This window comes from Notolabrus celidotus, chromosome 1 (assembly GCF_009762535.1).
Source record: "Notolabrus celidotus isolate fNotCel1 chromosome 1, fNotCel1.pri, whole genome shotgun sequence".
NCBI classification, from domain to species: domain Eukaryota; kingdom Metazoa; phylum Chordata; class Actinopteri; order Labriformes; family Labridae; genus Notolabrus; species Notolabrus celidotus.
Genome location: NC_048272.1, coordinates 4586517 through 4656347, shown reverse-complemented (window position 1 = coordinate 4656347; position 69831 = coordinate 4586517). Strand labels below are relative to the sequence as shown.

Here is a 69831-nt window from a genome sequence, read left to right as displayed (position 1 = left end):
ATGAAAAAGATGAAAGCCCTCCACCACACAACCCTCCTCCTCCTCCTTTAACACCATTGCGGACTACCAAAGAGGGGGAGGAGGGAAACAAAGATGAGGAAGAATATGTGGAGGACAGTAACTATCATTACATGAACAGACAGCCAAAGCTGCGTCAAGCTCTTCAAGACAGGGACGAGATTGTAATGCAGGAAAGGGATGAAGGAGAGGCGTATGAGTATGAGGACATGGACTGCTTTGTTGCCTTGGGGCCTGGAGATGCAGTGGTGTACCAGAACATGCAGAGTGATGCAGAGGAGGCAGGCGGGAGCAAAGAGTCATATCAATCTGGATTTGAACCCTACGTGAAAGTGCGAGCTGGAGTTGGAGTTGGGGAACCTGCAACTGGGGACCAATCTTTTGACAATCCAGACTACTGGCACAGCAGGATGTTCCTGAAGCCCAAAGCGGTGCCTACATGAAGAATTCTTTAAATCTTTAAACCTTCCCTCTGAGACATTTTCATGAAGGACTTGGAACAGGAAATGTAGCCACAAGCCATATTGAAAGGACATCCATCCCATAATTTCAAAATCCAAATATGTTTGTATGACTTTATCACAGGTAAATCGTTTTTTACAGGCTGGCATTGTGTTTGTATGGGCATTTCCACAAATAGTAGCACTGGATGTTGAGAAACACTGACCGAAAAAAGCAGACAACAAGCTAAATCATCCTGTTTACATTCTTAAATGAACAAAATGTGTTTTATAACAAATGTGTTTGTTATGGACTTCCATGTTGTGAGACCTCTTTTAATCATAATCTATGGAATTTATTTTCTACACAATAAAAGTATTTTGAATAGCAATGGTGATCTAGTGGCTCTTTTGCTACAAGCCACCCAGTCCTCGTATAACCAAAGTTAAAGCTATGCCTATATCATCATCAACTCAAGGATGGACATTATCCTAGTGGATGTTGGCATCTATCAGAGCTGCCTCTGAAATTTAAAATTGGATTTCACTGACAGGATCTCAAGGTTCAGCCAGGGTGTGGATAGTGGTTTGGGGACCTTAGATTTGTAGTGAGCCAGTGGTTAAAGTTGATTGGAACCCCAAAAGAGTAAGTCCCTGAAACACAACAGAGGGGCTTTGACTCACTCTGAAAGAGGCCTACCTGAGGGGCCTACCTGATTTAAGTTTTCTGCTTCATCATTACAGAGTGTGCTGACATGTTTCTTTTCCATTGCCACGAAAACCCAGGCATTCCCCTGTTTGCCCTGTCATGAAGTGTTCCTGCCATTTGTTACATGAGAAAATGTAAAAAAAAAAAAGAAGAAGAGGACCAAACTACAGAAGCATACAAAGCATTATACATTATTACATTATACAGGCAGGCCAGTTCATGAGGCGATCCTCTTTTGTATTTTCCTCCATGGAGGAAAATACATTCAGCTAAAGTGAAAAAGATGCTAGAGTTCATGCATTAGAACAATGCACCGTCACATGCCTCACGTCATTCCCAGGACAGGATGGCATCTCAGGGCTTTAAAGAGGATCGCCTCATGAACTGGCCTGCCTGCTTACTCAACCCGACTGAGAACTTGTGGTCAATAATAAAGGAGATAATTTACAGTAATGGCAAGAAATACAGCCCAAAAGAGCCTCTTTGGAAAGCCATACTAGGTACAGCATACAGAGGCAGCAGAGAAGTCATCAGAAACCTCACTAAATCGGTTTACCTGTGACCTCTGACCCTCACTGAAAGAAAAGGAGGTTACATTGGAGAAACACTTTAGATTTGACATATTTCAAACACATTATCAGTTTCATTTTGTACACAAATGTAAAGAAAACTGTTGTTTTTGTTGAAGTTTGAATACAGTTGTAGTAAATATTGTTATTTTCAATCAATAGGACATTAAAAATGGTGCCTAGTTTTTGAATTTTCACAAGTTATATGCTCTTATCACCAACTTGCATACTAATTTGGCACACCCATTTCTGCAGATTCTGCATTTATTTAAAAGGCAAGGCAAGGCAAGGCAGCTTTATTTGTATAGCGCATTTCATACACAAGGGCAACTCAATGTGCTTTACATTAAAAACATTAAAAGCATTGGAAACATTCAGACAAGCATAACAGAGCACAATTAAAATGACAAATATAATAAAACATAGAAAAGAAAAGGAAAATTAGAAATATATTAAAAAATACATTAAAATTATAATTTAAAGTGAGTTAAAATGAGCTAAGATAGGAAGGCAGTGGCAAATAAGAAAGTCTTAATCTTTGATTTAAAAGAGGTGAGAGTTGGAGCAGACCTCCAGCTTTCAGGGAGTGTGTTCCAGATATGTGGTGCATAATGACTGAACGCTGCTTCACCATGTTTCGTTCTGACACTAGGGACTGAAAGCAGACCAGTACCTGATGACCTCAGAGGTCGAGGTGGTTCATAAAGTAGAAGCAGATCAGCAATGTATTTGCTGATGGGATTGCTTTAAAAATACAGCCGAAAAGCATCATTTTAACCACACAGTTGAAGAAATATATTTACTATCTGACTTCCTAACAAATTTGAAAACGACTGTTAACAGTTTTTAAAATATCCACAAAAATGCAACTTGTATAATAATTGGAACACGGTGTAGATGTTACAGAGTCCCTTTGCAGTTTGGCGGGTTATAGGTTCATAGACAGGTTAGGTTAGGGTCGCTGTGACGCATTTATCGTCACTGTGAAGTGGGAGGGGCTTAGGGGCAGCAGGAGGCTGGTGTGTAAGCATCATCTGTCAGATCTCAGCAGAGCTGCGGGGACTAGCTACCGCTGTTCGGGGCCGACTAGCGACTGAAACTTCACTGCCAAGATGTCTGACGAGGAGCAAGAACAGACCATAGCCGAAGATCTGGTGGTCACCAAGTACAAAATGGGTGGTGACATCGCTAACCGTGAGTACCATTATAATAAAGTAGCCGTTGGTAAGCTGACTTGCTCCCCCTTGGCCTGCCATGCAGCCAGCTAACGTTAGTTTCCAACAACCGGGGCAGCCATGTGGTTTACCTGCGAGAGGCACAGATCCTAACCGGCTGGCTAGCTAGCTTGTCAGCAGGTGCAGCCGGTTAGGTTGAGGGTAATTCCTCAGATATATCTGCTCAGCGCTTAGGTCCAGTTACTGAATTGATCTGTCAGTATGTATAGCTGTAACTTATTCTCAGTGCTAGCTTGCAAGTTAAAGTTAGCTCAGCCTTTTCTCCACTACAGTCTGATAAACATGTTAATGTTTGAAGACAACGTTTGACAGTCAGGCGACAACTGATAACTTTTGCTTGTGACAGTTTCATTCTTTACTTTGTGTTCATATCATGCTAAACTCCCCTTTTTAATTACTTTCTGCTCCAGTTATTGTTGTTGGAGCTATGTTGTTTGTTTTGTTGACTTATAAGTTAACATGTCTGCTCAGTAACGTTAATAACAACCAGTGGTGGACAGTAACAGAGGACATTTACTTGAGTACTGTACTTAATTACATTTTTGGAGTATCTGTACTTCACTTTTTTAGTAAATAGTTTTTGAGTATTGTTTTTTGGGGGAACTTATTACTTTTTACTCCACTACATTTATATCAATGCTCTAGTTACTCACTACTTTTGCTTTGAAGTCAGCTCATGAATTTTCTTATTTTTTCTGAAATCTGATCCCTAAGACAGTAAAATGTGTTTGTGTAGTTCTGTTTGTCTCAGTGGTTTAGTCATACCTGTATATCGTGTGTCTCCACAGATGAATCGAGCAAACACAGCAAATGTCACTGAGATCAGGCAGTTCATTTAGAGGTGTTAATGATGGCTATAAGTCTCCACCTGAGCACCCATGGCCATATCTTCAGCCCGTGTTAGAGGTTTTTGAAATGAAGAATGATACGTATAATTTGAAATGTTCTCCCTGTTTCCCACTCTGCCCAAACATACAAACATTCACTGTCCAACCTGAGAAAGCGTGTTGAGCTACGTAACATTTGTTTCATTCCAGGTGAACATTTCAAACTAAGTTGTCTGTGTTTGGAGTAACTTTAACTCAAGTAATAATCAGACAGAACAACTTTCACTTGTATTGGAGTAATATTTGACCTGGAGGATCTATACTTTGACTTAAGTAATGAACAGGGTTCCCACGCGTCCAGTTGACCAGTTTTCCAGTACTGGAAAACACCTGGAAAATGGGAGAAAAAGTAAAATGTCCTGGAAAATCACATGTAGTCCTGGAAAATTATTCCAACATGGCTGCATGTGACCTGACCCTATTAACAAAACACATCCCCATTCATTGAAAGTTGAGTGCACGCTGTGCTGGAAAAGACAGCGACACTGCGCAACTTTTTTCACATCTTTTCTCCTTCACTTCATAATCATGCTTTCACAGAAAACGGGGGTATATTGTTTATGTTTTATGGTACATTTGGCTCAATTACCGTACTCTAGCTCAGTTGTTCTCAAAGTGGGGTCCTGGGACCCCTGGTGGTCTGCGAACCATAGCGTGGGGGTCCGTGAAATAAGAATACATTTCTAATAAATTATAAAATTGTGCTGTGTCATTACAAACAGCATATACACCATTGTTATGATACCATTTGGTGGCTGAAGGGATATGTGAGTCTTGTTACTGTTAATTTTCTGAAAGCGTTTAAGATCAATTACTTAAAAAGTATAAATGTTGTCATGTTGAGTCCACAAGGAATGAAATGACCCTCTGTTTTAAAGTATACAAGTGGTATTTACTTGATTCAAATTGAAGTGTTATCTGTTTATCACTATGGTACAGGTCTGAAGGATTTACATTGATACGTTTTACAATACAAATAGTTCCAAGGGCAACTAAGAGTGCAAATGATAGTAAGCATGTGCTTTAGTGATGGGAAGTTCAGCTCTTTACAGAGAGCCGGCTCTTTCGACTCTCAAACGGCTCTTAATTTAGAATCTTTTGTATCCGTATATTTTTTACCTTAATTTTGCAAAAAATAATAGTTTGTGTTGAAAACCCTTTACGTACGGTGTTTTATGAGAAGCCTTATAATGCCCAATTGTGTGCATTTCTTCTGTTACAAAATCATTCTCACCCTGATCCTAGGGTTATGATTAGGGTTAGGGTTAGGATTGTGGTTAGGGTTAGGGTTAGGGTTATGATTAGGGTTAGGGTTATGATTAGGGTTAGGGTTAGGGTTAGGGTTATGATTAGGGTTAGGGTTAGGATTAGGCTTATGATTAGGGTTAGGGTTATGATTAGGGTTAGGATTAGGGTTAGGATTAGGGTTAGGGTTAGGGTTAGGGTTATGATTAGGGTTAGGGTTAGGGTTATGATTAGGGTTAGGGTTAGGATTAGGGTTAGGGTTAGGGTTATGATTAGGGTTAGGGTTAGGATTAGGGTTAGGATTAGGGTTAGGGTTAGGGTTAGGATTAGGGTTATGATTAGGGTTAGGGTTAGGATTATGTTTAGGGTTAGGGTTAGGATTGTGATAAGGGTTAGGGTTAGGGTTTTGATTAGGGTTAGGGTTAGGGTTATGATTAGGGTTAGGATTAGGTTTAGGGTTAGGATTAGGGTTATGATTAGGGTTAGGGTTAGGATTAGGGTTAGGGTTAGGATTAGGGTTAGGATTAGGGTTAGGGTTAGGATTAGGGTTAGGGTTAGGATTGTGATTAGGGTTAGGGTTTTGATTAGGGTTAGGGTTAGGATTAGGGTTAGGGTTAGGATTAGGGTTAGGATTAGGGTTAGGGTTAGGATTAGGGTTAGGGTTAGGATTAGGGTTAGGATTAGGGTTAGGATTAGGGTTAGGGTTAGGAATAGGGTTAGGGTTATGAATAGGGTTAGGATTAGGGTTAGGGTTGGGATTTGGGTTAGGTTTAGGGTTAGGTTTAGGGTTAGGATTAGGGTTAGGGTTAGGATTAGGGTTAGGGTTGGGATTAGGGTTAGGGTCAGGATTAGGGTTAGGATTAGGGTTAGGGTTAGGATTAGGGTTAGGGTTGGGATTAGGGTTAGGGTTAGGATTAGGGTTAGGGTTAGGATTAGGGTTAGGATTAGGGTTAGGGTTAGGATTAGGGTTAGGATTAGGGTTAGGATTAGGGTTAGGGTTAGGATTAGGGTTAGGGTTAGGATTAGGGTTAGGGTTAGGATTAGGGTTAGGGTTAGGGTTATGATTAGGGTTATGATTAGGGTTAGGATTTGGGTTAGGGTTGGGATTTGGGTTAGGTTTAGGGTTAGGTTTAGGGTTAGGATTAGGGTTAGGATTAGGGTTAGGGTTAGGGTTAGGATTAGGATTAGGGTTAGGGTTAGGGTTAGGGTTAGGGTTAGGATTAGGGTTAGGGTTGGGATTAGGGTTAGGGTTAGGATTAGGGTGAGGGTTGGGATTAGGGTTAGGGTTAGGATTAGGGTTAGGGTTAGGGTTAGGATTAGGGTTAGGATTAGGGTTAGGGTTAGGATTAGGGTTAGGATTAGGGTTAGGGTTAGGGTTAGGATTAGGGTTAGGGTTGGGATTAGGGTTAGGGTTAGGGTTAGGATAGGGTTAGGTTTAGAACCTAAGCATACAGAACTAGAACCAAACTCATGCAAACAGAACCAGAATCAAACTCAACCAGAACCAAACCAGAACCAAACCAGAACCCTAATAGAACTGACCCAGAACCGACCCAGACCCGAACCAGAACCGAACCAGAAACATACCAGAACTGAACCAGAACCGAACAGAACCTTACCAGAACCGAACCAGAGTTGAACCAGAACCGAACCAGACCCGAACCAGAACCGAACCAGAACCGAACCGGAACCGAACCGAATCAGAACCGAACCAGAACCGAACCAGACCCGAACCAGAACCGAACCAGACCCGAACCAGAACCGAACCGGAACCGAACCGAATCGGAACCGAATCGGAACCGAATCGGAACCGAACCAAACCAGAACTGAAGCAGAACCGAACCGAATCAGAACCGAACCAGAACCTTACCAGAACAGAACCAGAACCGAACCACAACCAAACTCAAGCAAACAGAACCAGAACCAACTCAGGTAAACCGAACCAGAACCAAACTCAAGCAAACAGAACCAGAACCAACTCAGGTAAACCGAACCAGAACCAAACTCAAGCAAACATTATTAATGTCCTCAGGTTGGTATTGAGAAAGATCAGATGCCTCAGCTTGGATGGGCTGATCCGATTTCTCCTCTCAGTGAGTATTTGCCCGGTCTTCAAGAAGACTCTCTCTGAAGGAACAGATGAAGCCAGGATACACAGCCTCCCCTCCACCACCTGTATCCTATATCCTCACATATGATTGGCCACATGGCCGCCATGCTGACCAATCAAAACAAAGTTCTGCTGTGAGCAGAGCTGGGGCTGAGCACTGAGAGAGCTAAGGAGGGAAAGGAAAAAACTGGGAGCCGGCTTTCTCTGTTGATGCGAGCCAGCTCTTCTGATTCACTATAAAGCATCGACTCTCAGAGCCGCAGCTTTTGATCATGACACATCACTACTGTGCTTAATCTGTGTTACAATTATGTGGGGGCCATGGACAATTTTCTCACCTGTAAGGGGTCCCTGGCTATTCTATTATCAATTTGCCATCATTTTTAAGTATGTAAGAGATGATTTCATTGATAGCCATAGACTACATGTCTTTCAATGTAGACTTCCACTGAGAGGAACATATTAGACTATTTAGGAACTAAATTAGGAACTAAATTTAGACGGTCATACCAGCTTGATCATCAATGAAAATGTCCTGGAAATGTCCTGGAAAATGATCTCTGGAAAAGAGTGGGAACCCTGAATGAAGCTGTGTACTTTGTCCACCACTGATAATAGGAGATGTAACGCTCCAGCTTACACGTCACTCCATACATTACGGTCAGCTCTGTTTCACATGGTGCTGATGGTGTCGCAGCGCTCTTGTGGTTGTTTAATGTTCTTAATTGAGGATTGCTCCTCTTGTTTGTGGAAATTAGCATTAAAGGGTTATGAATTAAACCATCAGTCATGTGTCCATTTTCCATACGTCTTAATATTGGTATGTATCGTAATGTAGTTTATTATCATGAGAAGAAGTGGTAACCTTTTCGGAAATGAATATATTTAACAGAAAGAAGCTTTTATGCTGATGCTAAAGAAATGCTTTTGTGTAAAGAAATATCAGTTTCACCTAATCCAGTTTAAGGTCATGTATCTTAATATCAGCAGAATCAAACTGCCTTGAACATTTTCCCCAAGACACCTGATGATATTTAAAGGTGACATATCATGCAAAATCAACTTTTTAATGGTTCTCTACCTGAAATATGTGTCCCTGGCATGTCTACAAACCCCCCGAGAATGAAAAAAATCCATTCTGCCGCTGTTCTGATTTCTCCACCTTTCTGTAAATGTGTGCTGAAACGAGCCGTTTCAGTTTTCAGTGTTTTTCATACGTCACAATGCCATCCGGTCTGTAACGGAAGTCAGAGCTCGGAGCTTGTTCAGCCCATAGACTGTATAAAATACAACTCAACCCCTCCTCCGTTTTTCATTACCTGCACACAGGTGTGCTAACAAGGAGCTTAGGAGGGAGGCATGCTAGTTGTAGGCTGTCTTAATAAACACAAAGGTCGGTTTTACTCCCCACGTCTGCAGATTTGAAGATCTAGTGGAGGATTTTTATTTTTCATGGAAAAGTGCTACCGCTAGTTAGCATAGCCACATAGCTACATGTTCGTCGCTGTGTACCAAGACACACGTCTACATACTGACAAATGAAACAACAAGAAACCCAAAATCTGTGATCAATCGTTCAGAAAGGTCCTGCTGCAGGCGCCTCTCCGTCAGGATCAGATTCTGGATCAAATTCAGAGGCTTGAAGTAACGCGGATCTGTGAGCAGCTGTGTATATTCAGCCAACATGTAAACATTAGATCAACGTGCTGGACAGCCGAGGCCTCATCCACTTCCTGAGGGGGCGTGGTCAGAGAGCTCATTCATTTAAAGGCACAGACACAGAAAACAGCCTGTTCTGAGCAGGGCTGAAAAAGAGGGGTTTACAGGCAGACCAAAATCTGATTTCAAAGTGTTTTTTTGAGCAATAAACTTTAAAGACATGTTTTGGGGACCTCTATCATAAGCCAACTTTGATGCACCTTTTACAACAATTTCTCAAATTATTTCTTGTCTTTTTATCGCAGCAGCAACACATTCATACATCTACCTTCTCTAATACGATTGCCCTCCTCTTATTGGTTCATTATTCCATCCAGAGGCTCTTCGTCTGGTGGTGGATACAGCCAAGCCAGGGGTGTCTGTGCTCAGCCTATGCGAGAAGGGGGATGAATACATTATGGCTGAGACTGGGAAGGTCTTCAAGAAGGAGAAGGAAATGAAAAAAGGTGAGGTCAAGAAGATATAAGTTGGCTTGTTTTTATATGAGTGGACAGTGATCGGCCCATCAAGAGGAAGAGTCTGGATACAGTTTTTGAACTTTTGGTTGTCTGTTTGAGTGTGAGTCCACACTGCCTTGTCTAGTTTTGATAACTAGGCTATTAAGATGAATAATAATATGTTTCTTAGTTGATCCCAGCATCAGCCCCTCCATCCATGTAGTTTGTTTTGCTAATCTTGATGATTTCCAAATGAAGACTTGGTGGTTCTCTTCTCCCTCTTCTAGGCATTGCCTTTCCCACCAGCGTCTCAGTCAATAACTGTGTTTGCCACTTCTCTCCCCTGAAGAGTGACCCTGTCTACACACTTAAAGATGGGGATCTGGTCAAAATGTAGGCACCATGCTCTGCAATAAATGTTTCTCTCCTCTTTCCTCACATGTGTCTTGAGTCTCCCACTGTGTGGTCCTCCCTATTTCTGTGTGATTTCTTGGCTTGTATGTGAGAGTTTTCTCTTTTGCTTTTGACTGTTTGCTTCATTGGTGAAGTTTTGTCCTCCTGTCTGTCCTGTGTGGCAAACGACAAGTAAGGTCAGACATTTTTAGAACCGGTCTGTGAGGGTTCTGAGTCATCAAATCGTGGCAATTAACTTTTTTCGTTTTTTTTAAACTGAATCTTTAAGAACCAAATCATGTTGTTTTGGGCTAAATTTTGACATTTTATAACAGGTCTTTTTTGTAGTAATGTGTTGGATTTCAGCTTTGGCAGCAATCCATCTGCATAATCCGATGAATCCTTTTTTTATGTAACACCAGCTCATCTTATTTGTTGTGTTGCCAGGTGTGTTCTTTGTGTCTTTTGTCTTTTGTGTGTTGTGTACATCTACAGTGTTTTCAAGCTGTTTGTGTTAGCTCAATGTGATATAGCTACACCCAGTAGGTTTTCAATTTGTTAGAGTCTGGAGTGCTGCTCCCTTGAATTCACAATAAGTCCTTCACTGTATTCCAGCTGATGTACAGCCAAAAGAAAATCACCTTGGAATTCATCTTCTGTTTAATGGCTGGAACACATTTAATTTCTTTACTTTCGTCTGACCTTAACGGTTATTGTTAAGACTTTAAAAGGCTCATTTTCCAAGGTGGAGGATAGTTGACATTTGTCCTTCCAGAGTTTATTTGGTTGTTTTTTTAAGTAACATGAGTCATTTGCACAGCTGGGTGGCAGTTAAGCTTGCAGTGAACTTAAAGCCTGATCTATTTGCTTTGTTGTGTTGTTATTCCAAACTCTCGTTTACGCTCTCCCTCTTCTTCTTTATACATAGAGATCTAGGGGTTCACGTGGACGGCTTCATCGCCAACGTTGCACACAGCTTTGTGGTTGGGGCCAGTAAGGTGAGGGCTTCATTCAAATGTTAAACACTGTTTTACGTTGGCTTGACATCACAAGAGCAACTCACATGTGTAACCTCTCAGTTCACTTTCTGTTTTCTAAGAGGTGTTGTCAATGAGCCAGAACAAAATGCCTCAGGATGCTACAACACATCAAGGTAGAGAAATGAGTGAGGTTGTGGCAGGCTGCTTATCTAGAAAGCCATTTCCAACATCCCATTTCAACATTCAAGTTTAATGAATATAGTAACATTTTATTTTTTTAAATGATTTAGCAGCCAAAACTTGAATCTTGTTTTTGAATGTGAACTACTGTCAAATCTTGTGCAACAGCACATCCAGAGTATTTCATGTTAGCTGCAGCAATCGTTATTGTTTGCAAAAATGCACTAACTGCTCTTATGGTGCAGACCCACTGTCAAGCTTCCAGTTTGCCTAGATGTGCCGCCCACCTCTGCTTCTTCACTTGCAGTCTTAAATTAAATCTTGAGTCTCCTAATAAAACCAGCACTCCACAGGGTTTATATCCTAAATACCACACCAATGTTTGCTTGAAACGCATGATTTTGACATAATGAGGGGGAGAAGTCGTTAAAAAGCAGCGCTGCCTGCCAGATCTGTTCTGCCAGGTGGTCTTGCGCAGGGGAAGCAGATGGTTGCAATTCACAATGAATGGGAGCAAGTTTTCAGACTTTCTGTGCTGTGTCCCGTGGGTCTGCTTCATCATACCTGCTCAATTAGACAAAACAGTTGTGATTGGTCTGACCTGTATCAGGTTAGATCTGTCTGAATACAAGGGGAACCCTGATGTTTCTGCTAGAGCAAATAAAACATGTGCTGGAAGACTTGTCTGGTTCCCCAGGTTAGCTTTATTCTGAGTTTTGTGTTTATTCTTTGAAAAATGGATTCAAGAACTCTTCTCTGTCTTCTTTCTGCAGGAGAACCCCATCACAGGCAGAAAAGCTGATGTTGTCAACGCGGCCCATCTGTGTGCAGAAGCAGCTCTTCGCATTGTTAAACCTGGTAACCAGGTAGATGTCACCATTATCTCACAGTTTGCTGCCAGGGTTCTCACGCACACCAAGCCCTGGCAGCACATCACCCCCACTCTCATTCACCTCCACTGGCTCCCTGTAAAGTACCGCATCACCTATAAACTCCTCCTCCTCACTTAAAAATCCCTGCATGCCCTCGCCCCCCAATACCTGGCTGACCTCCTCCACCAGCACACTCCATCCCAGAACCTAAGGTCTTCGGACCTGGGTCTCCTCTCCATCCCCCGGACTACGCTGCGGACCTTCAGGGACAGAGCATTCAGTGTGGCAGCCCCTACTCTGTGGAACTCTCTCCCTCCCGACAGCCGCAGTGCCCCAACCCTGGACAGTTTTAAGAAAACTATCAAAACGCACCTTTTCCTCACAGCCTTTCCCCATTAGATATCCCCACCTACCCTCCAGACCCCCTACCTGACCCTGTGAAGCGACCTTGGGTTTCTTGAAAGGCGCTATATGAATATCAGTTATTATTATTGTTATATGAATAGTTCATAATTTTTTGGTAATTTTGTGCAAATCAGAACTGAAGTAGTAAAAGTAATGCACCTTTTTGTGTTTCTCAGAACTCTCAAGTGACAGAAGCCTGGAACAAGATTGCTCAGTCCTTCAAATGCTCGCCGATCGAGGGTGAGTGTCTAAGGGTGCTTATTTTCCTCCTTGGCACATATGCCCCGTTTGGACGTTTGGATGTGAATGCAGTTATCACTCTGCTGCATAACAAAACAATAGCTGAGATGGTCCCGACTTGCTTCCAATTGACCCCTCCAGAGGCTGGTTTGCAGTGTGAATGTAATCGGAACAAGCAGCCATTTGACTCATCACACCAGTAAATGTAGGCTAGTAGTAATATATCCAGTAATACAGCTACTTGGTAATCCCAATTTCAACTGATAGTTGGCATAAGAGTAGCAATAGGCTAACCTTACTCTCCGTCAATCCAGTTCAAAGTCAGCAGGAGAGCTCCGCATAGCACCTTCACAGGACTCTGAAAGATTTGGGCTACTGGTTGGATTTTTCACTTCACATCAGTGGCACCTCCACTTTTGCTGAACTGGTCTCACACCTTGCATACTGCTGTCAAATGTGTTGCTCTTTGCTCAACAGAGAAAGCCCCTCTTGTTCATGCTTTGACTCTCAACTTTTTAAATGTGTATTTTCGTGAGTGGTGTCCAACGTCTGACAAATATGCACATCTGCCCAAATGATGAGGAATTTAATCTCCTCACTGATCAAAGTAAACCCATGACTCATTGTTGGTAGGTTAAGTGGCTAACGTTAGTTAACGCATTGAAGCCAGCTTCCCTCTTTGCAAAGTACAACCAGTACACATTGCGTTTGTTTACCTATGCTGTCGGAGAAGGGGACTGTTATGTAATGACATAAGGTCATTACAGTGGTGTGTGCTTTAGCCCACTTAACATTAAAGCAGTGTGAACACAAAACGACTCAAAGGAAAAATGCATCACTTATCATCTGAATCAAAACAAAGCAAACCTGCTATAGGTGTGAAACATAGACTGTATAAATAATAGACATAGTATACGTGACGTCACCCATCTGTTCCTGAGCGCTGTTTTGAAGCCAATCGATGGTGGCAGCCATATTGGAAATGTGGAACTCAACCAGGTAGAGTGTGACGTAAAGAGGCGGGGTTTGAGCCTCCTAGCCAACAGCTATGTGATCCCGTCCGGGAGTCAAGTCAGTCGTGTCCTTATATGGCCAAAAACTTGTAATTTTAATATCTTCTGAACCGTCGCGTTAGAAAACAATCCACCCCGTACAGTGTGTGCCGATAGAGAGATTAGCTACGTGGAGCCAAGCTGTCTTTTGAACCAGGCTGTAAACATGTTTATTAATGCTGCAAAGATCGTCTTTTTCCCATTCATGTCTATGTGGTTTCCGGTGTTTCTGCAGCCAGCCTCAAGCGGATTCTCGATGAATTGCAGTTTGTAACACTTCCACATGGGCTTCATAGTTTGAGACTGGAGGTTGCTGCTTGGTGTGAAAGCACTGTTATTAAAACACTGTGCCTCTCAGTGTGCCCCTGTGTCATGGAAAAAGGCCTCCAGGGCGACCACAAGTGTTCACCTTGTGATGCTTTTTGTCCTTCATTCTTTTCTTAGAATCTTTTCAGATTTGCTTATGTAATAGGAAGATGATCCCAGTTGAGCAGATGTTTCCATTGAAATGAGTCACGTTTCCTGTTAAATGTTAGGGTTTCTGTCTGTCTGTGTGTTTTTAAAGGTATGCTGTCTCATCAGCTAAAGCAACATGTCATTGATGGAGAGAAGACCATCATTCAGAACCCCACAGACCAGCAAAGGTATAGTTTGTTGGTTGAATTATAGAGCAATGAGTAGAAAGTAGGTAATGCATGCATGCATGTACTGACAGTAGGATTTGATTCTGTCAATCAATATAGCTTATCAAAGTTTGCATGAGTCAGCGCTGTTTTTTTCCCAGCAGTTAAATCACCTGAGAGCATGACTTGTGATGTCTCCGGGTTCAGCATTGATCTGAACATGAATACTGTTGGACTGTCACAGGTTTAAGGTTTCATCAGTCAGCTAATTTTTTTGTCTGGCTCCTGTTGACACTCTTGCAGGAAGGACCATGAGAAGGCCGAGTTTGAGGTCCATGAAGTCTATGCTGTGGATGTGTTGATCAGCACCGGAGAAGGGAAGGTCAGTGTCCTCTCTTTCATTTTAACTCATAGATGCCAAAAAGTTTCTGATCCTGCTGTTGTTAATAAACTCTTCAGTGTCAGAAAATATGTGAGGTTTTTTCTCTGTCTTTTTTCCTACTAGGCCAGGGATGGAGGTCTCAGAACCACTATATATAAGAGAGACCCCAGCAAGCAGTATGGCCTCAAGATGAAAACTTCCCGTACATTCTTCAGCGAGGTGGAACGACGCTTCGATGCAATGCCCTTTACTCTTCGGTATGAACAGCACATTTAACATGTGCATGCTGATACAGTTAGTCTTAAAGCTACTGAGATTTGAATGGATTTATTTTTACATCAGAGCTTTTGGAGATGAGGCCAAAGCCCGTCTGGGTGTGGTGGAGTGTGCCAAACATGAATTGCTACAGCCTTTCAGTGTACTACAGGAGAAGGAAGGTGAGTGTTTACCTTTCTTTTTATTGTTCATTTTCTTTGATTGTTCACTGAATCCTTTGTTCTTTTTTTGTCTTTGATTATCAGGAGAGTGTGTAGCTCAGTTTAAGTTCACAGTGCTGCTGATGGCCAACGGGCCTCACAAAATCACCGGTGGACCCTTCGACGCAGAGCTCTACAAGTCAGAGCATGAAGTTCAGGATCCGGAGCTAAAGGTAGAATTGTGTCGTCGCACAGAAACTGGTTGCATAAATGTTGTGTTTGCTTGATACTGAAACGCCTCCCCCTCTGTCACAGGCTTTACTACAAAGTTCTGCGAGTCGTAAGACACAGAAGAAAAAGAAAAAGAAGGTAAATTGTTATTCTCTTCTATCCCTCTTTCAAGACCCAACTCGGTCGAGGCATGATGGCTGTCTAACATGAGTCTGGTTCTGCCTGAGGTTTCTGCCTGTTAAAAGGAAGTTTTTCCTCGCCACTGTAACTAGCTAAATACTGCGATGTGCAATGCTCATGATGGATTAAGGTGGGGTCAGACTGAGTCTTACCCTGTCTTGAAGTTGGGTCTCTGTTCATAATTTGACATAGAGGGGTCTAGACCTCCTATGTTTGTAAAAGCGTTTTGAGATAACGTTTGTTGGGATTTGACGCTATACAAATAAAGATTGATTGATTGACTCTAGCACCGAAAAAGGATTTGTTTTCTATTACCCATTCATCACTCATGTGTACCTCCCTTTCTCATCCTACAGGCCTCAAAGACAGCCGAGAATGCAACTGGACAGCCAACTGAGGAAACAGAAGCCGTAGAATAAATAATAAATAAAAACTGCCTTTCACACATGCAAGACCCCAAGGAGCAGCAAGAGGAAAAGTGACAAATTGCCCCAAGCTCTCTACCCATTACACACCTAATAGAGGCAATTTCACTGATATAAACACAGAAACTCTGATATTTAATAAACATTTCAACATCCTTTGTGGATGCTTAACCCTTTACTGCATCTGATGAGAGTAAAATTGAAACAGTTATTTTTTTTTTCTTTCTACTCTTGAGCAGGAAAAAAAGGAATCTTTGCAAATACTCTCAACATCTTTTAAAAGACTTGTTGTCAAATGGGTCAATGTGTAACTGGTACCTGCTTTAAAATCCTTAGGCCTTCCTTATTTACATCTGAAGCTGACATTGGGCATTAAAAGGAGTGGATCATATGTTCTTTTTTAAATGGAGGCATAGTTAAAGGATTATCTGATGATGCCACAAGAAATGGATCATTTCTGTTTATCTTCTCCAAGGCGTCCTGTATCTGAGGGGCCATCTAGGATTACTCTCTCTAAAATTGAACCATTCGACCGAATCGTCACATGCTGTTTCTCTCTGTGAACAAGTTGCAACGAGCTGTCTTAATTTGTTGGAAGTAAAATAAATAATCATGCTTTTATTGGAAGGTTTATGAGCACTTTAATTCACGAAACATTACATGATGCAGTAAAGGGTTGAATTGAAATGTGACAAACTAAAACATGTAACACAATTGAACACAATCACAGGGATTTAAATTTGATGGATGATGTTCAGGTAGGAAGGGTTTCTGGCCTACATGTCAGGCTGAACTTTACATGTTTTACACCACACTAGTTTTTGTTAAAAAGAATAACCTGAAGAGATGACTGGAACACTTTCTTTTGAGTTTACAGGCTAGTTTGTCAGCTTGACTTTGGGAACAAATCTGCTACATTTACTGCCATTCCCCTTCAATTTTATGAGAAAGTAGAAACCCAAATGTTCCAATTTTGAACAAGTTTTTTATTAGTGACACCTGTTTCTCGCTTTAATACGTCATTAGTCTTGTGAAGCATGAAAACTGAAGCTGTTGAAGCTTTAAAATGGGTGTTGTCATGGACAACCGAGAACATTTCAGGTTTGAGTTTCATCTTCAGGTCTGGGACTGTGTTGGTTCACATTTGTCAACAGTTGAATATGTTGAGAAAAGTAAACTCCTGCTTTGTAGCTCACTCATTGGGCAAAGGAACTTTACATCTATGAAAATAAAAAAAATTTCATACAAATCTTTGGGGGTTTTTTTCTCCTGAAATAATATTCAAGGTCCAGGTTATTCATCTAGCACACGCTGTACACATATCCCTGTGTATGTGGATATCAATAAACAAAACTGCTTCCTCTTACAATAGAGATTTGGAGGGTGGATTTTTGCAATATTGTAATTATGTTACTTAACTTTTTTTATTTGAGGAACTAAACTTTTTTTTTTTATAGCCAATTATACCTTAAGGTAATGACAAAAACTAACACAATATCTGCACGATTTAAGAACATATGCTAGTCCAGGATTTATTAGTTATAATCTTAGCCCAACTGTTGCAGGTTATCAGGGTATTTCATTGATGATGTTTAAAAAAGTATTCAATAATCAGTTAAGAAAAACAAGATTTGTAAATTGACCCAGGTGCCAGCTCCCGTCGTCCACCTCAAAGAGCAGACCGACACATCACTAGTAAATCAGCACTCTATTGCCCCCTAAAGTTTTCAAAATCCCTCTATATTTGCTATTTTTCACCTACACTTCTGATTTTTTCTGTGCATATATATCATGCCAAACCTTCAAAAAGTTATGTAACATTGAGGTAAAATGTCAACAGGAAGTTGAAAATTTTCACCCCTTTTTGGGCCATTCCAGGGGTCCTTAGAAATGATCTTCTCTCAGACCGCTCATGTGATCAGCTTATTAAAGATGTGGTACATCTTTAAAAGATCTGACTAAAAAAAAGGATATCCAAAGGATTTTCATTTTGGCAATGGGTGCGGCTCTGGCGACCCCTCAAAGTTGGGTGTTTCGCCATATGACAGGGAGTCGTTTTTTTCTCAGTCTGCATGCTCCAATCAGACCCAAACGCACCATGCATAATGGGGGACAAGTAAGCGGCAACCTCCGGCCTAAAATTATGAGTCCAATGCGGAAGTGCTAAAAAACTGCAGTTCATCGAGGATCCGCTTGAGGCTGGCTCCGGAAGTACCGGAAACCACATACACACCGATTCAAAAAAGCCGATCTTTACAGCAGAAATAAACATGTTTACAGCCTGGTACAAAAGACGAGTGTAGTCTGGATAGCTCGTCTCGATCGGCACACACTGGCAATTTCAAAGATATTGAGATTACAAGTCTTCCAATGAGAGGCACAGCTGACTTGATTGACAGGCGGGAATGCTGTACCTGTTGGCTAGGAGGCTCAAAGCCCGCCTCTTTACACCACAATCGCTCAACAGCAGCAATATGGCTGCCACTGACGCTTGGCCTCAAAGCAGCGCTTCAGAAACAGATGGGTGACGTCACAGACACTACGTCTATATTTTATACAGTCTATGGTCAAGACCTACGAAAAAAAAAAGCCTCTTGGACCCATGTCTTAAAACCAACACAAAGTCCAAATTTGACACTTCATGGTTTCTTCTCTGAATTAGGAAGTGGATTTTGAATAGCTATATCTCAAAGTCCGTTGAAACATATCAGCATCTTTTCCACTCAGTATATTGTTGAGATGATGGTCTTGATGTGTCACAAAATCTATGAATTTTTGTCATAGGGCGTGGTCATTTTGGGGCGGCAAATTTTGATTTTGACATTTTGTTTTTTGTTTTGCCGCCCTACAGTGTGTGCCGATCGAGACATGAGCTATCCAGACTACACTCTGTTTTTGTACCAGGCTGTAAACATGTTTATTTCTGCTTTAAAGATTGTCTTTTTTGAATGGGTGTGTATGTGGTTTCTGGCAGATCCGGAGCCAGCCTCAAGCGGATCCTCGATGAACTGCAGTTTTTAGCACTCCCGCTCTGGACTCTTATTTTTAGACCGGAGGTTGCCACTTATTGTACAATTTAGAAAGAAAGAAAGAAAGGTTAGGGGTGGTTAATTTTTCACTCGTGCTATTTTTTGGACATGCTACACACACAGGTTTTTTTTGGTTTATACATACAATCATGCACACACATGCAGTGAACATGCTTAGGGACAGATGTCAGAGTGAGGATGCTGCCATCTACCAGCGCACTGGTGCCTTGCTCAAGGGCACCTCGGCAGGACCCAGGCAAGTGAACCAGCACCTCTCCAGCCACCAGTCCACTTGCCAAGCTTCGTCCATACTGGGTCTCGAACCGGCGACCCTTCGGTTTCCTAGCCAAGTCCCGAGTCCCTATGGACTGAGCTACTGCCGCCCCCAAACATTAAACCATACATTTTTTCGTTGAGGGTCTTAAAACTGTGCCCAATTCATGATGATCGCATTAAGGGGTAATCAAAATGGGGAACAGTTGCGTTGTATCAAAATAAACTTAACTTCCATCTGTTATTATGACGGATATGTGGTTAATAGGGTCACTAATTGGACTACATTTCCCAGCGAGCTAGGGAAGAATAACATTTGGCGCTCAAATATGTCGTCATCAACAGTATAAATACCGCCTTCTTTCATCGTCACATCCTCTTTCCATTGCTCTCCTCGCTTCGAGGTAAGGAAACCACTCCACTGCTAACTGAATCCAAATTAATCTCTTTATTTTCTTGGTCATCCACAGCAACTAACTATTTGATTTGTCTTATTGTTACAGAAACTTCTCCACACGATGAGAGCCAAGGTAAGAGAACCAACCAGATCCGTTTTATGGTGTTTTCCTGGTCCAGTCAATGCCGCTAGCTAACAACTACATTGCGGCAGATGGGCCTCCGTGCATCGTCCGTTGGCTTAAAATGTCTTTTCCTCATGTTTATTTTCTTAAATAGTTTACACCATGCTTCAAAGCACTACGAAATACATTCTGAAAGCTCAAGATGTGTTAAACTTAAATGCTATGGTACAAATAAGACCACTGTGGTGCATGCTGCTGTGTTAGCTATGCTAAAGCTCTGACCTGAGGTGTGCTATGTTTTAATGTTCGAAGTTTTTATAGGTTCAACATTGCAGAAATATCTCCCCATGGTCCTGTATAGTCTGTTATCATTTACAACTGTAGTCTATCTGCATTTTAACTGTATGCGTGTTCTAAAGTGAATAGGGTGGAGGGCACACATGGCAAACATGACTGCATGAATAATTTAATTGTGTTCCTTTTTGTCTTCTAGTGGAGGAAGAAGCGTATGCGCAGGTAAGCACATGTCATGTATTTATTTGTACACATGTCTAGTTTCCACACAAAGTACATTCTGCATGCATTGCTGTAAGTCAAACTGAATTGACTGTGAAAGAAGTGCCCTGTGTTTTTGGTCTGTATCTAAAAGTGAAGTCCAATGTAAGCATGGAGGGTCGGTCTAAGATGAGATATTACTTTATTGTTCCCCCGGGCAGAAATTCAGTTGTTGCAGCAACCCAGACATAAGTACAATCAAGAAGAAGTTTCAATAAGTAAAATAAAATACAATTTAGATATATACAATGTTACAAATGGACTTAAGATTAAATAGCAGTATTGAAAATGTTTCAGTAGTGACAGGTTGACATGGTGTGATAGTTGGTAATGACAGATTAAGCAATAAATACAGGTATGTAATATGACCGTGAGTTGTAGTAAACAATAACAATGTAATATAATATAATATAGTAAGATAATTATTTAATATATTAAGCATTATAATGCCAGCAGCAGTCAAGAATGTCAGTTCAGGATGAGATGGGGTGTGACAGACAGAGCAGGGATGGTATGGATCTGTTCAGGGTGGGGGTTGTCAGTGGTCAGCATGGTGCAGTCTGTGGCCTCCATTACTGTTCAACAGTCTAATGTTCATTTAGATTTAGATGGTACTTAATGCTGAAGACATGTTATAGCTTTGTAGTGTACATGTTAAATGTGTATTTCATTAGTTGTCAGTATCAAGAAATTTGCATGTTGAGGTTTTTATAGATAAGTTTTGAGAGCACCCCATTGTATGCTGTCTGTTAACATAAGCTTAAGATCCTTTAGTCATTGTACTTAGCCACTTTACTTCACACATGAACCTGAAATTAGGACGGTATCCTGTTGGTAATCTTTGAAAGCTGATCAGAAAGTGTTCTTGCAGAAATGTAAATCCATAGGTTCTAGAGAGTGTTGCAGTTGTGCTGTATTAAGATATTTGACAGGGAGAGGGTGGCAAAAGCTGTCTCGTCTGTACTTGCCACATAATGTGCTTGATGGTTAAACCACAGAACAAGATAAACCAGTTTTTTGTGACTCAGTTTCTAATTATCTGGCCATACCTCTGATTTGGGAAGAATCAGATGTCTGTGATTGGTATTGCGTCTCAAACTTCGATGTTTATCCTAACGCTGCTATTTTTGGTTCCCAACAGGCTGAAGCGTAAAAGGAGAAAGATGAGGCAGAGGTCAAAGTAAGCCCTCATCCCTGTCAGCTGCGTCCTGTCAAAGCCTCTTCAGATGACTAAAGCCTCCACCCTAAATCAGATGACGGAACCTCCAACAGAGAAACTGAACAGACTGATTCGAAGTGGGCCGACACTGGACGGGTCTCTCGGCATCAGACCTACAGCTGATTTGTTCATGGACCATGATACATGTTTCTCAACAGCCTTCTTGTGGTGTATTGAACAATAAAATGTAAACTGTTAAAAAAAGTGAAGTTGCAGGCTCTGGTCTCTTAATTTGGCATTCATTTTTTGTACAGTATGGAGGGACAAGACTGAGCTATGAAGATGGAAAGGTACCAGTTACAGAACTGTGTAAGGGCACCCAGCTCCAATTAGTCTTAAATAGACCATGAAATAAGTTGCACACAAGTGTTTGATTTAAAGTGCAATGAAGAACACTTGCAATTTCTGACCCAAGCATTAGAATTAAAGTCTGATAATGACCAAAATCTAGCTGAAGAATTAGGCTTTGGATAAAACGAAATGACTGCATTTGAGATCTTAATTTGATGCAATAAGACTTGTATACCTCATGCTTATAAATGGCAAAAATAGTCTCATAATACATGTAAATACCCAAAGTATAGTTAATATAGCTGTAGAATGTAGTTAAAATATACATGTGGGCAATTTTGTTTTCATTTTACCTTCCCATGCATATACAGAATAGTTTGGTGTCTCCACATTACCTGTAGAGTCACATTTAGGTCTTGAACCCTGAAGAAGTCTCTTCTAAAGGCTATTAAAATAACTAAGTTTGGATTGCTAGGGCTGTGCTGCAAATACTGACGTTTTAGAGCAAATGTTAAATAACCTTTGACTATCCTAAAATTAGTTGTCCTACATTCAAAAGTGTAACATCACTACACAGCAGAAAAGGCCCTTCTTTCAAATCCAACTGCAGTGTGTACTGAGGGAATGATAACTGCAAATCCACAAGTTAGGGGATTCAACGCTGTAAGAATAATATCCACGTGCTTCATTGATTTTCCAACTAAATCATCAACCTTTATTTATAATCGAGAGATTGAGGGGCAACCCTCATTTACAATGATATTGAGTCAGTTACAGTGACATTTAAAAAACAAACAAGGCATCAAGAGTATCAAAAGTCATCAATTAAGATAATTTGTGATTTGGAGATAAAAACAATTTAAAGATGAAACCAAATAATACAAATAAAAGGTTTATTTGATTGACTATAAAAGCACTAAAATAGGAAGGGACTAGTGATTAAAATGATACAATAAAGATATACAGGTAAACTTAGCTAAAAAAGTTACATAGCAGGGTTGAAAGGTTGAAAATTAAGTTTCTAAATTGTCCAAGAGGTAAAAATGCATTTAAGTTCAAGATGCTGCTGCAACTTATTCCTGGAGTCAGGAGCAGAAAAACAAAAAGCAGTCTTTCCCAGTTCTGACCGACTTCAAGGAATAATATGCAAAAGCAGCTGGTTTGACGTGCGAGTCTGATATAAACGGTCTGGGTAATTAAGAAGTTCAGTGAGGTATGGTTGTAATTTTCCTAAGAGAGCTTTATGGAAAGAAAAGATGCCAATGGATATTGTGTATTTAGAATAGAATAGAGAATAGAATGCCGTTATGGTCATTGCAACAAGTACAATGAAATTGAAAAGGTGCAGGCCCCATTAGGTGCCATTTAAAAGAGACAAAACAACAACAATCAAGGTATAAACACTAATAAATACATGAGTAAAAAAAAAACACTGTCATACACACACAACATACAAATCAAATCACAGAGACTTATTATTGCACATTTCCGTCTTATTGCACAGTTCCTTATTATTGCACAAAAGTCACCATTCAAAAGTCCATACTCAGGCAGTGTTGAGAGCAGTAATGGCTCTTGAATAAAAACTGTTTTTTAGTCTGTTTGTTCTGTTTTTTTTATGTCCTAAAACGTCTGCCAGAGGGTAGCAGCTCAAAAAGTGCATGTCCAGGATGAGTTGGATCTTTAAGGATGTGTTTTGCCTTCTTGAGGCAGTGCGAGCCGTAGAGTTCCTCCATGGAAGGAAGGGAGCAGCCGTTGATCTTCTGGGCCATGGTGACGATCCTCTGGAGTGCTTTCCTGTCTGCTGCTGTGCAGTGTGCTGTGTGAATTTCATGGAGAGAGGGCCAGCCAAACTTACTGTAAAGAATGCACTGATGTGTGTTAAAGGGGTCATCTGTAATAAATCGAAATGCAGAGTTATAAATGGAGTCAAGGCGTTCAATGGAGTAAAGGCTAATGATCATCCAGTTTGAATTAACTGGAGAAGTTAATCCATGTTAAGTTTTTGTTTCAAAGCAGACCTCAACATCCCATTTGGAGACAGTTCAGTGTAAGATCAACTAACTTTAGGTGACATAAGGCACTTTGTAATGTTACAGGTGTGAGGTTGCTGGCAAGCTAAAAAAATTACTTAATGGAAACCTCGAGTCTGTGAACAGCATGGTCTGAATTCAGAGCAGCAGCAGCTTTCTCTTGTACTGAAGCTCAGAACAATCTTACTTTATGCACAGGCACAAAGACATTTAAATCCCTTTCTTAATGGTAGCAACCTTTCGTGTCTGTCTCTGGAGTAAAGGTCAATATTTTTCTTACATAAACATCTTAGCTACTTCCTTAATTGCACACAGAATATAAAAATGTCACTGATAAAAGGTGATGTATTCGGGTCAGAGCAAAGAAGTTAATTTTTTTAAAGCTGACCTTTTGCCCTCTTCCTTGTTGCTGGATCTGGCAAACTCTCTGCTCCTTGATTATTTCTGCTATTGTATTTTTAATGCATAATCTGCAAAATCATTGCTTGTAATTCGGTTATGTGCTGTTAACCCCCCTTCAGTTAAATCAGCTATTTTGTGAAGTCAAATGAACAAAGAAGTCAGAGGATCCATTAAATTCAGCTGTCCCAGTTTCAGTTTGGAGGTCTCTAAGTTGAAGTAATTAAGTATTTTCCTCCCAGTTGTACATTAGTCATTTAGACTTAGACAAAGCTGCATGCATAATGGTTTTTCAACAGATACTTACTACATGGTGGTATAAGCTAATATTCTAAATGTATATAGTTTATTAACACAAGTAAAATATAATACATAGCTCCTCAAGTTTCTAAGGTTCTTGTTAATTACTTTTTTTATATAAAGGACTCAACGTGCTTAAGTTTTGTCCCAGATACCACATTTTATACTCATACATTAATCTAGACTAATGCAGTAAGATAATTCTTCCTCAACAGGATGTGGCCTACAATTATATAACTGTGACTACTGCAGGTGAGGATATACAAATTCAGATTCAGATTCAGATTCAGAGAACTTTATTAATCCCAGAGGGCAATTTAGTTTGCAGTGTACCAGCTTGTTGATAAACAACACAAACACTAACAAACAGACAAAAACAACACTCAACAGTCAACATGTCAGTGACAACATCAGTGCAAGATGGGGCTTGTCATAAAGAGTAAAAGAATGTTAAAAATAAACTAAAATGACTTCTTTTCTTAAAAAAAACACAGTAGCCAGGAATAAATACAAAAAAACTAAAAAAAACTTTTATAAATACACAACTACACAATTTCACAGGACAATCTATAACAAACTGTTAAAAACTGCTATCAGCATTCAGAAGTCTGATGGCAGAAGGAATACAATAATTTGCGTATCTGTTTGTGAGGAAATGAGAGTAAAACTTATAAACAGAGAATTCTTTTACAACCTGTGATTGAGTTGATGTGGAGTAAAGCAAATATACATACATCTGAATTATCCTCAGTTTGTTTAGGACCAAGGGTCCCCTGTTGCCAGCCCTCAGGGCTCTTACTGCTCTGAAAGGGTAACCTGAGGGAATTAAAACAGAGAACAGGAAGGTTTTTAAAAGTAAACTTAAGACTTAAGAATCTAGCTTTTGATTTGGAGTAATTTATTTTTAGCCCTGGACTGCATTATTATTTTTATTATTCTTATTATTATTTTAATCATTATCATTTTAATCATTATCATTTTAATCATTATCATTTTAATCATTATCATTTTAATCATTATCATTTTAATCATTGCTTTAACATTTATTCATCTTATTTAATTATTTATTTATCTATGTATTTCTTGTATTCATCTGAGGAGAGCAAGACTGAACAAACTGGTGAAGAAGGCCGGCTCAGTCCTGGACCCTGTGGAAGTGGTGGCTGACAGGAGAATTATGGCAAAGCTGTCGTCTCTGATGGACATTCTTTTCTATATATATTCTTGTTGGAATTCTTGTACTCTACACCTTCTTGTTTGCTGCTGTAACTCCATGAATTTCCCCGTTGTGGGACGAATAAAGGAGTATCTTATCTGATCTTGTTAACACTGCCTTATTGTTTACTTTTCTTTCCACCATTACTTATTTTATTAATTTTACTGTATTGATTTCATTTTAATTTTAAGTATTCTATTTATAATCATGCCTTTAATAATTGTACCATTGCTGTTGTTGTCTGTCTCTGTTATTCCGTGAAGCACTTTGGGCTGCATGTTTTTATGTAGCCTACCTTTCCAGGTTAGAGCTGCACAGTCTGTCAAGCACTTTAAAACACTCCTGAAAACATATAATTTCTCTTTTCTCCTTGGCGTTCAGTCCCAGCTAAGCAAGAATCCTTGGCTTTTTTTACTTTCTTACTTTTTTATTTCCTAAATTGAGCTTACTATTCTTTTATTGTTTTATTTATATATATATATAGGCCCAAAATACATTGCTGATCTGCTGCTACTTTATGAACCACCTCGACCTCTGAGGTCATCAGGTACTGGTCTGCTTTCAGTCCCTAGAGTCAGAACGAAACATGGTGAAGCAGCATTTAGTCATTATGCACCACATATCTGGAACACACTCCCTGAAAGCTGCAGGTCTGCTCCAACTCTCACCTCTTTTAAATCAAAGATTAAGACTTTTTTATTTGCTACTGCCTTCCTATCTTAGCTCATTTTAACCCACTTTAAATAAAAATTTTAATGTAATTTTTGATATATTTCTAATTTTCCTTTTCTTTTCTATGTTTTATTATATTTGTCATTTTAATTGTGCTCTTTTATGCTTGTCTGAATGTTTCCAATGCTTTTAATGTTTTGATGTAAAGCACATTGAGTTGCCCTCGTGTATGAAATGTGCTATACAAATAAAGCTGCCTTGCCTTGCCTATTTATTGTTATATTGTGTATGATTAGATTGTATTTTAATATCTGTACAGCACTTTGGTCAACTGAGGTTGTTTTAAATGTGCTCTTTAAATAAAGTTTGACTTGACTTGACTTGAAAGGTGCTTTATAAATAAAGTTGAGTTGAGAACCTCCAAGGAACGTACCATGCATTTTCTTGTATCCAAAAATTTCGAAAACAGTTTAACCCTTGTATCATGTTGAAAAAAAATTACATTCATTATGTTGTGGGTCATTTTGACCCGTACTGTGAAAATCCACTCAAAAAAGTAAAAAAACAGGTTAAACCAATGACAACTCTAATTTATATTATATAAACATTTAGAAAAGAGACATGCAATACATTTTTAATTCTGACACTATACTAAAGAACTATTTAGTTAATGTTTTTTAGTGGCTTCATGTCTTCTCTTGTGCTCAGAGATGCATCTTTGTGCATTGTGCTCATTACAAGAACATTCTTGTTTCTCTTTGGGCAGTATGAAACAACTGTTGCTTTCTCAGTGAAAACAAATTTTGATGATGTTGATTGCTGCATTCCTTGGTTTTCATCTGATGGAGAGACAACGGCAGACTCGTCCTCTGAATCCTCCTCATCGTAGGAAAATTGACAATCTGGATCATCAATAACATTGTCCTCAGTCTCTGTCTCTGAAATCTCTTCCTCTTTATCACTATCCCAGTTCAAAATCTGTGATAAAGCTTCTTCAGCTGTAATCCTTCTGGAGCTCATTTTTGGTGTGTTTGTCAAAGAGATGACATGAGAACAGTGAAAAGGACAAGGGAGAGTAAGTTCCTCCTCTACACACACCTGGGTCTCTGTGTCTGAATGGCTATTCAAAGGCACTCAAAAAAAAGTACATCAAAGAGACATGTTTATTTGATCTGAACAGCTAATTACCCACATTAAAGCGTCTGGGTCAAAATGACCCTTAACATCATCTTTGTATGCAATATACAAACTCTGCACAGACATTCCACTACACACCAAAGTGTCCAGATTTTACACACCAGTTCATGACCCTAGATGAGGAAAAGTACTTTGGTCAACACAAAAACTGAAAAGGGTCAAATTGACCCTTAACATAATATAAGGGTTAATTGCAAAATTGCTTTCCAAAAAAAAAAAATTCATAGTCCATAATTCAAATAACCTCAACATACATGTTTCTTGGTGACTAATCGCCAGGGGGCGCTCTACATCTATCTTGGTTTTGTACATTGGTGATACTGTAGAAGAAGATTAAGTATTGTAAACACAGGGATATGGCTGACGAGAGGGGTGGAGGTGAAGACAACATAAACGACAACATGGGGAACCAGCTACAGCTTGTACCAGGTAACAGTGACACGTCTTGAATGATAGGTCAGTCTGATCGGTGTTTCACAGAGAGAGCGTTTATCTCTCATGTCTGCTAACAGTTAGCTCACAGTTCTTCACAGGCCACTCACATCCTGACTGACAACCTTTCGGTTTCTTTTCCTCACTGCTTTATCGTTTGGGTGACTTAGTGAGACAGTGCCGGTGCAGTTTTAGGAAACAGTAAAATAAACATCTAGCCTCATTGTGAGCGTTTTTGCTTTCTGCACTGTGACAGACAACGAGGCAGAGGAGGAGGAAGATGACATGGAGACTGAGGACCGAGACAATGAAGACGCAGGGAAACCAAGCGTCATCACCTTTGACCCCAGTCTTCCCACGTCACATTCTGTGAGTAAAACCACAGCTTTGACTCCTCATATGATTACAGTTTTCATGTTAACCTTCATATCAGTGTAACATTACCCTCAAAGTGTGCTTCTGTTTCAGTCAGAGGAGAGGTAGATTTAGTTTGCAGCAGCAGCTGTTGTGCTCATGTTGTTGCTCAGCTGCACGCCTCCTCACTCACTCCCGCTCCAGAGACCACATCACCCCAGTCCTCCAGAACCTCCATTGGCTTCCCATCACCTCCCAGATACAGTACAAGATCCTCCTCATCACTTATAAAGCCCTCCATAACCTAGCTCCCTCCTACCTCACCGACCTTCTGCAGCCATACAATCCCGCCCGCAACCTCCAGTCCACCAATGCCAACCTCCTCACCCCTCTCACCAAACCCAAGCACCGAACCTGGGGGGACAGGGCCTTCTCTGTCGCTGCCCCCACCCTCTGGAACTCTCTCCTCCAACACCCTCACATTCTCTCCCTCACTTACCAAATTCAAATCCGGACTCAAAACCCACCTATTTACAAAGGCTTTTAACCTATAATTGACTGGGAGGAGGCCACAGGGAAGGCCCAGGACACGCTGGATAGACTATGTCTCTCAGCTGGCCTGGGAGCGCCTCAGTATCCTCCCAGAAGAGCTGGAGGAAGTGGCCGGGGAGAGGAGTGTCTGGGCTTCCCTGCTGAGGCTGCTGCCCCCGCGACCCGGACCCTGATAAGCGGAAGAAGATGGATGGATGGATGGATGGATGGATGGTTGGATGGATGGATGGATGGATGATTGATTTTTGTTTGTTTTGTTTTGTTTTGCTGCTTTCCTTTGCTTTTTTTGCACTGTTTTCCTTTGCTTTTCTATTGTATAATTTATTTTCTTGTAAAGTGTCTTGGAGAAACTTTTAAAGCGCTTTTTAAAATAAAACCTATTATTATTTATTATTATTATTATTATTATTGTGTTGACAGTACCTGGGCTCAGACATGGAAGAGTTTCATGGCCGCACAGTACACGATGACGACAGTTGTCAGACCATCCCTGTGCTGCCACACACAGCTGTGATGCTGGTGCCAGGTCAGACACTGCCTCTGCAGCTCTTCAGGCCACAGGAGGTCAGCATGATGCGGAGCGTCATCCAGAAAGACCGCACCTTTGCTGTGCTCGCACACAGGTACAAAATCCAGAGTCCGTTTATTATTGCAGGAGATCAAAAGGGAGGTGAATAGGGTTGCACACGTTATTATTAAAATTAAAAGTCTGTGGAAATAGTCCTGATGGTATAATGGAGTGTAAATGGATCAACTTGGGGGCTTTAAAAAACAGATGTCTGTAAGCTGCCATAAACTGGGTGCATGCATATCTAAAGCATGCACCCACCCCATGCATTTTACCATGCATCTGTTGGAAAGACAAGGTTCTTATCTTGTTGTATATTCTAGTAAAACAACAGTAAAGGCTTATTATTTTCACTCTTCTAGGTAGCATTATTCTCCCATTTTACAACGTCATAGGATCCAGTGTTTTTGGAGTTCAAACGAATTGAGATATTCAAAGTCAGGACATCTTGTTCCCAAACCATACAGATTTACCAATAGAGAACCTTTCAAAAAATGGTGTTGTAGTTGCATTTTAAAGTTGATAAACTTGATATATTTCCCTGTAGTGATGCAGGTGAGCCACAGGCGGAGTTTGGGACAACAGCAGAAATCTATGCATATCGAGAGGAGCAGGAGTATGGCATTGAAACTGTTAAAGTGAAAGCAGTGGGGAGGCAGAGATTCAAAGTCCATGAGATGAGAACTCAAGCAGATGGGTAAGTTGAATTACCTCAGCAATAGTGAGACCGAAGTTCATGGTTTAATTAATGTACATAAATATGACATTGATATTTGTTGTAGTATGGAAAAACAGTGGTTGTCTGCTGTGTTCATCTTATTATTACCTAGTCTTTGCCTCATTCTAACTGGAATGTAAAACATAAATGTACTTATTTGTTGTTAACATCTTGATAAGATAGAGAACCTACAGCACTCTGAACTGAGACTGCAGCACTGGGTTGCACCAGCTCTGCGTTACTTCAAAGGGAGCCAAGTTTGAATGTAACTCCAAATTCAGGACAGAGCTCACTCCACCATTTTATGTCCAACATAAGCACAAATTACAACATAAATCTTACACCTAGCTCTGAGTAGGTGTAAAATCCTTGATGAAACACCTGTTGCAATGGTCATAGACTGTATATTACAAATCTATACACAGTCAGTGGCCATGGTGCATGGTTTTTGAAGATAGGATAGTTTGTAGGGTGAGGAGAAGCAGAGGGTTTTGTGTCTCCAGCGTGTTCTCTGTGATATATTACATCAGTTAAATATGTATAATGACTTTGATCTGTACTCCCACCTTCGTTTCTACAAGTGGATGTAATTTAATCTGCACAATAACAGTATTCCCAAATCAATGTTGTAGTTGCATATTTCACCACTTGATGTCACTGTTGTTATTTTACAGTAGCTGTATATGAATTATCACCTTATCATAAGGGTTTGTCATATTTGACTTATTTGTGCGTTGCTGTTAGTTGATGAACAGGAGTTAACAACAGTTACTTTCAGCCTGAATCCGGTTTACATGCCGTTTAGAACGAGAGTCAGCTGTTCAACACCCCATTAAGAAAGGAACTAAAATGTAATTTCTGCAACAATATAGTGGTTAGTTTTGATATTACTCTCTACTAATTAAGATGAACCTCATATCCACATAGGGGAACTTATTCAGAGCTAGTGCAACAGACCACAGGTCAGTAGCGTAGCTCAGTCTGTACTATATGTTTATATTCGTGCTGTTAACAGCCCATGCATGTATTTGTGTTTGCAATCTTTGCAATCTTTGCAATCTTTGTTATACACTTTACAAACTGAAAATGTTGAACTACTTTAGCTGTTCTAGCATGAATTAACATACAGTTGTGCTCATAAGTTTACATACCCTGGCAGAATTTGTGATTTTTTGGCCATTTTTCAGAGTATATGAATGATAAGAGAAAACTTTTTTTTCACTCATGGTTAGTGGTTTGATGAAGCCATTTATTGTCAAACAACTGTGTTTACTCTTTTTATATCATAATGACAACAGAAACTACCCAAATGACCCTGATCAAAAGTTTACATACCCTGGTGATTTTGGCCTAATAACATGCACACAAGTTGACACAAACAGGTTTGAATGGCTATTAAAGGTACCCATCATCACCTGTGATCTGTTTGCTTGTAATCAGTGTGTGTGTATAAAAGGTCAGTGAGTTTCTGGGCTCCTGACAGACCCTTGCATGTTTCATCCAGTGCTGCACTGACGTTTCTGGATTCTGAGTCATGGGGAAAGCAAAAGAATTGTCAAAGGATCTGCAGGAAAAGGTAATTGAACTGTATAAAATAGGAAAGGGATATAAAGATATATCCAAGGACCTGAGAGTGCCAATCAGCAGTGTTCAAACTCTAATTAAGAAGTGGATATTGAGGGATCCTGTTGAAACCAAACCACGGTCACGTAGACCAACAAAAATTTCAGCCACAACTGCCAGGAAAATTGTTCGGGATGCAAAGAAAAACCCACAAATAACTTCAGCTGAAATACAGGACTCTCTGGAAAAAAGTGGTGAGGCTGTTTCAAGATGCACAATAAGGAAGCACTTGAAGAAAAATAGGCTGCATGGTCAAGTCGCCAGAAGAAAGCCATTACTACGCAAATGACAACACAGTTGATTGATACTGTTTTGCATCACCCAACCACTAACCATGAGTGAAAGAAAAGTTTTTGTGTCATCATTCAAATTCTCTGAAAATGGCAAAGAAATCATAAATTCTGCCAGGGTATGTAAACTTATGAGCACAACTGTATATAGACAATAAAATCTAGAGCTAAAGCAAACACTATATGTAATATGTATTTACTAAAATGATGGTATGACACCATATTAGATATTCATTTTTTAGAGGATCATTTCTTGCACCCTAACTCAATAGTAAACTTTTTTTTTTATACTTTCTTCTTATTTCAATTTCAGGTTTACAAAAGGGGAAAAGGAAATAAAATAAATACAATTAAAAATAAATATTAATAAAATAAAGGGAGGTTGTTCAGGCCATGCTTTAGTACAAAACAATATATATCATATACACAGATGAAGGGTTACAAACTCTGGTGTATGAGTTCCATTATTTCCAGTATTTCACACAGTCATCAGCTCGTAGTCTGAAGAAGAAGGTGAGTTTTTCCATGGAATAAATTTCGTTTACAATTGCAGTCCGGTCGTCCTTTGTTGGTGGGTTTGTCTGCATCCACTTGCATGTGATGGCTTTTTTACTTGCAGCCAAGATCATTTTGTAAAGATACCTGTCCTGAGACTCAAGACCATTCGGCATTTTACAAAGATACAATGTGACAAAGCAGGAAACAACTTCAATTCTAAAAAAATATCCTAATTTATTTTGCCAGCTCTTCCCAGTAAGAATGGATGAGAGGGCAGGCCCAAAACACATGAAAATGATCTGCCATAGATGTACCACACTTCCTCCAACATTCATCAAGTCCCTGAGCGGCTTGTTGTTTAAATGACATTTTAGGGAGAATAATAAAGTGCAGTGCAGTTGTAAATACTATAAAGCTTCACATTGGACTTTTTCTACAAGATTGATCAGTTGTCCCTTGGTCTTCAAGGATGACATATAAAAGCATGTTTTCAAGTTTCTGCTAACAAATGGTAATCCTCTTGAGGTGGTTTAGTTTGTTTTTAGACTTCATGGGAAAATGTGAAGTACATTCTTTATGCCTCCTTACTCTAATGAGTCACTTTCATTAGGTCTGATATTTTACTGGTTGAAATGATGCTTAATGTTTTCAAATACCCTTGTCCTAACTGTGCCATGTCTGATTGTTAAAACACTTATTTCTGGTCACCTAAAATACAAAAAAAAAACCTTTAGAGAAACTTGTTAGAATCCAGATTTTCATTGGCATACATTTGAATGTGTTTTATTGCTCATGTGTTGTTTTGTTGTTTTAATGAATATTGAGTGTCTGGACACCAGGAGGTTCACTGAGTGCGTCTTTGTTAAGAAGTTGTTGGAATATATCTCATTGCTGCTGTGTATATTACACAGACAGGTTCTTTTTTATGATCATCTCAGGTTTTACAAACATCCTGTCATAAACCTGATGACATTTAGCCAGCACACCATTTGTTTAATCCGTTATTCATCTGGTCTGTTTCACTCCTCTGCTCTCTTTCACACTTCCCTCCTTGCCTGTCTTTGTGATCCTCTACCTTTATCATTGTCCCTCCTCAGGATCAGACAAGCAAAAGTACAGATTCTTCCAGAGCGAATCCTTCCAGATCCCCTCTCTGCAGTGCAGCTCGCTACCCTCTCCAGGCTCCATGTGCACCCCTCATCCAAACCCCCGAGTCAGAACTGCAAACAGGCCCAGTGCTGGTGGAATAACTATCAACAGGTCAGAAACACAACAAACATAATCATTAAAGTTATGTAACATATCTTGTTACATTCTTTAGAAAATCTAAAGAAAATAAAAAGTTACTGCAGGAAAATTGTTCATGACCACTGTTATGTCCTGAATAAACATACAGTATCTCACAAAAGTGAGTACACCCCTCACATTTCTGCAAATATTTAATTATATCTTTTCATGGGACAACACTGAAGAAATTACCCTTTGACACAATGTAAAGTAGTCAGTGTACAGCTTGTATAGCAGTGTTAATTTACTTTCCCCTCAAAATAACATCAACACACAGACATTAATGTCTAAACCACCAACAACAAAAGTGAGTACACCCCTAAGTGAAAATGTCCAAACTGGGCCCAAAGTGTCAATATTTTGTGTGGCCACCATTATTTTCCAGCACTGCCTTAACCCTCTTGGGCATGGAGTTCACCAGAGCTTCACAGGTTGCCACTGGAATCCTCTTTCACTCCTCCATGACGACATCACAGAGCTGGTGGATGTTAGAGACCTTGCGCTCGTCCACCTTCTGTTTGAGGAGGTGCCACAGATGCTCAATAGGGTTTAGGTCTGGAGACATGATTGCCCACTCCATCACCTTCACTCTCATCCTCTTTAGCAAGGCAGTGGACGTCTTGGAGGTGTGTTTGGGGTCGTTATCATGCCCTGTGGCCCAGTTCCTGAAGAGGAGGGGATCATGCTCTGCTTCAGTATGTCACAGTACATGTTGGCATTCATGGTTTCCTCAATGAACTGTAGCTCCCCAGTGCCGGCAGCACTCATGCAGCCCCAGACCATGACACTCCCACCACCATGCTTGACTGTAGGCAAGACGCACTTGTCTTTGTACTCCTACCCTGGTTGCCGCCACACACGCTTGACATCATCTGAACCAAACAAGTTTATCTTGGTCTCATTGTTCCAGTAATCCATGTCCTTAGTCTGCTTGTCTTTAGCAAACTGTTTGCAGACTTTCTTGTGCATCATCTTTAGAAGAAATGTGAGGGGTGTACTCACTTTAGTGAGATACTGTATATGTGTTTATCTGAGGGTTTTTAACACTGTTTTTTAACACACAGAGCATTTAGAGGGGATGTGTGGTTATGTAAATCCCATACTGGACATGTGAATGTGACTTTATTTTGTATTATTATTTAATTTTTAGAAAATTTTCCTAATAACAAAAAAGACAATGACAGGGTCAAAACACCCGATATACAATAAGACTAAAACTCTCAAACACACACACAGAAAAAACAACAAAAAAACAACAACAAGCAGAAAAAACAAGGAGGGCCTTGTTTCTATGAGGTACACATATGGTGGGGAGGGGGGCAGGGCAACATTAGTGCAGTTCATCATTATTATTTTGGCTATCTTACATGCATAGCCATGCAAACATGTTCAGGGATCTATTATTCAAGATTTTCACTTATTATGGTCCATAGGACTCTGCAAGCTAGTTCTGTATGTTGTAGCAGTCTGGTTTGCAAATTTTCCAGTTCATGAGTATTGTCCTTCTTACAGATGAAAAAGCTAAAACAACTATGCGTTGCTTTTGGCTTTGTCCATCATATTTCTAAGTATGCAAACATCAGGGCGTTGAGGGATATGAACATTCATTAAAACCTGTAAAATATCAATTTCCTGGGTCCAGAATCTTTCCACCGTCAGTCAAAACCACAGTAAGTGCATAAGTGTACCAATCCCACTACAACCATGCCAGCACAAATCAGGAGTATTTGGATTCCTTCTTTTAAACGTTTGTGGAGTAAAGCTCTGTGTATAATTTCATTTGAATGGTTTTATATCTGACACAGTTGGAGACTGATGTTAAATGCTTTAGCATCTCAAGAGGTGAGCAAATGTCTCATTCCCTTTGTAATTGGGTGGTGGTAGTGTCAGGCAGGGATCAGATTAGTAACTTGAATTAAGCAGAGAGTTCCTCAATGAACACTAGCTTCCTTCAGTTTGGTACCAAGAACAGTTTTAGATCCATGTAGGATTCCTTGAAATGTATTTTTTTTTTCAGGACAGATCTCAATTGCAAGAATTGAAAAGAATGAAGAATCATTCAAACATAACTGTGTTTTTAACTCTTGAAATGAATATCTCCATCCTTTATGACATGTCTGACTTGAGCGATATTTTGTATTGTCCAAGTGCTCCAAACCAATGTTTTACCACCTGCAGTTAACAGTGGGTTACTCCATATTACCATATTGGACAGCTTGGCAGAGACACACCATTAATCAGCAACCGTTTGTGTGCTATCTACAGATGTCACAAGTAAATTCTATAAGGGGGTTATTCATCTAGGGTGGTACCATAATGAACTTAATGAAACTGACATTATATTCTTACATGATCCTCTTCTCTAGACATTTTCAGCTGCCTGTTATATATTGATTTTTTTCATTGTATAGTCAAGACAGTGGGAATCTTACATCATATGCCAAATAATATAGATAAGGTTTAGGAACACTGAGGCCGTCTTTTTTCTAGGGATGCACCAATCCTACTTTTTAGGTCCCGATACCGATATCAATACCTGGGCTTTGGTATCTGCCGATACCGATACTAGCCAATCTGATCCCGGTATAGATTTAACAATTTCTATTCCATAATGTGAGGATAGAATCATGTTTTGGCAACTTCAGGCTTTTCTGACTTTGTAATTCAAAATAAAATAAACCTTTTTAAACTGACAGTATCATTATTCAAGAGATTATAAATGTGTACCAGTAGTTTGGTGAGTTTATCTTCATAACCAACAGATATTACAATTCAACTTTAAACGTCAGCAGTGGATAAGAGGAATTAAATATTCTGTGTAAAAAAAACGGCTTCAAATGAGAAAATAAAAAATGTCAACGTAGTGTTTCCCACAGAAGTACAGTGTATCTGTTGCTGTGATTAAACTCATTGAATACATTATTATCTACCCAGCTGTGCCCTTACTGTTTCCCTTCTCCGGGTCTGATATTGTGACAATATTAATCAGTTGCACATTTTATACAGATGCTGGTAGGAGACCCACATGGCTGTTGTAAACACAGAAAAGCGTAGAACTGAGATGAATAGATCTGCCGTATGGGTCGGCACCATATATTGGCCCTTTATCACCGATATCCGATCTAGCTTTTTGAGTCCAATCTGGCCGATATCCGATACCAGGATCGGATCGGTGCATCCCTACCTTTTTCTGGACATAGTTAATTTTCTAGGTTTCTTTTCCTGCCAGAAAAAAACATCAAAACAAGTTATTAATTTCCTTAAACCATTGTTTTGGAAACTTTTGAGGTACGGCTGCCATAAGGAAGGAGAGTCTGGGTGGTAAGTTCATTTGAATCACCTCAGCTCTACCCCACAATGATAAAGGTAAAGCTGTCCATCGCTTTAAGTCCTCTCTAATTGCTTTGAGAATTCTTGGGCCATTCAAATCAAATATTTTGTTAATTGGAGATTTAATAATCATTCCAAAATATTTCATACTCTGAGGCTTCCAGACAAAGGTTGCAGTACCAAGATGAGTTGCAAAGGTGTACTGGTTAAGAGGAATAGCCTCACTTTTGTTACAATTAATTAATTAATTAAGTAAATATGTGAATATGACTTTAAAAAGTAATCAGATGTTGACTTATGAAAAAACAAAGTCAATCAGACAAAGAAACATGTTTTATAACAGTCTTAGAAGAACATTTTGACAGAAGGTTGCATATTTGTCTAGTTACTGCCCTCCCACTCCATCTACTAATGGTTATGTGCAGTTTAAGGCCTTTTTGTCTTGTCTTGTCCTTGATTTCTGATACGGTGAGTAACTAAACACTGTCCATATTTTTTGCCACTGCTTGATATTAACTTTACTGGTATCGTAGATATGCATCATGATGTAATTATGTAAATGATCAATTGGTGGGAACACTTTGGTAATTTATTTATCATATATTTAACAATTCAATCCAATCCAAACTTTTCTTTGGTTGAGCTCCTTAGTTGAGAGGAGTTGTATACATCTTTAAATTTTAAACAGACGTTTGGTTAAATCAGGCAATGCATTAACATTATCTCACACAGTTATAGACATTTTAGAGTTGAAATATTTGACCAATTCATTGTGGGATAATGAAGTCTGGTTTCCACTGTTAATGTCCTAAAGTCTGCAGACAGTCTGATGAGTTGACCTTTCTTCTCTTTGTTGGGCTCTCAGTTGCAGATCATTGAATTCTTAATGGTACTGTATACTATACTTTAGATTATGGTGTGTTTTCAACTTTGTGACACTGTGGAAAAGGGTTCTTCCCATAGCAGCGACTTCATGCACAAGAGGAGAGTCCTCCACTGTTTGGATTCTATGTTTGGAAGTCCACATACCTTTGTGCGTGTTGTGTAAGTCAGAAATAGCAATATGAGAGGGGATGTTCTTGTACCTCAGTAATCATTATTTGTAGATCAGTTAACTGTGTGTCTGTTGTTTCTCACAGAGGAAGTTTCATGGTGCCAGTCTGACACAATGGCCACCCTGGGTCTACGCTCTCTATGACTCAGTAAGTGCTCAGGCCTGTGTGCATTGTTCAGAATGTCCACCACACATAAACATCATAGGAGTGAATATAAACCAGCCGATCTTCCTCCTGTGTGTCATGTGCCAGGAGTCGCTCATGAACAGGGTGAAGAAACAGCTCCATGAATGGGACGAGAATCTGAAGGATGACTCCCTCCCGACGAACGCCGTAGGTCAGCCTCTGTTCAGTGTATCACGGATGGATCCCAGAAGTGCACAGACACGCGCACATACTGCTGCGTTCTTTGTGCTTTATCTCCCGCCTTTGTCTTCATCCTTCTCCTTTTTGTTTTTTTGTCTGGTCTCTGTCAGACTTCTCCTACAGAGTGGCCGCCTGTCTGCCCATAGACGACGCTCTGCGGCTCCAGCTGCTGAAGATAGGCAGTGCCATCCAGAGACTTCGCTGTGAGCTGGACATCATGGACCGGGTAAGGACAGGTCACACCTGACCCCCTAATTGCTGGACAAACACCACTGCCTGTTCTGCTGCAGTCAATCCCATCATTCCCCTCATTGTGTGATAAGATCTGGTGTTCCCTCTTTTGTTGAACTGTGCACATAGTGCCTGTTTTCCCCTCTGATGTTCCGTGGTATATTTAACCTTGCCTGAATGGGGCCGGCAGATGTGAGGCTGCTGTAATGTTTCAGCCCAAGTGTTTTGAAATAATTTTTATGTAAGCATAGATAACTGGATTTTATCTTCAGGGATAAATATGTAAAAAAAAAAGCAGTATACACAAAACACCCCTCACATTCAATCTGCAAAAGGCACATTTGGTTGATATTCCCTGAATAACATCATTCACAGAGCAGAAATCTGTTATCAATGGAGGGATTTCTTCAGCATTAAGACCCTTGTGCCCTCAAAGCAGTGATACTCATGAGTTATCTGATCTGAGAGGGAGACTGTCCCCAGACTACAGGTTGAGAACCATGCAGCAGCAGCAGCTCCCACTTCATCTTGCCTGCCACACCTCTACACTAACAATTCATATTCCAGTATAAACAAAACCAAACTGGCTGGGATCTGCCTTCCCTCTTAACCTCACTGCCTCATATCAAAGCACTCACATTTTTCCTACTGCTATATATTTGCAGTCGATGAAGGAGTTGTACATATCTCACATCATTTGATACAAGGAATCATCGTCGTCACCATGGCAACAACACTGCAAATATAACATAAGAACCAAGTGTGCCGGATACGGCCCTGGTGGTGAGGCTTTCAGCAGAGTGTCTGCCCCCTGGTGGCTGGCTGCAGTATAGGTCAAAAAATCCGTCTCCCCCATTCATTTGAATGGGGGAGCAGTCAAACTTAAAAAAATAAATACACATCGTACGAATGTTTCTCACATCCGTATGCTGTGGTGATATGTAGTTAGTATTTGACTGTTTTGTGTCCAAGGCCTCTTTTTTCTGAAAAGTTTCTTTTTCGTTAGTTATTAGAGTTTAAAAACGGGGTTTTACTTCCTGGTTTCCTTTGATTCACAGCCGCCGTAGAACGAAACTTCAAAGGGCACACAGCGTCTTGTGACGTTACGCTGTAGGGCGGAGCTTATTACAAAGGCTTCACAGGCTCTGGCTGCACAATGGCTGCACCCAGGAGAGGGATTTTTTGGCTTCAGAACTGTACAACGGGAAGAGGCGGAGCAACGCTGTCCATTTTTATTTACAGTCTATGATAAGAACAAGGTGGCATCTAGGCAGAATGGTTACAGCAGCACACCTTTGTGAATTGGCAAATATTGTATGTGTGCGCATGCATGCTTGCGGCTACAAAATTTGAAAAGCATTCTCAATCCATAAGAAATTACAAAAAGGGGATGACAGATATTGATAAACAGAAATATTAAAACTAACAGTGACAATATTCTGCAAAGACAGACATCAAAAACAAGCAAAAAGATATTTCCAATATCAGGAAAAAAAAACTTTGTAATGGTCTTTGAGCCCTCCCCAGGCTGTGAGCACTTTTTGCAGAGCTCAATCAGCTTAGCAGGGAACATTTGCATAAAGCCACAGCCTCATGAATAATAGTTACAGAATTACAGAAACACAGTTTCATATCAGACTGAATTGTAATCGTCTTTTTGTAAGCTGTTATTTCACAAGAAATGGAATTCTCTGGTCGGGGGACACTTCAATGAAAAACATATTTCAAAAGGAGTAGCTAATAAAAAAACCTTGCCTTAGCATGTCCAAGTATGTGGTTCTAAAGATATAACTGTAAGAGTCAAGAGATTCATCAATATACTCCTCTGATACCTACCTCATTCAACCTCATGTCTGATCCACCATCATATATCTCACATAAGGCCTCACCGCTGTCAGCTAGCAGGTGGCTCTTATTGAAGCATAAAGGACAGGGAGGATTATGATATAGGACCCTCATTCAGCCTCAACTATAATAACATTTTGATTGAGAACATCTGGCATGTATGCATCCTTGTAACAGCTTATTACTTCTCTTCCTCCTCAGTGCACATCACTGTGCTGTAAGCAGTGCCAGGACACAGAAATCACCACGAAAAATGAGATCTTCAGGTCAGGACTTTTTTTGTTTCTGCTTCTGTGTCTGTTCTTTTGTCGTTGAAGTATCTTTTTTTCAATCAAGTAAGTAAGGTTTATTTCTACGGCACCGTTCAAGAACAGACATCACAAAGTGCTTCACAGTGAAATATTAGAAGCTGAATCAACTTGATTGCAACAAAAACAAATACGTATATAAAAGCAGACAAAGGTAGATCACACAGAGGAGAGTCTAAAGAAATGGGTCTTCATCTACAGTTCTCCATTCCAGTATAAGAAAACTTCAAAGTTTGAGCAACAACTTCAAATGTACAGTCTCCTTTAGTTTTAAGTCTGGTCAAGGGAACTACAAGAAAATGCCTTAAGCAGCTCTTCATATAGGCAGGCGCTCGACTACACAATGCACACAACCACAAGAGTTTTGAACTGGATTAAAGCCAGTTTTCTCTTATCAGCTCCTCTCAGCATCCACATGTGGGCCCTCCTTACCCAAGGGTCCTCAATACTAAACCTCATTCCAATTCATTGTCCACAGAACTTGTTCATATGAAATGATTTTCAGCACAGTGTTAATACAAACTTGAGGAGACTTGGCATTTGTTTGGGAGATCAGTCACTGCTGTGAGAATTACACTTGAATTAGCTTCTCTTGACTGAAAGCTCAAACATGGAGCTGAATACGTCTGAAAGCCTCCTACTGTTCACTTTAAATATAAGTACCAGAAACTATTTTACAGCACAGGTCGCAGGTTCAGGCGATGCTGAAATCAAAAGGGTTTGTATAATTTTAAACTTTGATTTGCACAGGTTTCTTCCCTCATAAACACAACATGTTAACCTGATGCTTTTTACTTCAACTCTTCAGTGTTTATCTGTAAAAGCAATGGGAGATAAAAAAAACAAACATATACCACGTCCAAGTCGATGCTGACTTGATTTTGTACTGCAGCCCTACAGTAAGAGTGAACACACACACACACACACACACACACACACACACACACACACACACACACACACACACACACACACACACACACACACACACACACACACACACAGACAGACTGTTACATAATATAATCGTCTAACTGCAGTAGTTGCCTGATGGGTAATGTGTTTGTCTGACAGAGACACACCACTGAAAGTGTCCAGACCCCTACTGCATATGTTCATAGGAAAATTGCATAACCTCTTTGGCCTTAAGACATCCAGATAATCTGAGTGAATGAATGATTTCACATTTAACATGACATGAAATTTGATATTTTAAATTCAATTTTAAAGCCCACTTCCTCTGATTATCAAAACTTAACCACTTCAAAAAATACATGAAAATAGATTTTAGGAGGAAATGGTCTGGCCAAAAAAGTGGATGATTGGTTTTGTTCAGTGTCAGACAAAAGTCATCCAGAATGTTACAAGCCTGTCAAATATCATTACCTAACCTCACAAAATCTAATGTTTAAGGTAGACCAGGTCTCATCTAACGTATTATTGATGAGGAAACTCTACCTAGACGTGGAACCTGGAGATCACTATTTGAGAGCATAACTTTTTTTTGTCAGTATTAGATTGTGTCTTTATTGTCGAGTGAGAAGAATTGAAACAGTCTGATTTAAACAGTTTGTTGTGTAATCTCACTGCTGGGGTCACAGAGGCTGCAGAATTTAAATATACCATTCAGGTTCTTTTTCTGTCAAGTCTCTAATCAGTCTGTCGTATTCTTTCTTATGGATAAAACATTTTGATCATTTGTTTCAGATGAACATCTAATCAAATCCCTCATGATGACATATTCTACCCTCCTCTTGTCTCTCGGCAGCCTCTCTCTGTACGGGCCCATGGCTGCATACGTCAACCCTCATGGTTACGTCCACGAAACTCTGACCGTCTACAAAGCCAACAACCTCAACCTAGTTGGCAGGCCATCCACACTGCACAGCTGGTTTCCTGGGTAACTGCTCAACTCATGTCATTTTGCTCACTATCTCTTTTCAGACTATTATATAACCCAGCAAATAACACTGGTATATTGACTATAGATTGACTAAGAACCCTCGTTGTGCCTTTCATAAATGCACCATTATATGCGAGACATTACTCTGAATCACTTCATGCTGTTACGCTGTGCTCTCTAGCTGTTATCTATTGTGAGGCTGTCCAGAACTTTAAGCCTGCCATCAAAAGAAGGACTATAATTATGATTTAATCTCTCGGGCTGTGGTTGTCGGTCTTGTTGTAATTATGGGCTGTGTGGACTTCTGTAGCCAGCACCAGGGGAGTTAAACAGTCCTGGGGCTCTGTTTGACACATCAAACTTATCATAAAAAATAAAATCGTATTAAACAGACTTTTAAATGATGCACTTGCTCCAGCGACAAGTTTATTAAATTGCCACTGTAACTAATTTTGTGTGTTACAAAGTTCTAGAGGCTGATAAAATGAGCTGTATTGTCTTTATCAAGTACCAGAATAATTACATCATTTAGTATCCTCCATTTTCAGTTATACCAAGCTTCTGTGTCAGTCGCTAAATGACAGCCTCTAATGGACAGAATGAGTAGTGGGCTTTTGAGTAACATTAATATTTGAAGTCGGTGCTTTGAAGGAATTTTCCATTTCAAACCTTTGTTTTATTATTAAATACTCTTTGCCTGAAGGCTTGAACAACAACTCAGAAAGTTTGAAACTTTCAGATGAAGTTGGTCATTAGTCGAGGCCATTATTTTTCTCAAAGAAGTATCACTGTGCCAAATCACTGGACATTTAAGGAGGCTGCTCAGTCTGGTTTTTGTGTCCTGTATCTCTGAAATACTGCAAAACATAGACTTATTAACACTGCATCAGTGACAGTGACTGTAAAAAGAAATTAACACAGCATTTATCCTTATTTACTGCACCTTAGAGAATATTACTTATTTTATTTTATTTTATTCTAATTTTTTTTTAAGTTATATTTTTGGCCTTTTTGCCTTTATTTGATAGGACAGCTGAAGAGAGACAGGAAATGTGGAGAGTAGAGAGTTGGGGAAGACATGCAGCAAATGGTCGCCCGGCCGGGAATCAAACCAGCGACTCCTGCGACGATGACTGTAGCCTCTGTATGTGGGGCGCTTAGACTGCTAGGCCACCAGCACCCAGAAAATATCACTTATTGATAAAATTACAGCTTTTTTTTTTTGCTAATTGTGGCTTCCCTTGTGGTGTTATTCATTTCTTTACTAAACAACCAAACTGAATCCCAGTAAAGAGAGAAGTCTCAAATTCTGTTGTGACTCTTAGCAGCAGAGACAGTCATACCTCAATCTGACCCGACTCTGAGCTTCAATGTGAGTATAAGCTAAACAGATTCAGTAGCCAGGAACATTTGCATGCTTGGATACAGACGAGTGAATCAACAGTTGTAGCAGATTGCTAATGTCTCGGTAGAGGTCTGACCTCGGCTAGCAGCAAAGTACATTGCCTTCATGTCATTACTTTCTCACTCCTGCTTCAAACATGTTCAAACATGAGTGTTTTTCCTCCCACTTGTTTTTTTTTCTGTAGGAAGGCGTGGCTAAGTCTTCCACTAATTCTGACAAGAGCAAACTAGTTATAGATCAGATCAGGCTCTGAGATCCACATCAGTTACAATGAACTCAGATGACCCTGGTGAACAGTAAAATGTCCTGGAGTAACTTCTCAAAGCACTCCTGTAGTATGATTAACTAGTCTGTTTGGCATGTTACAAACACTTGATACATTTTTCATCTACAGTTCTCAAAAGTGTTATGTCTATGTCACACCTCATGAATCCAAACCCACACAGCTGCAGTCCACAATGAAAACACAACGCAGAGCTACACCTTAGCCCTACAGGGGCTGAGTAATTGAAACACAAATATGTATATTTTTATGTGATTTAACCCTTTAAAAATTGAAACCTTTGATTTCTAAGTTCTCCTCCATTCAAAAATGTGTGCTGCTCTCTGTGGCTACCATGTTCAACAGAATTACTGGATTTCGGAGTCACAGTTTCTTCATATTTATCCGCTAAAGCAGGGGTTCCCAAACTTTTCAGCCTGTGATCCCCAAAATATAGGTGCCAAAGACTCGCGACCCCCACTGTCCCTCAAAGTGATTTAATGTGGCTTCATTTAGCTGATCTGCAGAAAATTACCCTACCTATATGTGCATGTGGCTGTGTTTCCTGTGCTGTTATGAATCAATCTTCTGCTACTGATGATTTTGATAATCAACTGTTCACTAACCCTAAACTTAGGAGTCATCTAGTAACAAAGAAAGGCAGAAAACACATTACATTTTCTATTTTCAAGGTTTTATTTCAAGTGTAGCTACTATTTTTGTCTATTTTTTTTATTTAATTTATGTCAGTATTTCTTTGTTCACCACAAGTTAACAAATTATATATGAGTAATACCAAACCAACAAAGAGAAAAAAAAAAATACAAAAATAATACAAAAAAATAATAAAGAAATAATAATAATTAACAGTACAAACAAAATGGAAGATAAACATAAGAAAACAAGGTAAATAAACAAAAATAAATAATAATAATAATACTTTTTAAAGATAACTTTAAAAAAAAAATTCTGGAAGATATCTCACGACCCCTCATTTGTGTCTCGCGACCCCCCAGGGGGTCCCGACCCACACTTTGGGAACCTCTGCGCTAAAGGATGAAAATGTGTGCTCAGTGCTCGCTTCTACATTTGAGCATACTTTTGTGATATCGGCATGCAACTTATTGTGATTGCACTGAGTTGTAGAAAAAATAACCAGACCATTGTTTTCTCATAACATATCCTAATCTTGTTTTCCTCTTACTTTGCTCTCAGGTACGCCTGGACGATTGCTCAATGCCGAAACTGTGGGTCTCACATGGGCTGGAAATTTACATCCACAAAGAAGGACTTGTCTCCGCCCCGTTTCTGGGGTCTGACACGTTCAGCCATGCTGCCCCGTATCCCCCAGGGCGAGGGTGATGATGGGAGAGACGGCTCCCGCCTCTTCTGCCTGTGATGTTGAACTATTGGATTAGAAAACCTGCAAACCCTGAAGGAAAAAAAAAAAAACCTGGAAATTCAAACACTCACTGGCTGTGATTACTTTGAATAATTAATGCATCCCACACCGCCTGTCATATGTCAGCAGATCCATCATATAGATAGCTCATTTAGCCTTTGGATGGAGCGCTTGGAGCGAATTCAAACAGGCTGCAGGAAGTGATTGCAGTGCAGGGGCAGTGTTGAGACAGCTCAGTGCTTTCTGATGAAAAGAGGGGGAATAGAGAGTAGCAGATTGAATGAATGATATGGTAGCTTTCCAGCATGCACCTCTGTTCAGCTGATATCTTGCCCGCTGCAAACACACAAACTCAAATGCAGAGCTCAGTGCATAAAGCTCCCTCACCATCTTTCCCCTGTGTGTTAGTGTATGTGACTGCATGCAGGTGAGACGGAGGCAATGATGGCAAGCAGGCTGGGTGAGCCACTATAATCTGTTATGAAATAAACCAGTAATTACAAATTCACTTAACATTCATATCCTTTGTTTCTCAGATATGTTTCTGACGTACTTTCAGCTGCTGTATGTCAGTCCAGGAAACAGTAAATAAACATGTACGTGTAGCTCTGTCTCTGCGAGGAATATTGTACATTTGGAACTAAATTGGATGTATTTTTGTACGCAGAGATTGGAAAGTAATTGAACATACTCTTCCATGTGTGGTACTGTGCTTTTGGTGTTAGACTTGATCTAATCAGTGTCTGTTTCGTATTCAAAGAAGACCTATTGTCGAATCAGATTATGTCCAGCAGGAAAAAAGCTTTATCCCTGGTGGTCCTGATGCTGATATGGCAGGCGGTTGTTTTATAAAGGTCAGAGCTGATTAAACCAGAGGGCAAGTAAAGCATTAACCTGTCCTCATTGAGTTTTTCATGTTGGGTGTCATTCATAAATAGGGAGCCTATGCACCATGTCAGTGTCCTTGGTGAATGATGAATCAGTGAACCTGGACATGAATGAGATATTGTTAAAGATACAAGTGACAAAGAGATTGAGAATAAATGTTATATTTTTTAGATCGTCCTTAGTTTATGGTCTCAGAGTTTTCAGGATCTCACTGCTTGCTGTTCTGTCGCAAGTTGCTGGCTCACATTAATATAAATGTGAATGTAAATAAAAGGCAGATATAACATTTGTTCTGTGATAAAGCTGGTGTTTTACTGTTATAAGAGCCCAACTCTTTTTTTCACGTCTCTTTATGACACAGAGAACTGTTGGGAAATAATCTATGAGGTTGAGAGGCAAAGTCATTGATCCCATTTACTGTGATTGTTGTAGCGTTCTTACTGAGTGTTTTTTTTTTTTTGTTTAAAGAAAAGTTGATATGTTAAATCCATACAAAACCGAAGTGTCAGAACTTTTTAATTCAGTGTCTGTACATACTGAACAAACAAACAAAATATATGCCCTTTCGGTAAAGGAGCTTTACGGGGTCTGGTAGAAGAAGGCTAGCAGTTTCCCTCGGTTTCCAGTCTTTGTGCTAAGCTAGGCTAAACCTATGTAGCTTTACAATTGTAGTACAGACATGAGAGTGGTGTCTTAGAAAAGATTACATTAAATCAACGTATTTAATTTGATGAAATGTCAGAATTTGTCTTTAATGGGCAAATCTGTTCAAAAGACAACTTTTACATGTTGCTCTTAGGGCCAGAGCGCGGTGTCGAGTGTTTGTATACAGTTCTGAGTTGACTCAGATTGTTTTTTATTTATCTTGTTATCTGATTTAAGTGACATTCTAAAAAGGGTCATATCAGAGTAGCTGAATGAGAGGTTTACCATGTTTTGCCAGAACTCCTGAATGTGTCTGTGTGGGTGTATAATCGGCAACAGGGTTTTAATTCAGCTCACTTTTTTTCTTACTCCACACTCAGTTTTTTCTTGTTCAATGAATTTGTCTTCAAACCCACCTAACACTGCCTCACGTGACATCACTTGAGGCATTCAGACTTAAAGTCCTCTTAAAACATTTAATACAACTTTCTGACATATGTCAAATTTCTACCTAACACCTGTAAACAGACTCAGACCTAAATTTCTTTGTTGTTTCCTTTTGAAGAATCTCTATCTTAGTGAAGACAGATGTGACTTTAAAATCTTGACCTTAAAAAGCCTTTTTGAACAGGCAGGTTTGGTTAAAGGGAGAACTTTGGAGTTAGTGGAATGCATTATGTTAATGAGAGTCCTCACAAGTATAGTCTTTCCATCTGCAGACAAATCGACATGTGCCTTCATTATCCTTGTGTGCTTTCACGTCTGCATAAACTATTTTGAGTTTGCAGTTTATCAGTCTTGTGTGCAGGTACACGGGGACAATGGATAATTTGTATGCGAAGCACAGTTAGGATTTAATGAGTCTCTGTGAGTGGGTTAGGAGCCTCGACGACCACGTGTGGGTCTCTCCGACGGGAGCATTAATAGTAGAGCATTAATAGTAATGATGTTGATGGGGTCTGAGACATGCAAGGTGTGACTTCTCATATCTCTCCACTTCAGCTTGATATATAAAAAAAACTCCTGACATGTTTTGTGGATTTCAGTCGTTGTGTCTCTCTGCTTCTCGCTAGTAAACTTTCTATCCTCAGAATCTTTTGTTCCTTTGAGTTTTTTTCTGGTGTCTGTGCCACAAACTTAATTCAACCTGGGGTTTGTTAGTCTCTTATAAGCATTGAGGGCTTTAGTAACTGTCATGATCAAGTTAGCAGTTCCTTTTTTTATTTATTTATTCTTAATTATGCCCAGAACCCAAGCCATTTCTTTAAATCAACAAAACTTTGATACGCAATTTTTTTTAAATCAAAGAAAGTTATCATAATGTTTCTCTGGACCCAGTGAGTGATGAACATTATTTGCTTGATAAGTTTAATGAACATTTCATTCAACCTCCAAATGGTTCAATCATGAAGTTATTTTAATTGATTGTATGTTTAAGATTAATGTTAACACTTTTGAGTTGAGAAAATGAGCACAAATATAATATATCCATTATCTTGACCACTTATCCCGTTAGGGGTCACGGGGGACTGGAGCCTATCCCAGCTGGCTTCGGGCAGAAGGCAGGGTACACCCTTGACAGGTCGCCAACCTATCACAGGGCTAACACAGAGAGACAGACAACCATTCATGCACACACTCACACCTTCGGGCAATTTAGAGTGATCAATCAACCTGAGCATGTTTTTGGATTGTGGGAGGAAGCCGGAGTACCTGGAGAAAACCCACGCATGCACGGGGAGAACATGCAAACTCCACACAGAAAGGCACCTGCCCGGCCAGGGATTCGAACCAGGAACCTTCTAGCTGTGAGGCAACAGCGCTACCCACTGCACCACCGTGCAGCCCAAATATAATATAAAAACAGAAAATTGGTTGTCATGTGCTACTAAGACTTTTGAAACATGTTAATTTTTTGTCAGTCAGTTACTTTGATACTTAATGTAACATTTAAATTATTCACTCTTCTAAAATCATGTCAGAATACTCGTTTTAAGATACAGTGAAAAGGACGTTTTCTGTGATTCATTTTCCCACAAGATCTAAAACCTTGACTTTTTCAAACCTTGTCTGTTTCTCACAACTAGCTGCTGCTCTCCCTTCCCTGCCGTCTTCCTTTGTGGTTTTAAATAGTGCAAGACATGGCAAAAGCTCCAGAAAATTAAATACATGGACCTTGAGTTTAGGACCTTTTCTTATTTACATTTTCCCAAATCAACCACCAAACTTAACATTCAATAAAAGTAAAATCAAAGGCTCTTGAGCTACTCAGAATCACAAAACGTATGATTCAGAGAAACCTCCCTCAACTGATGAAGATGATGTGAAGTCAGAAGCGTTTAAGTGATGCATGCACACGCTCTCCATTATGTTTCATTACCTGAAATTACAGCCAGTGTGTTTGTTGGGATTAATACCTGAGGCTGGGCTGATACAATTACTTGGTCTTATGTAGCACCGTTAGTGAACTCACAAAGGAAGACTTGTCTTCTTCAAGAAATCCAAGATGCAAAGGTGGAGGGTTTTCTCTTATGATCAGACATGAATGAAATGAGAATGGCCTATGACCATTTTCAAGTTAAAAATAATAATTATTCTGATCACAACACTAAACAGGGATGTTGACCTTGCATTCAAGTAGATCATTAATCTCTCCACTGTCCATAAGTATATAGACAGGAGCATTAGCTGTGAAGATGTTTCATCAGCTATTCTATGAACTGGCTAAGCATGACACCAAACATTTCTCACCTCAAATCTCCACAAGCTTTCCGCTGAAAGTCTGCTTCCTGCTTTATTTGAACATAATAAAAAAATGTCATCACATTCATGAATCTAATAATCTATCTAATGATCTGATTCAATTCACTTTTTCTTTTCTCTCCAGTTTGTAGATTACCAAAGAAAATGTCATGTATAATATGTAGTATTTAAGTCTCAAATACATCTTTGATCTTGATCAATGACTAAGTTATTAGAGACTATTTATTGATATTAATACATGAATAGATCATGGTCCAATTTAAGTGGTGCACAGTTAGCTATGAATTTGATTACTACTGAGGTCAAAAAGTAGCTAACTCAGATAAGATTTTTATATTTCTTCCCTAATATGACTAGTATCTCTCATCTATGTCGGCCTATCACAAAGTCACATTTGAGAATGGCTTTTGTTTCATTTCACATTCTGGCCTCTCAGTGTCCATCTGCTATTAATGAGCATCTAAAATAAACTGTCCACTGCATGGACATGCATACAAATGAATTGTTTTTAGATTCAACCTTAGACAGACACATGATATCTTGATTGAAGTCCTTTAACTTACCTGAGAGTAGCTGAAAGTAAATAACCCATATTCCTTGAATGCATGTGTAACCCACATGAATTATTGTTGCTGTGCACTTGTCAGGCCATGCCAGTCATTGGTATGTTGTTCTCTTAGTGTGGAGACCCTTCATCCTGAGTTCTCTGTTGGCCACACTAATGGAAAAATGCATTGGTTAACAACGTTAAAGCTGGATTTTGGCACCCTCTGTGGACAGGTGGGACACCTTATCTCTTTGCTGATCCTGATCGTGAATCTTTGCTGTTGTAAAGAAACAAAAAGCTATTTTTGCATACTGTTGTTAATCACCTAGTCTGACACCGTACCCTGCAGCTGCTGTTTCAGGCATCAAAAATAGGTATATAGAAACAGACAATCTTTGTGCTGATGGTCTCATTTGCTTTCACATGAATTAGCCTTAATTTCTGTCTGTTTCATAAACAGCTAAAAACTAAACACAGGAACTTTAAAATGAGAATAAGTGTAAATACAACCTAAACCTACAGCTCTTTTAGCGTGAATATAATCTCAGGAGTTTAATGCATGACAACTTTTAACTAAATAACCTTTAAAGGTACACAATACATATGAAAAGCACAAAGCATCAGTGCTCATATGACTTTATTCCACACTTGTTTTTTACATATTAGCCTGAACATCAAAATTCAGTCACTCAGTATATGACTTAACAGACGACATTCATAGAATTCAAAGTGTATTTCACAATGCATTCATGTTTGAACAGCTTTCTGCTGACTGCTGCCCTTTTTATGTCATCCACCTCTGCAGACAGGTTTTGTGTGTATTTTCTTCTATGTCACAGTTTTAGTTTACATGAGTTACAGCTTTCTTTTTAGAAAATAAGTTACAGACACAGAACATCTTATTCAGTACAGTCTCTTACCTCAACTGAAAACCCTGTGAATGAATTAAACAAACACATGTTCTGTTAATTTTCTTTCACAAAGAGCGCAGGTATCACAATCCAACAACAACATCAAGTGATCATCTGTCATCTTTAAACACTTGGAAAGCAGTTCTCATTCACGACCACGTGTTTTCTTTTGGTGAAAGTTTCCACATGACTCGTTGTCATATGTAAAAGACACAGAAATACCGTTCGCATAATATCTTCTATATGTGCAGAAGAACTGTCGTTTAAAAGCAGAGAAAGCTCAGCAGTAACTTTACCTGATGCACAAACTTGTCAGTTTGTCTCTACAGTCAACTTTCTTTTCCACATTAAAATGTTCTGCCTTTACTTAGGCTCTGAGACGTTTCTGAAGCTCATGTACAGCGTGCTGACCAGCGTTGCTTCCTCGTGAATTGAATCCCTGGCTTGCCGCTGGCACAGGAGTGTGAGTAGCCTCTGGGGTAGCTGCCCACTGAATAGCAGGTAAATGCAAGGGTTTGCACAGCTGTTCAAACTGGCCAGCAGCATCAGTATGGTGAAAGTCGCAGCTGGAATAAAAAAAAAAAGACATTTAAAACGTCATGTGTTTGCAAATATGAGTCATTTTCCTCCTGTTGATACTGGGATGTGTGCGTAATTACGCACTCCACGGGTAGATCTGAAATTGTATTATTGCTTATTATTAAGGTAGAATCTATATATGCATAGAATTCTCAGTAAACAACTAATCTTCATAACAATAGACTCGATCGCAGTCTGAAATAATTAATGACTTACTTTCTTTGGGCGCATGTGTGTCCCAGGCGGACCAGAGCTGGACAGTAAAGAAAGGAGCCCAGCAGACAATGTAAGCCAGCACGATAACCACTGTCATCTTCAGCGTCTTCACCCTAGCTTTGGACATGCCGGCCACCCCGCTGGCTCTGGGGGGCAGTGGGAGACTCACGCTGCCCTGCTGTTGAATCTTTTGGTACAGGTTGATGTGGATAGCACGACAGATCCGCACTTGACAAATCATAACTGTTAAAACTGGTAAAATAAAAATGACCAGCGTGGTCCAGGTTATATAAGTCTGCAACCCCCATGGCTGAATGAATTCAGCCCAGCAGTCAAACACACCAGGTGTAACCTCGACGCGTGAAAAGACAAAAATCTGAGGCAGGCTGCCCAGCAGAGAAATCCCCCACGCGATGGTCACGGGGATGTTCAGTCTCGTGCGCGTCCTCTGAAATGTCACCATGGGGTTGCAAACAGCTTGATACCTGTCAACTGTCATCACCACAATCATGTAAGTCGATGAAAACATTCCGAGGACCTGCAGGTACTTCACCAGGCGGCACACGAGGTCCGGACCAACGAATCTGTCCGTGATGTCCCACATGAGCTGCGGGCACACTTGAAAGAAAGCGACCACCAGATCTGACAGGCACAGGTGGAAGACGAAGACGCGCATCCTGGTCATCTGTTTGCGCTGTCTCCACAGGAGGAGCAGCAGGCCGGCGTTGAGGATGGAGGCGCTAACGAAAATCACGCTAAGCAGCGCGATCTCCACCCGGGCCAGGAGCTCATCTCTTGGCACGTCCTCCGCATCCACTAAGTCACTGTCGTTCCCAGGACGCATTTGGGTGCTACACGAGCTCAACCAGCTTGCCTAGAAGACAGTTGGGGAATTTAAAAAAGTATATAGAAAGTTTTTCTTTTTGATAACTTTATCTTTGTCTATGGTTGTGACCAAGTCAACTGATGACTAGCACGCTTTGTACTAAAAAGAAAAATCTTGTTCGCCTAAAAATACCTCTAAAATAAGGCTACACGTCAAAAATATTATATCAATAATACATTTAAAGCATTTATTTCAATAATCCTCTAAAATGTTTTTGTAAATAGTTCCAAAGGTAAATAGAAATTGTTGTTACTAAACTCGGGTTAGACAAGCCTCGAGAGAGGAGCCTGGTCTTGAACGACAGGTTCTCTGCGCCCCCCGGTTTTTATCTAAGATTGAAACGGGGTGGAGCTTGCATTCATGCTGTCAACACCAAACAAATGAGTTTGGCTGATCATTACAGGTGAAACATATTTGTGTTCTGTGTGCTTTTGCAGGAAATACCTTATTTTCACCCATTTTTCAGCTTTGTCAAGAAACATCTTTACATAGTCCATGGTGTTTAAAATATTCAAACTCATTACTATATGAAAAAAAAAAACATTTCTTAAATAGGGAAAAGTATCAACATTGTGAGGGTGCGGATGATTTTAACTACTATATACTCACGATCTATTTTCTCTTAGCTGATACTATTTGTTTTTAAAAGTAAATTTAAGACCTACATTTTTAATCTAGCTTTAAATTTTGAGTAATTCATCTTTAGCCCTGGACTGCATTATTATTATTATTATTATTATTATTATTATTATTATTATTATTATTTATTTATTTATTTATTATTTTAACCATTATTATTTGAATCATTGCTTGAGCATATGTTTATCTTATTTTATTAATTATTTATTTATTTATTTATTGTATTCACCCGATCGTTAATTCTACCTTCTTTAAACTTTTCTTTCCACTATTAGGCTACTCATTTTATTAATTTTACTGTTTTGATTTTATTTTATTTTAAAATATTTTATTAATAATCCTGCCTTTTATAGTTTTACCATTGCCGTTGTTTTCTGCCTCTGTTATTCTGTGAAGCACTTTGGGCTGCATGTTATTATGTATGAAAGGAGATTTATAAATAAAGTTGAGTTGAGTTGCACTATTATCATATTATTTTAGTCTGTACATTTTTGTCATGCCTTTTTATTGTTCTTTGTATTTAAAGCTGATGTTATTTTTATTATTATTATATTTTTATTACATTTTTATTTTTATCATATATATATTTTTTTATTTGTATGCCTTATTATGCCTTGTACAAAGAGAGCACAGCTTACTAAAGTCAAATTCCTTGTGTGTTCAAGCATATCTGGTCAATAAGGCTGATTCTGATTCTGAGTTGAGTTGAGTTGAGTTGAGTTGAGTTGAGTTGAGTTATGGTTGGTGGTTGAATCATTATTTCAAGAGTGACTTGAGACCATAGACTGTAGGCTTGAGACCAGCTTGAGACCACAGCCTGCTTGTGACACACGGAAAGCTTTCACCATATTCAGAGACTGCCGACCAATCACAGTGCAGAACTGTTTGACGTCACACGACTTTCAACCGGAAGAGCGAATGTAAACAGACCAGGAGAGCTTGAGAACGGAATCCTTTGCTGTACTTCTCAAAAAGTGCTTTAGCCATTTTTTTTTATCCATAACAACTAATCCGACAGATTAAGTGATATGCTCACGGCAGGATTGTCATGTGTGAACGACTCACATGGACATCCTGTCAGCTAGCTGCTAGCTAGAGTTAGCTCATTAGTCTCACTGCGACACAACTTTATGGTTATTTCGCAGCATGCCTCAAGAAACAGAGCAGTCTCTCCCCTTGGTGCGCTCCCTGAAAAGTCGTATCCCCATTAAGGCTGTGTTTTGTAACCGCAGTCCTCGTGTTGTTCGTCCACTGTGGATAAACTTTAGCGGGGAACCTAAAGCGTACAATGATCTCCAGCCAGGCACGGGACGAGAAATGAACACCTTCATCGGTGAGGAATATTGGCTGATGCGCACAATGTGTTTAGAGCACGTTATTCAACTTTTCTTCAGATCTGAGCCACGATAATATTCCCAGAAGGGGACATTCCTCGACTTTGGTGGCTTTAACGCTCGCATAACTTATTTGTTTATCACTATAAGGCTTTGTAACACATACACTTTAAAAACAAATGTATTACGTGTGTTTTTGAAGGTCATCCATGGATGTTCAGGGATGCAGAGACTGATGAGCCACTGAGGGTGAACAGCAAAGAACTGTATCTTCCTAAACCAGCAGAGGGTGCAGTTGCCAACATCACTTTGCCAGGTAAGATTGAATGCGTTCCTCAAAAGTTTAGCCACTATTCCTCTGCGTCATCGGTAACATGCATCAAAACCCCACTTATGATTTACAACAGAGCTGGCCCTAACTGTCTTAGTGCCCTAGGCATGATTTCAAATGGTGCCCCTTGTATTGTAACCAACTCCACCAACAATCACATCACATATATATATATATATACACTTGAAGACAACTGACATACATCATTATGTTTTACAGCTTTCCTTTATTTTAAAATAAAAAATACTTATAAAATAACGTAAATAAAAGGGTAATAACACTGACATTTAGCAGGATTTAAAAAAAATATATTATATTTAAGCCTAGCCTACATTTTCTATCTAATTAAGCTAACAGCCACCAAAGTGTAAATAAACAAAACAAAACAAAGACAGTAAATCATGAACACTTATAACCTTCAAAAAATGCTCTGCAAACCAATTTAAAAAAAAAACCAAAAGTGAATCACACGATTTTAAATGTATACTGGCATCACTCCGCAATTTAACCCCAAATTATATTAGATGGAAAATATTGTAGCGACTATAAAGAGCCAAAAGCCGCTGAGAGGCTGACGCTGGGCCTAGTTATTGTCAGACGCGCTAAAGCAAAAAATCAATATTGCACAAAAAAGTAAGTTTAACCTTTTATTAACGGAAAAGGATAATCAACTCATCATACCTCCATCACTGTCTGGTTTGGATCTGCAACCAAACTAGGCAAACACAGACTGCAACGGACTATAAGGACTACTGTACGCCAAAACAACCCGCCATAAGAACAGTTTCTTCCCCCAGGCTGTCACTCTGATGAACACTAAACCATAACAGTGTCATACCTGTCAGATAAATACTCTCTGTAAATATACATGTAAATAAACAATGCAACAATTCTCCAAGCAGAATTCCATATTTCAATTTTTTGTATTATTTAACTACTTTTTTTTAAATGTAAAAACTACCTCTGCTACTCACCACTGCACTTTTATCATATTATTTTAGCCTGTACATATTAGTCATGCCTATTTATTGTTCTTTTGTATTTATAGCTGATGTTATTGTTATTATTTTTTTATTATTATTTGTATGTCTTATTCTTATGTCTTGTACCAAGAGAGCACAGTTTACCAAAGTCAAATTCCTTGTGTGTTCAAGCATACCTGGCCAATAAAGCTGATTCTGATTCTGATAAAGTGCACAAACAGAAAGTAGTGAAAATAAGTGATAAATAGCTTGAATAGCGTAAATTAAGCGTAAATAGCGGTCAACAACAAGTACGGAGACCCAGCTCACCCCCTCTCTACCTTCAAAACAAAAAAACACAGGTGGCCTAAATGAACTCAATATCCCCGCCCCTAACACATGACCCGTAAATAACCTAATTAACTGAACCCACAATAAACCATATTGTAAACAAACAACAAAAATAACACCACAAAAAGTATACAAACAGTATCCTACCCTAAACCTAAAAAATAAGATAATATAAACACTTGAATCCCTTCATGGCTCCAACAAATATTATTCTTCCTGTTGGCTTCAAATTTTCTTCCTCACTCATTTAGGGTGTGAGTGCCGCCCCCTTTGGAAGGACAGCGCCCCTAGCATTTGCCTAGTCTGCCTATGCCATGGGCCGGCCCTGATTTACAATGTCATAATATGTCATTTTAACTATAAACTTTGTCTCAATACATGTGTTAAAAAAATAATGTACTTTTTGTTTTGCACTTGCCCCTAGGCATATGTAGCAAGCGTGTTTGTCAGGGTTTTAAGGTTGACTTAATCAAGTGTTTTGTCTTACTAAAAGGAATGCTATGTAGCTTGCAGTGCTTGATGTACCCCAGAATTACTTTAGTAATTTCCAAAAACCTTTAACCAATAAACAAACAAGTATCACAAGGAGTAAACTAAAGATCTAGCTGTGAATTCATTTTCTATTAACCTTGTTGGGATTTCTTTTTATATTCTAAAGCCTTACATGCACAAAAACACATGAATGTTGATTGAGAGGTGATTTTATTCAGAGAATGCATTATGATTATTAATGTATCCATTGAACATGTTTAACACTTAGCAACATTTAGTTGCATCAATAGACAAACATACAAATCTTCATTTTATCTTAAAAGGAGGCTCTTTTTCACAAAAATGGTCCAACATTTGTGTGTTTTGTTTATACAGTTTACAGCCTGAAGGATCGTGCTCTCCAGGTAATTCGACGCCTGGTACGACCAGAAGACTACAGGAGCTTGGAAATAGCACGATGTCTCCACGAGGAGCTGGAAGATCATCCCAGTATGTCCAAAGATCTGACACGCATGAATCAACGAGTCGAGCAACATCTGGAGGAGAGGATCCAAGGCCAGGAGGAGTGAATGTAAACTAGATGGCTACAGCAGACAGTTATGGTCAGAAATATTGGATTTTATAGCATTAGAAAGCAAAGAAGTCAGAATATAAAATGAGGTTTAAATCTTAGCATCACTATCAAGTGAGTGAGACTCTTCAAGATAGAAGATCTAATATTTGCTGGAAAATTTGGTCAATGACCATGTTGCATTCATTCATTGACTTTGGCAATTGTTGTCCTCAGCAGAAAGAATGAAATACACTTTTCCATTTTTGTATAATGTTTCTATTGTCCGGATTTCTTTTCATTTTTTTTTAAGAATTTCAGTGTTTCATCTTGAAAGGCCACTACAGACACTGTGACATTAGCCTGTTGCTGTTTTCCTTTTTTTTTTTTACAACATTTTCTTGCACATTTTTCCTTTATAAGATGAGACCACTGAAGAGACACAGGAAACATGGGGGGCAGAGAGTGGAGGATAACATGCAGCAGGGGTCATAGCCAGAAGTTGAACCAGCAACCGCTGCAAAGAAAACTGTGGCCTCAGTACATGGGGCGCATGCTCAAGCTGCTTTAACAGCCTGTGACCTCCAACATCTGATTGTGTTCTGTCCTAAAGGAACTGCCTGAAAAGAATCATATTTGATAGATTGCACAAAACAGAACTCTAAGGAGTGGAATATATGTTAATACTTATGTTATATATTAAGTACTGAAAAATGAAATACATATGCTTACAGTTATCTTAGGCAAAAATATTAGAGATAATCATGTCTACGATTGTAGCAAACTGCTCCGAAATCAATAGCCTGTTAAGGATCACTTCAGAAATATGAAGTAAACATGGGGGATGTTTTCCCAGTTGGCTATTCTTGTAAATGTTGAATAAATCAATAACTGTGTCTTGCTGTTCTAAGATTGATCTCTTGAAGCACTATGACTAATGTGCTTTTTTTTTGTATACCTTGAAATTATTTCTCAGCTTTGCTTTCCATCACCTGATTTAAATTTGTATATTACTACTGATGTTATATGTTTAATAAATAAATAAGTGAATTAAATATTTCTTGTTGGTTGAAATTAATACATTTTGTTACCAAATAATATAGAAGCATTTCAAATTTATAAGCATTGTCGCAACTAACTAAGAAAAATATCAAACTTTAGTAAAAACTACTCTCTTAAGATAATTTCTACTTATTTGAGACAAACACAAAGATTTCCAGCCCAGCTGATGTCTCAAAGTCTGAAATTATAAGCAGCTCCTGTGTACTGCAGCAGGGTGTCTTTTACTAAAGGTGTTGCTAAGCGACAAAGTAACACAACCCATCTTTGTTTCTGTGTGAACGAAGGTGAGCAGGGTGCAGGAACATCAGGAACATGCAGGCAGGGGATATGAAAAAAACATGGGACTCAAGTCGTTTCAGGCAAGGATGGTAAGTACTCTTTCACTGCAAAGAGCTTTGCCTTTGTCTCACATTCATTTACAGTTATTACTTGACATCTGAGATCCAGTCTAATAACTCTGTAGCATCATGAGTCATCGCTTTCTCATCACCAGCATGACACATTGGCAAAGGAGTCACCCAGTCATGTTCCAACATCTGCACACAGACCACTGGAGCAAAATGAAAATAATGGTGAGATGAAAGAAAATAAAACAAGACACAATAACTTAAAAACGACAGTATTTTTTATTTCTGTAATACTATGCACAATTATACTCGCTTAGGTTCCAGTTGGTCTTGCGTCAGTTCCAGCTGCATTGTTGAAGGAAAGAGGTTTGTTAAAGTGACTGAATTTCTCAGATTATATTGAATTAGGAGCTGGCAGGGAGAGCTCTTTGTTCAATTGAAACTGTGTCTCTGAGTTTTCATTTATTGCTTGCCCTTTAGTGTATGCACAAGGAGCTCAACACCACGTCACCACCAGAAGCCTGTTACCTCCTCTTATCCAGGATGAGGCAACAGTTCATGTCCCTGGTATGGGTTCTGTGAGGTTCTGCTAGGAGTCTCACAAACAGGATTTTACATTTGATTGTTTTGCCTTTCTGTTGTTTGATTATTGCATGCTTTTATGTAGGAATGCATTCAAACGCACCCAGAAACTCACCTCAGTACAGGAATGTGTACAATGACCGAGCCAGGAGGGACTTCTGCTACTGGTTCATTGAAAAGAAGCCTTCAATGTGTATGTACTAATTCAAGCTCTGAGTGTCACCTATGCAAGTACTAGATTAGTGTGATATTCACACTCATGCATGGAAAGGAGGTGTGAGATCCACCGGTACATCTCTTGCAGGGCTGATTTGACCAACCAACAGGCCTTTGGCAAACAGAGGTTACATACCTTTGTTTATAATAACCAGCAAAGGTGTATGGATGTTAAAAGTAATAGAAATAGACAAAGAGTGACAACAATATGTTTTGGGTTTGAGATAACAGTTAACTCTGCATTCTGTTAATACTGATGAATCTTAATTTCTGTCTTACAGGTAAAGGAAACAGCTTTGGTGCCTACAAAACATCCCTTGGATTACCAAAAGTCTAAGAAGAAGCTTTACAGATTAATATTTTCAGCCCCTCTGACTCTATTTGTCAAAATATTCTTCCATTTATATATTCTCACTTGGGAGAGATAATGTGTATTTTGTGTCTTATTTACCATCACAATACTAAAGTGTGTCCATATTTAAAAAGCTATCAAGACACTATTTACTTTTCTTTAGGATGGTTTCACCTTGAGTGGAAATATTTTTTTAAATAGTTGGGCATGTAAAATGTCCTGGCTGCAAGAATGTTTTTGGGATGATGTTTAAAATATGTTGAATAAAAACTCTATGAACATCTCAGCTATGTTGAAATTGTATTTATTTAATTATTTATTAGGATAGGATAGACCCATTGAGATGTAGGTTATCTTGTTTTCAATGGGGTCCTGTTGTTGAATGCTACGATCCTCTCATCTAATTAAGAAGAAAATGTCCTTTAATCTACTAACAGCTTGACCTCAGGTATGTAGTGATTACATTTAATGTACTGATACCATAGCAAAGACCAGGGCTTCTCAAACTTTTTTGGCTTGTGTAACCCCTTTCAAAAACAATTTCAGCCAAGTACCCCCTTGTATGGCTGAGAAAAAATTTCAGGAAATGATATGGGAAAATAACTTGAATAATGTATGCATGTGGTTTTACAGTGTCATAATAACATCGAAATGAAAGATGACACTAATTCTATGCGTTTGTAGTGCAATATTTTTCAGAAATAATTTAAGATTGAGGCAGCTAGATCGGAGCACACTGATTTATTTCTGTCAAACAAGAAGCATCAAGATGTATCACAATTACAAGAGTTAAAACACATTTCCTTTTTTTTAGTGCATTTCTTTTCCCTCTCCTTATGTCTTCCCATTTACAACCAACCCCACCCTGGGGAGGGGAGGCCATCTGGTCTAAGCGGTTTTGCAAATAATATATTTTATGAATGAATATGCTCAATTTGGAAATAGTTAGTGCCCTATTTGATGTTGCATTGAAATACAAATTAAATGCTATAAAAGAGGTAATGCCAGTGTGTTGAAATACAGATAGTTCATGTCTTCCTTCAGCACCTTGTCACTGGACGAAGGTCACCATCAACATGACTGCTTCAGACTATTCTTCCATCAGTTTGGCAGATACTCTTCCAGTAATCCATTATTCCCACTATACCACCTGTCCCTCAGGTTTGCTGTGGGGTTACATTTATAAGATTGTAGACTTAGTTGATAAAGTTGTTTTTAAATCAAATTTTTTTTTTTAATTTGTTGTGATGGATTTTTTTTTCTTTTTTTTTACATTTGTCACATACCCTTTACTATGGAAGCCCGTTTCCGCCAGTTTAAAATATATGTATATATATATTTTGAAAAGTAAAAAAAAAAAAAAAAAAAAAAAAAGAGATCCTAAGTCATGATAATGAGATACTAAGTCATAATTCTGAGATAGGTCTAAATGGGCTTCCATGTCTGTTGCGCAGAAGCTACAGTGTGAAGGGGCTGAGACAAAGCTTTGCGGACCTTATCTATCTATCTATCTAATCTATTCTAGATTTTATGGGGACCCTGTGTAGAGAAGCTAACACTGGAGAGATGTGCTCTCTCTTCCTAATTCTAGTCAGTACTCGAGCTGCGGCGTTTTGAACTAGCTGGAGACTCTTTAGAGACTTATTGGGGCAGCCTGATAAGAGGGAGTTACAGTAATCTAACCTGGAGGTAAAAAAAAATGCATGGACTAGTTTTTCTGCGTTGCTCTGAGATAGGATGTGTCTAATTTTAGAAATATTGCGTAAGTGAAAATAGGCTGACCTTGAGATTTGCTGAATTTGGGAGTTGAAGGATAAATCTTGATCAAATAGGACTCCTAGATTCCTAGCAGAATTACTTAGTATCTCATAATAAGGACTAAGGGGTCGGCAGTAGCTCAGCCCATAGGGACTTGACTTGGGAACCGAAGTGTCGCCGGTTCAAGTCCCAGTATGGACGAAGTTTGGCAAGTGGACTGGTGGCTGGAGAGGTGCTGGTTCACTTGCCTGGGCACTGCCAAGGTGCCCTTGAGCAAGACACTGAACCCCAACTGCTTGTGATGTGCTGGTTGATGGCAGCATCCTCACTCTGACATCTCTCCTTAAGTGCATGTCCACTGCATGTGTGTGCATTGTATGAATATACCAGAAAAAACTGTGCGTGTAGCATGACTGAAAAATAACAAGAGTGAAAATTTTTTTATTTCCCCCTGGGGATTAATGAAGTACCTTCTTCTTCTAAGTATCTCATAATTATGACTCAGTATCTCATAATAATGACTTAACTATTTTTTTATTTTTTATTTTTTTTTACTTTTCCTTGAAAACAAAAAAAAGTTTTAATTTTTTTTTCTAACTGACCTTCCATACCTTGCAGTACTCCCACGTACCCCGTTTGAGAATCACTAGATACCGCTCATTACCCAAATCTCGCCGGGAGGTTCGATCTCGCGATATCCAGGTTGTAACCCTTATCTAACGGTTAATTTCAACACTTGAATCAATAAAGTATTAACCGGAAAAAAACAAAGTGGTTCTCTTTATTATCTTCTGACCGAACAAGTTTTTTCGTTTTAGTGGACAAATCGTTGAACCTGTCGAGTGGATCCTTACAATCTGACCACAGGCGGACCTGACTTTCTACACAGCCTCGTACAACCTGAGCAGGTAACTTAACGGCTCATAAATATTAAATACACTGAAAAACAGCCAGCCAGCTATACATAGCAACAGTATAGTAGAATTCCAGTTATTATTTTTTTATTTGCAAACCATAGCAGGTGTGAATCTGTCGCTTGATGATTTATCTATGTTTTAGGTTTCGTTCTGATTAACAGGTAATGTTTTTGCTAGCTAACACTGGGTTAGCGGTTCGCGTTTATCTGGACGAAGGTGCTAGCTAACGTCTCAATTATCTAGAACATCTCACCATGGGCTGTACAATCCCGTCGAGACAAAGTTAGACTACTTTACAAGATGCACAACCCCCGACCCATAACATATTTTCCTCCCACCGTAGTTTTACTTTGGTCTAACACCAGGACCCAGTTTTTCAAAAACGTTAATCTGGATCGAAGTGATCCAGATTTTGCAGTCCCTGTTTTGCTATCGCAGATAGAAGTGATCTTGTGGATTGTGTCCTGGTTTTTCAATGGCTTTTCAGATAGGCTCACTCTAATCCAGATACCATAAGAACATATTTTATGTTTAATATTTAATTTTAGAATGGATATTGTTTTGGTTTGGTCTGTGTTGCTTTACTCTGTAAGCATCGGATACAAGAATGACTTAATATGTGTCATGTGTCCTACATGTCTCTACATCCACCTTGATTCCACCCTGAATCCACCTTTCCAGTGGGATCAGAATAATCCTGATTTTTAGCTTCAAACCTATCCTAATCTCCACCTAAGAGTTTTGGAAAAACCCCAGATCAACATTTGATCTGGATTCTGAGCAGGATTGGATTACCAAATCGTATCCCACTTTTGTAGGATCAGGATCCGATCTCTGCTTTTGAAATTTTGAGATTTAATCATATCCAGATCATTCTGATCTGGATTCAAGTTTTTCAAAAACTGGGCCCTGATGACTGAATAATGATGACACACCTCCCTCTATAACTAAGCCAACCAGCTTTGTCAGAAATAATTAAACTGAACTTTTCTCAATGTGTTCCAAATGATTTACCTCTGCTTTTACCGCAATTATAAAGTGCTATACAAGAGGTGATGCCAGTGTGTTGAAATACAGATAATTCATGTCTTCCTTCAGCACTTTGCACTGGACAAAGGTCACCCACAGCCCCATCAACACGACTGCTACAGACTTATTCTTTCATCAGTTTGGCAGATACTCTTCCAGTAATCCGTTATTCCCACTATACCACCTGTCCCTAAGGTTTGCTGTGGGGTTACATTTATAAGATTGTAGACTTAGATTTAAACTAAATTTTATAAAACATCATAAAATGCAACTGGTTTCATTATATTCCTAAACAAAGTAATAATATGACATATAACAGACCTACTTTTCCCACCTCTGCCAATATTATGAAATTAAAAAACACATGTATTTATGTACAACCATTGATAACATGATCTTATCAGCACTGTCCCTCACTTGATTAAAAGGTGCTCCAAAGATGAACATGATGGAAAATCGAAAATAATAAGAATAAGTGCCAGAAAAATGGGATAAAGTGATAAACAGTAGGAGGTTTAAACAGATAGTCAGAGAAGTAGGTTCTGTGCTAGGATTTGTTTGTTTTTATATAAAAGAAAGAAAATCTTAATTGCACTACACAGATGGGGGAGAGATATAGGTGTAGCCATTATTTGTGACCCTTGGTATCAAAACTGGACCACTACCTGCTAGAAGAGCCTTGTTTCCAGCAAAGTGTACTTGGTTTGTATGCCTATCTGTTCTGACTTACTTTTTTCTTTCAGATATGAGCAGCAGGAAAAAGAAGGTGACAATGAAGTGGCTACAAAAGGCAACCACCCCCACACACCTTCGAGGGAGAGGGGCTACCTCAGTCACACCCACTCGCTGGAATATGTTGCCAAATGAAGATTCAAAATCTTTGCCCCTAAGTGATTCTCCAGGACTTGGTGGACTGGGAACTCTTTGTTTGGACACTCCCAAGAGAAAAGTAGGGGTGCTGGATGAGAGCGGGTCTTCTGAAGGCAAAGTTAAGCTGAGGAAGCTTTCCAAGAGAAAATTTGAAAGCTTCCTAACCTCATCGGTATCTCAACCTGTTGTTTATTGTTACATCTACAGTGTTTTTTAATCAAGACTGGAGTCTCAGATGTGCAGTCTTATCATGTTAAATTCCTGCTAAGCAGTTTCTGATTTATTTATTATTGTTTACATAACTTTCAGGAAACACCTGTGGACAACACACCTGAGCAGCTGGAATCCCTGGAAAGCCCTCAAGTATCTACACAGCAATCTCATCCTTTCATCCCCAAAAAGAAAGACAGGACACCTGAGGAGGGTTCAAAGGCTATCTACAGGAACGCATTGCTTGCAGCCATTGACAGTACAAGAGAGAGACCCAGCACTTCTGGTATCCCGAAGACTGACACCAAGAGCCAGTCTTTGACATTTGAAGCTTCACCACTGACAACTGAAGAGACAAGTCCAGAATCATTCAACAGAATGGTCATGACCATGAACTGTTCCCCAGTCAGACTTGAGAGTAGATATGAGGACAACTGCACTCTGCAGGACAATCAGTGGTCTGTCCTGTATGGGTCTGAGGACGCAAGAGCCCAAACTGACAACTCAGAGTATGAAACAGATGGAAGGGTAAGTCATCTTGTAGCTGGGAATCTATAGATATAACCTATTATATTTTCTTACTTATTTTTATCGTGGGAAACCACAAGATGTTGTAATAATTGTACAGACTGGTTAAGACATTGTGACCATGGTGTACTCATAAAGTCATTGGGGATAAAAAGTTAAAAGGAGATGTTTCTTTTTTTCATTCATGCTTTCAGAGTGTTTTGCTGAACAAGGAAGATTCATTTGGTGCTTCAGGTTCTATGTTTGAAGACACAGCCTCTCAAGAAGAGTTATTTGCTACAGCAAACGACCAGGAAGTAAAAGACTGTGACTCATCCCTCCCAAGTCTGAAGTATATCCCAGATTCTGTTATGTCTTGTCTCACACCTCATCAGGAAAATGATTCTGAAAGCCGACAACAGCAAGGACGATCAGTGAATTATCGTGGAGCCTCAACTTCCTCTCCAGCCTTTCCATCAAATGATGAAGCCACTTGGACCAACCAGGCGCCTGCTGAGCACATGAGGACAACTTCCTCACTTTTTCAAAGGACAGGCTTTGTCTCAGACAAGTCACCAAAACTGCCAAACACTGGACATTCAAGTGCACCTAGAGTTGAAACTGAGAATTCCTGTTCCTGCGACATTACGGGATCCTCACCAGACTCCTTTGCTCTGCCACTGTACTCAAGTAGAAGATCACTTGACAACTCTTACTCAGTCCCTTCAAACAAACGCAGGCAGTCAGATTATGGCTCCTACATGCGTTGCCCCTCTTCCTCTCGTACCCATGGCTGCAGTCCTACAAAGAGACTATCCTTGGGGGCTGAACCCATGTGGACCAGTTTTCCATACCTCTGGGATCCAGTTGGTTTTATTGACACACACTGTCATATAGACATGCTGTATGGCAAACTTGGCTTCGCTGGGACATTCAGCAGCTTTCAAAGGAAGTATCGAAGCAGCTTCCCTCAGGAGTTTAGGGGCTGTATTACAGATTTTTGCAACCCAGAGATCATGATGAAGCAGGGCCTGTGGGAAGGTCTGCTTTCAGAAGATATGGTATGGGGGGCATTTGGGTGCCACCCCCACTTTGCCAAAAATTACTCAAGTGTCCATGAACATAACATAATGATGGCTATGAGGCATCCAAAAGCAGTGGCGTTTGGTGAGATGGGTCTGGACTACTCCCACAAAAACTCAACAGATTCCTCCAAGCAGAAGAAGGTACAGCGTTACTGTAATATTCAGAATTTAAAATAACTTCAATATCAGTGAATGTTGTGTTTTCATATTTTATGTGTCTCCCCGGCTGTGTAGGTGTTTGAGCGTCAGCTGCGCTTGGCTGTAACCATGCAGAAGCCTCTGGTGATCCACTGTAGGGACGCAGACGATGACCTGCTGGAGATCATGAAGAAGTGTGTCCCAAGGGATTATAAAATCCACAGGTACATGAACAAAGGAAAGCCATCAACTTGTTATTTTCTTTTTGAATGAAAGACTTGTTTCTTGCCATCTTTGGCAACATGGAATAGTCACTTACTGGTCAAGTGGTTCCATTTAGTGACACATAAGATATTCATTGAGTTCTCAATTTTTGATGCTTAGTATGGTTGGCATTTTATCTGCTGTTGCCATTTAATATACTTACATTCAGTCATTGTCACCCAATATTGTAGCTGACTTAAAAGGTTGCAGAGTTGCAACTGTTGCTGGATTTAAAAAATGTTTCTGCCATTAGTAATTCACAGGAATTAATGTTGGGATTTCTATCACTGTAAAGAGTTTCATTTAATCACAGATTGTTCTTTCTTCTGATCCGGTGTCCAGACACTGTTTCACTAACAGTTATCCAGTGATCGAGCCCTTTCTGACAGAGTTCCCTAACCTGTATGTGGGCTTCACAGCACTGATCACCTACCCCAGTGCCACTGCGGCCCGTGCTGCAGTCCGCCAGATCCCTCTGAACCGAATTGTGTTGGAGACAGACGCCCCATATTTCCTGCCCAGAGGGGTAGGTGTAAATTGAGGCCCAGGGAAACCAAAACATGGCTTTCATGTCATGATGGATCAGTGGCTCTGAATTTCATTTGATACTGTGAATAATTTCATAATCTATATTGAACCCTGATAAGATATTTATTTTATTTACCGTTCGTCTCTTAGTTCAGCGGAACTGTGAAGCTGATGTCAGCTCACGTAAAGCTGCTCTTCTGACTTTAAGCTCAATCAATAGTGGGGATTTTGTTAAAGTTCAACACCCATTCACTTTGAGTAAGACAAACTGTCTGCCTCATTTTCAACTAAAGCAACCATTATGATTGACTCTAAGAGGGATTTTTTTCTGAAATGATTAAAGGATGTTAATCACCTCTCAGAGGATTTGATGATAATTTTAAACTCTAGTTTGGACAGATTCTCATTGTTCCAAAGAACTTTTGTAATCTAAAGCAGCTTGAATCCAAGGAAGAGGAGCTGACACAATAAATCAATAAAACTACTGCATGACAAAAAATGGCAGATTTTTTAAGCTCTTTTTTTAATGAAAGAGTGAAGTTGCCCATTTTTCTTTGATATAGGAATCAAATGTTATATTGATCAATAAAGTAAATAACTGCTGGGCTGATCCATAATGGTTGTTTGTTGAAGAGTAATATAATAAAGCTTGAAACAGTGCAAGATCCTGTGTTGAAGCAGGTATGGCCTTGTTCTGATATTGTTATTTTTGACATTTATGTCTTCATTGTTTAGAGAGTTCAGACACATTATTTCTTCAGTTCCATTCCTGTTGAGCATGCATGGTAGGCCTTGAATGTTTGTGCCTCAAGATTCAGCTAACCCACCTGAAACGTGGGTTCTAGTTTTAATGTCTAAATGCTGTCAAGAAAAAAATCACATTGGAAAAAGAAAGGACAGTAACTGTCCATACATGACATGACACCCTTGCATTTGTTACATTTGAGGTGCTCTTAAGGGGTCCTGGTGTAAAACATTTACTGCACTGTTGCACCTTAACATGCATGGGTGCTTATAGACGTCTCACACATGCTCCTTTGTTTGTGCTCCAAACAGGTCTGTAAAGATGTCTGCCAGTTCTCTCATCCTGGAATGGGCATCCACACGCTGCGGGAGCTGAGCCGTCTGAAGAAGGAAGACATGTCCACTGTCCTCGCTACTGTCCGAGAAAACACCTCTCAGCTCTACGGCATATGAAGCTCAGATGAGGAGGATAAAAAAAAAAAGAGCAGCTAAGACAAGACAGAATCTGTGTTTTTGGCGCAAACATGTCATGTGACTTTTAGTTCAAGATACACCATCCTCTGATGTGGAGAATTTAAAAGATGGTGGATCAGTCTCATTTTAGACAAGCTTATCTTGAGTGTTATAAAAGAAGGGGTAAAAGAAGAAACATTACTGATCTAAATGTGTCTTAGCAATATTGTGTATGATAGTTTTCTTGATATATTTAATGTCAATGTTCATCTCTAATTTAATTCCTAAGCATTTTGTGTTGAATGTTAATATTCTTGCTGTGTTGGGGTAATTTAACATCCCTTTAACTTGTTCTAATTTGTCTGGATGTAATTTTTTTGCTGATGCTGTCTAGTTGTCTGTAGTTTGATAAATTAGACACATATTAAGAGTTGAATGTTTCCTCTTAATTCTGCATATCTGGTTTGTGAAGTTTCTTTTAAATGCCCTTAACGGTGTATTTAGGTGCTCCTGAAGTTGTTGGATGGAAAAGAGTAAAGTATCATCTGTCACACACTGATACAGACTCACGTTGTTTGTCATGAGCAAAGACTCTTCTTCTCTGTAGACAGGAAGTAGCTGTTAGAGGAGTCCATTAGCTTGTTTTGATTCCACTCTGTCAGCTGCACACATTTAGCTTGAGTGCTTTTTATTTTGAGAATGTTGAGCCTCTACTGCTTGAGACTGTTCATGGTTTTTTGAGTATGCTATTTGAAGATAACATTTTTGTTAGAAGCGTCACTTCTTTATTCTC

General features: G+C 39.4%; 6 protein-coding genes and 1 long non-coding RNA gene across 19 annotated transcripts in view; 6 read left to right on the top strand and 1 right to left on the bottom strand.

Annotated features, from left to right (window-relative positions):
- erbb3a (erb-b2 receptor tyrosine kinase 3a) overlaps positions 1-844 on the top strand; it is a 21012-nt gene extending 20168 nt beyond the window's left edge. For both annotated transcript variants that reach the window (XM_034708942.1, XM_034708191.1), the window contains one exon: positions 1-844. This exon is cut by the window's left edge and continues 315 nt beyond it. In XM_034708942.1, the coding sequence (XP_034564833.1) occupies positions 1-461 (461 nt within the window). In that variant the 3' untranslated portion in view covers positions 462-844.
- A 1877-nt stretch (positions 845-2721) lies between these two features.
- Positions 2722-16997, top strand: pa2g4a (proliferation-associated 2G4, a). Its single transcript, XM_034683852.1, has 13 exons — positions 2722-2930; positions 9250-9378; positions 9657-9762; positions 10691-10760; positions 11696-11788; positions 12376-12439; positions 14057-14135; positions 14418-14496; positions 14620-14753; positions 14839-14933; positions 15018-15145; positions 15228-15281; positions 15680-16997. Exons 1-13 carry the CDS (start codon positions 2849-2851, stop codon positions 15740-15742), a joined length of 1176 nt encoding a protein of 391 aa, XP_034539743.1. The 5' UTR covers positions 2722-2848; the 3' UTR covers positions 15743-16997.
- A 2372-nt stretch (positions 16998-19369) lies between these two features.
- On the top strand, positions 19370-21554 carry LOC117819023. The gene is made up of 4 exons (XR_004632425.1): positions 19370-19454; positions 19554-19580; positions 20065-20087; positions 21268-21554. It is a non-coding gene; the product is annotated as an uncharacterized LOC117819023 (long non-coding RNA).
- Positions 21555-27746: 6192 nt separating this feature from the next.
- Positions 27747-47101, top strand: crbn (cereblon). The gene is made up of 11 exons (XM_034688867.1): positions 27747-27882; positions 28142-28254; positions 29212-29414; positions 29907-30056; positions 33586-33748; positions 38245-38307; positions 38413-38497; positions 38637-38752; positions 40804-40868; positions 42679-42810; positions 45696-47101. The coding sequence occupies exons 1-11, from the start codon at positions 27810-27812 to the stop codon at positions 45877-45879; spliced, it is 1347 nt and encodes a 448-aa protein (XP_034544758.1). The 5' UTR covers positions 27747-27809; the 3' UTR covers positions 45880-47101.
- A 4244-nt stretch (positions 47102-51345) lies between these two features.
- On the bottom strand, positions 51346-53598 carry LOC117827902 (vasopressin V2 receptor-like). 3 transcript variants are annotated; one of them, XR_004634314.1, is made up of 3 exons: positions 52432-53560; positions 51933-52202; positions 51346-51659 (listed from the first exon to the last, which is right to left on the bottom strand). XR_004634314.1 is itself a non-coding variant. In XM_034704877.1 (3 exons), the coding sequence occupies exons 2-3, from the start codon at positions 53273-53275 to the stop codon at positions 52000-52002; spliced, it is 1047 nt and encodes a 348-aa protein (XP_034560768.1). In that variant the 5' UTR covers positions 53276-53305; positions 53576-53598; the 3' UTR covers positions 51346-51999. The 3 variants fall into 3 exon arrangements, 2 of the variants coding, with proteins under 2 accessions (XP_034560768.1, XP_034560686.1); XM_034704877.1 differs by adding an exon at positions 53576-53598 and having other exon boundaries at positions 51346-52202; positions 52432-53305; XM_034704795.1 differs by having other exon boundaries at positions 51346-52202.
- Positions 53599-54818: 1220 nt separating this feature from the next.
- Positions 54819-60821, top strand: vhl (von Hippel-Lindau tumor suppressor). 5 transcript variants are annotated; one of them, XR_004629509.1, is made up of 9 exons: positions 54819-55289; positions 55493-55606; positions 57802-57997; positions 59323-59406; positions 59532-59610; positions 59703-59751; positions 59866-59952; positions 60053-60160; positions 60465-60821. XR_004629509.1 is itself a non-coding variant. In XM_034675818.1 (4 exons), the coding sequence occupies exons 1-3, from the start codon at positions 55103-55105 to the stop codon at positions 57993-57995; spliced, it is 495 nt and encodes a 164-aa protein (XP_034531709.1). In that variant the 5' UTR covers positions 54819-55102; the 3' UTR covers positions 57996-57997; positions 58400-58872. The 5 variants fall into 5 exon arrangements, 2 of the variants coding, with proteins under 2 accessions (XP_034531709.1, XP_034530953.1); XR_004629411.1 differs by having other exon boundaries at positions 54820-55289; positions 57802-58028; XR_004629577.1 differs by lacking the exons at positions 59703-59751; positions 59866-59952; positions 60053-60160 and having other exon boundaries at positions 54820-55289; positions 57802-58028.
- A 2074-nt stretch (positions 60822-62895) lies between these two features.
- Positions 62896-69487, top strand: tatdn2 (TatD DNase domain containing 2). 6 transcript variants are annotated; one of them, XM_034682203.1, is made up of 8 exons: positions 62896-62995; positions 63112-63201; positions 64983-65281; positions 65419-65847; positions 66042-67052; positions 67146-67273; positions 67656-67839; positions 68898-69487. In XM_034682203.1, exons 3-8 carry the CDS (start codon positions 64985-64987, stop codon positions 69036-69038), a joined length of 2190 nt encoding a protein of 729 aa, XP_034538094.1. In that variant the 5' UTR covers positions 62896-62995; positions 63112-63201; positions 64983-64984; the 3' UTR covers positions 69039-69487. The 6 variants fall into 6 exon arrangements, with proteins under 6 accessions (XP_034538094.1, XP_034538130.1, XP_034538104.1 ...); XM_034682239.1 differs by having other exon boundaries at positions 62976-63201; positions 64983-65188; positions 67733-67839; XM_034682213.1 differs by lacking the exon at positions 62896-62995 and having other exon boundaries at positions 63008-63201; positions 64983-65188.
- The last annotated feature ends 344 nt before the right edge of the window (positions 69488-69831 follow it).

Coding starts and splice junctions, on each gene's coding strand:
- pa2g4a (XM_034683852.1), top strand. CDS start 2,849: ATGTCTGACGAGGAGCAAGAACAGACCATAGCCGAAGATCTGGTGGTC. Junction 12,440..14,056: donor CAAATGCTCGCCGATCGAGG/GTGAGTGTCTAA, acceptor GTGTTTTTAAAG/GTATGCTGTCTCATCAGCTA. Junction 15,282..15,679: donor AGAAGAAAAAGAAAAAGAAG/GTAAATTGTTAT, acceptor CTCATCCTACAG/GCCTCAAAGACAGCCGAGAA.
- crbn (XM_034688867.1), top strand. CDS start 27,810: ATGGCTGACGAGAGGGGTGGAGGTGAAGACAACATAAACGACAACATG. Junction 38,498..38,636: donor CCTCCCGACGAACGCCGTAG/GTCAGCCTCTGT, acceptor GGTCTCTGTCAG/ACTTCTCCTACAGAGTGGCC. Junction 40,869..42,678: donor ACGAAAAATGAGATCTTCAG/GTCAGGACTTTT, acceptor GTCTCTCGGCAG/CCTCTCTCTGTACGGGCCCA.
- LOC117827902 (XM_034704877.1), bottom strand. CDS start 53,275: ATGCGTCCTGGGAACGACAGTGACTTAGTGGATGCGGAGGACGTGCCA. Junction 52,203..52,431: donor CACACATGCGCCCAAAGAAA/GTAAGTCATTAA, acceptor TTTTTATTCCAG/CTGCGACTTTCACCATACTG.
- vhl (XM_034675818.1), top strand. CDS start 55,103: ATGCCTCAAGAAACAGAGCAGTCTCTCCCCTTGGTGCGCTCCCTGAAA. Junction 55,290..55,492: donor AGAAATGAACACCTTCATCG/GTGAGGAATATT, acceptor GTGTTTTTGAAG/GTCATCCATGGATGTTCAGG. Junction 55,607..57,801: donor TGCCAACATCACTTTGCCAG/GTAAGATTGAAT, acceptor TTGTTTATACAG/TTTACAGCCTGAAGGATCGT.
- tatdn2 (XM_034682203.1), top strand. CDS start 64,985: ATGAGCAGCAGGAAAAAGAAGGTGACAATGAAGTGGCTACAAAAGGCA. Junction 65,282..65,418: donor AAAGCTTCCTAACCTCATCG/GTATCTCAACCT, acceptor CATAACTTTCAG/GAAACACCTGTGGACAACAC. Junction 65,848..66,041: donor AGTATGAAACAGATGGAAGG/GTAAGTCATCTT, acceptor TCATGCTTTCAG/AGTGTTTTGCTGAACAAGGA.